Below are 65,000 nucleotides of genomic sequence, written 5' to 3'. Positions count from 1 at the left end.
ACTGGTTTATACTCTGACAGAAGACTCCAGACTTCTGGTTCAGACTTCTGAAGACTGGTTTATATTTCTGACAGAAGACTCCAGTTGCAGCAACCAGTAAAGCCAGTAACACCCATGATGACGATTACTTGCACTGTTGCTAGTCAGAAGAAGGACACGCTAGAGTTTACCTGGCCGATTTGTAGCTAGTAGGTGGGATATATATCGTGTCGGTCATTAAGAACAAAAATCGTTTCAAAATCACTGGCAAATTGCTGTGGTGTCAGAGGAGCAAAACAACTAGTCAAATGCCTCATTAGATGCTTTTTCAAACAAAACAAAATGCCTCATTAGATGGTTTTTCAAACAAAACAAAATGCCTCATTAGATGGTTTTTCTCTCACACAAAATCAACAATCCAACTTTTTTTTTTTCATCGCAGCTGTAAATATCCTATTCTACAAATCATAAATTCAGCTCGTACACTCACATTTTTGCTACAGTGAACATGGTGGTGGTGGTGGTGGGGGGGCATGATGGATTAGTGGTTAGCACGTTCGCCTCACACCTCCAGGGTTGGGGGTTCGATTCCCGCCTCCGCCTTGTGTGTGTGTAGTTTACATGTTCTCCCCGTGCCTCGGGGGTTTCCTCCGGGTACTCCGGTTTCCTCCCCCGGTCCAAAGACATGCATGGTAGGTTGATTGGCATCTCTGGAAAATTGTCCGTAGTGTGTGATTGTGTGAGTGAATGAGAGTGTGTGTGTGTGTGCCCTGCGATGGGTTGGCACTCCGTCCAGGGTGTATCCTGCCTTGATGCCCAATGACGCCTGAGATAGGCACAGGCTCCCCGTGACGGATAAGCGGTAGAAGATGAATGAATGAATGAATGAATGAACATGGTGGAGCTTATGTACTGTAGGCAAGCTAATGTCATGCTGTTAAGTTAGCATGCTGTGAAAAAGTGAAAAACCAGGAATAAGGCTGCATTTTAAAGGATTTTTATCATTTGACTGGCAAAAAGTTCTCAAATTGATCACTTTTTATGGTTCAAGTGAGAGCAAATGTGAAAAAAGAGTGTGTGTGTGTGTGTGTGTGTGTGTGTGTGTGTGTGTGTGTGTGTGTGTGTGTGTGTGTGTGTGTGCGCACAGGGGTGGGGTGGGAGGTTGCAGCAATCCTCCAATTATAACTTCATGAATGAAACATTACAGCATGTGCCATTACCTAAGAGAAGAAGAAAAAGAGGAAGAAGAAGAAAAAGAAAAAGAATAAGAATTTGAAAATAATTTGTTTAAAAAAAAAAAGTAAACCATTTCAACTGTAATTCCTGAAGTTTGGATTTTTTTTTTTCTAGTTTCTATGAAAAGGATTTATCTTTTGTTATTTCCTCTTTTTTTTGCACATCACCTCTTGTAATGGGGATGTGGTAGCTTAGTGGTTAAAGTGTTGGATTACAGATCAAAAGGTTGTGAGCTTAAACCACAGGTCCACCAAGCTGCCACTGCTGGGTCACTGAGCAAGGCCCTTAACCCTCAATAGCTTGTTTGTAAATGCTAAGCAATGTTGATTCAGCTTTTCTGCTCTGTATAAGAATATGAGGGTTTGGCCCTTAACCCTGAACAGCTCAGTTGTATAAAATGAGATAAAAATGTATGTCGTTCTGGATAAGGGCGTCTACCAAATGCTGTAAATGCAATAATACTCTGAAGTTTAATATGAAAGCGACCCTTACCTCTCTTTGTGTCTCTATCTAATCTCTGCCTTTTACCACAGTGGTGCTCTCAGCCCAGGGCCACTACGCCCAGAAGCTTCTGAACAGCCTGATGGAGAATTACTCGAAGGCTCTGAGGCCTGTGGAGGACACTGACAAGGCTCTCAATGTTACACTGCAGATTACACTCTCGCAGATCAAAGACATGGTGAGGTCCCTACACGTGTACACTCACATACACACATCACAAACAATACTTGGCCTGGTGAGACGATGAGAAATCTTCTAACCTCCAATCGTTTTCTTTGATATTGAGGTCAACACATGTGGTGAACACTGAAAACCACCACCTACGACCTCCTTCTGGTCTTCTTGTGGTTGATACTGTATACAGTGTTTGTGCCCTTCTGGCCTCAGTGATCAAACCACATACTGTAGATAGAAGCTTTACTTCACTGCTTAGGTTAGAGGTTCACTGACCTTCAATTATTTCACTTGTTCAGCAGCAGTGCAATGTATGTGGGATGTGGTAGCTCAGTGGTTAAGGTGTTGGACTACTGATTGGAAGGGCATGGGTTCGTACCCCAGGACCAAGCTACCACAGCTGGGCCCCCGAGCAAGGCCCTTAACCCTCAAGTGCTCAGTTGTAAGTCACTCTGGATAAGGGTGTCTGCTAAATGCCATAAATGTACGTATAGTAAATTAAGAGCATCAGTTAATATTCAGGGCGAACATGGGAAACAAGGAAAAATGTGCTGCTTCAATAAAACAGGTCTTGATGGAGTATTTTAAGACTTTTAGTCCATCATGTAACCTTTGTGCAGCGTTATTGTTGGGAATGTTTAGCATTATTTTGTTTGAATGCTCAGTTTGATGTGTTTTTCTTTGTGGTTAGGACGAAAGAAATCAGGTGCTGACAACATACCTGTGGGTGCGTCAGATCTGGCACGATGCGTACCTGCGTTGGGATAAAGACGTGTACGACGGACTGGAGGTGATCCGCATCCCTAGCGATCTGGTCTGGAGACCTGACATTGTCCTTTACAACAAGTAATACAACATATACTCAATACACAAGGAAGAAAATACACTCTAGCAAAGAAGCACACACTGTCTTGTAAGATGTTTTTAGTTGCAATAATTCCACGAATTTTGAATGAAACAATACAAATGTAAAGCAGTAGAGTAATAAAATTCAGTTCCATAGTTTGATCACCTACAGTATGCAAAATTTCATTAATATAGACAGTCGCTATTCTTCAGGATTCATGCCTCTAAAATATTTGAAAGATTTCATCTGAATATTCTACAAATCACAATTCAAAATTTTAAATTGTTTTGTTTAATTTCATTGATATTGTGATATTGACCGATGAGTTCACTTTAAAAATACAAATCCTTTAAATACACCATTAGAATGTTTAATATGTTTATCAATGTTTAATAAAAGTAACTCAACCCTACTTTTGCATTTAATAATCACTGGACCTTATTTAACAAGCTGGATACGGAAATATTTATTCCTAAAAAAAATTTATAAGCATTTACACAAAAAAATGTGGTATGTCTAGAAAAATTCCTGGAATTTTGGAAATAGGTTCATATCCTATATATACATATATATGCATTATGGATTATATTTTAAAGGTGGAACGCTTGTGTTTATTAATTTACAGTATTTAGCACACAGTGTTGACTTTGACTCCAGCTCTAGTTAATCTTTATCAAAAAAACATCCTTATGCTAGTTCTTTAGGTCAAGAAAACCAGTGAAAACCTTTTTATTTATTTTATTTTATTTATTTTTTTATTTTTTTATTTTTTATGAAATCCAGTTATATTATGTTGTATTACTGGCATCAATTAAAGAATTTCATTCATTCATTCATTCATTCATCTTCTACCACTTATCCGAACTACCTCGGGTCACGAGCTTGCCTACAGTACATAAGCTCCACCATGTTCATTCATTCATTCATTCATTCATTCATCTTCTACCGCTTATCCGTCACGGGGAACCTGTGCCTATCTCAGGCGTCATCGGGCATCAAGGCAGGATACACCCTGGACGGAGTGCCAACCCATCGCAGGGCACACACACACACTCATTCTCTCACGCAATCACACACTACGGACAATTTTCCAGAGATGCCAATCAACCTACCATACATGTCTTTGGACCGGGGGAGGAAACCGGAGTACCCGGAGGAAACCCCCGAGGCACGGGGAGAACATGCAAACTCCACACACACAAGGCAGAGGCGGGAATCGAACCCCCAACCCTGGAGGTGTGAGGTGAACGTGCTAACCACTAAGCCACCGTACCCCCATTAAAGAATTTAAAAACTAAAAAAAGCAAGCCATTGGTGTGTTTGTTCTCCCAATGCTAAAACCAGTGCTCTGGTGCTAAGCTTCAGAAAATGAATGGATGAATGAAAGCGAGCCAACACAAACCCAAAAATAGTGTTTAGAATAACTAAATGCATGTTTTCTTTTATTGGAAAGTTTTATTTTCATGAAACGAATCAGTAGCTAATTTTGATTGTGTGATTGTGTGAACCACCCATTCTAAACCATTAGATCAGCTTTACACGTTAGCATTATAATATCATAATGTGTACGCGTTACTGCATATATCATGCAAAATCTGTGCCTTGCTTGCTCTCTCTCTCTCTCTCTCTCTCTCTGTCTCTCTCTCTCTCGCTTTTAGTGCTAACGAAGAAGACTCATCTGGCCCTCCTGACACTAACGTAGTGTTACGGTACACGGGTGAGATCACATGGGATGCTCCTGCAATCACAAAGAGCACTTGTGTGGTGGATGTCTCCTACTTTCCCTTCGACAGCCAGCAGTGCAACCTTACTTTCGGCTCCTGGACCTACAACGGCAACCAGGTGATGTGTAAAAGATGGTATCAGATGGACAGAGTTTTGTGTGTGACCACAATCTGTGTATCTCATAATGCTTATATATTATTCTCCCGCCACAATCACTCTAGGTGGACATTAACATGGGTGGTTTGGAGAGCGGTGACCTCTCAGATTTTGTGGAGAATGTGGAATGGGAATGTCATGGCATGCCAGCTGTCAGGAACGTAATCATGTATGGCTGTTGCTCAGATCCATACCCAGACATCACCTACACGGTTCTGCTGAAACGCCGCTCCTCATTCTATATCTACAACCTTCTCCTCCCCTGCTTTCTAATCTCCTTCCTGGCTCCACTTGGCTTCTACCTTCCAGCTGACTCTGGAGAGAAGGTCTCACTTGGCGTCACAGTTCTTCTGGCCCTAACCGTCTTCCAGATGATGGTGGCTGAAAGCATGCCACCGTCCGAGAGCGTGCCGCTCATTGGTGAGTTGGGGTGGAGTTTTTATTTTTATTAAATACTTCCTTAGTAACACATTAGAAATTTTTGTATTAAATTTGGTCATCCTTTCTACACCAAGAGCAGGTCTAGTTATGCTCTATTGGACTTCCAGCCATGGATAATGGTGTAATGTCTTATAAAGCAAATATTTATTTATATCAATTGGGAACCCAAAGTTATCTTTATTATCAGTCTTGTTAACATGTTAAACATTTAATACTTTTGAGTTAGCATAATTGAGAACCATCCAGTGTCTGGGGCCGGGGTTTTGTAGGTAAAACCTCACTGTCAAGTTTATAACATAGCTTTCTTAAAAAATTATTGAAGTTAAAAAAAAAAAAAAAAAGCCTTTAGTCTGATATATGTTTGATATATGTCTGGTGTATGTTGATCGGGATCGGATTTGAAAAAAGTTAACATGATTTTTAAAATCACTCGTAATCATTAGGAGTCACAAGTCCTTGTTAATCAGAAGAACAAGTGAAAGACGAGAATGGCTTTCAGGTGTGAATGAGGGAAGAATAAATTGGAATAAAAGGAGGGATATATGAAAGTGAGGCCTTGTATAATGTTTCACGTGTTTTAGGATGGAGGATAGCAACAGAACCCCTGGCTGGGAGGTAACAACTAATAGGCATTAACATACAGATAGGTGACAAATTAAAGAAAAAAACAATACTGTACTGTACTATAATATACTACAAAACCTTTCGTGTTCATTGGAACAGATTCTGCAAGTCTCAAACTGTACTATTTGGTTCAATATCATTCTTTCCAAATATATATTCCCTAAATTGAGTATTGTTTTTGTGTGGATTTACATCATTATCAGAGACACCAGACCCATTCATTGTAGGAATTCATTGTTAACAACACTACAGAATCAATAATGCTATACAGTATAACAACAACAATTCAAATAACACAATGCTAGAACTAACTGAGTTAAGCAGATAGTACACGATCACGTACATGAAGAGATTAAGAACTTAAAGCACACTCCCTGCTTTCTTGTGTCTTTAACACTTCCACTTGGCTTCTAACTCGCACTGATTTGGGTTTGAGTGTTCATAGGTATTTTTACAAGAAGGATATTCGTGTCATATATCTGTTCTATACCTCCAGTACAGTAATATAACTAGTTACTGCTGTCACCTTTATGGCTTTATTGCTCGACTTGTCATCCATGTATTACGGTGGTCGAGAAGTGCAAAAGAATATAACAAATCCGAAAAAACACAAAGACAAATTCAAAAATGCAACGACGATTCAGGAAACAATATAATAAACTAGATAACGAAATAGAAAATGTGAAAACACAACAACAATACAGACAAACCGATAAAGGTTGGTATAGTTTGCGATAGGAATTCTTACTGCTGATTGGACGATACATCTGTCTGAAGTGCAAAACAAAATAACGAATGCGAAAACAAAATAACAAATCAGAAAACACAACGAAAAATTCGAAAACACAACAAATTTGAAAACGCAACAACAAATTCGAATACACAACGACAATTCAGAAAACAAAATAATAAACATGACAACACAACGAAAGTTCAAACAAACCGGCGAATGGACTAATCTTACTGCTGATTGGACAATACATCAGTCACTCAAGATATACGCATAGAAGGCTGTGGCAGTAGAAAGTCGATTCCTGTGTGTATGAATGTGTAAAAATGTAAAGGTTTTCGGATTTGTTATTTTGGTTTGCATTTCCTGGCCACCGTAATATATAGATGGAGCACGTGAAGTGGTTTTAAATATTTAGTAGTATACATATATAATTGGTTAAAACCAAAATTCTCTCTGGAGTCTGAATCATTTAAGGTGTTAAGGTGTGCATGCAATAGTTTGCTAATTTGCTGCATATTCTTATGTCACAGGTAAATACTACATAGCAACAATGACAATGATTACAGCCTCCACCTCACTGACTATCTTCATCATGAACATTCACTTTTGTGGTGCAGAAGCCAAACCGGTGCCCCACTGGGCCAAAGTCCTAATTATCGACTACATGGCGAAGATTTTCTTTGTGTATGAGGTAGGGGAGAACTGCACCAGTCCTCAAACTGAACAGGGCCCACCTTTAGTCGATGACCCTCTGGCAAGTCTGGAAAATTTCGACTATTTCTCCAGCAGTTTTTACAGCAATCATCTAAATGATGGGTATAACAGATATAATAACTGTGGCAGAGATGCCAGAAATCACCAGTCAAATGGCTACCATTTCAACGCCCTGAACGGGGCACATATTCCACCACAGTTCTCATCAAGACAGAAAGCACACCAGTCCAATTACATACACCATATTGGGCGAGATGGTAATGCAATTAACCTGAGAGAAGAAAAACTGAGGCAAAGCGATCTCTCTATTCCTGAAAAAATACACGGGTACACTTATGAACACAGCGCCAGCTATCAGCACAATAATGAGTGCACCAAACCGTACACAATGGAAGGGTACAGTAAAAATACCAACAAGGAGTGCACATGTGTGTGCGATCAGCATCAGAAAGTGGTGCAGAACATTGAATACATTGCCAACTGCTTTCGGGAGCAAAGGTCAAACCAGGCCAAAGGAGCAGAGTGGAAGAAGGTTGCCAAGGTAATGGACAGGTTTTTCATGTGGGTGTTTTTCATCATGGTCTTTCTCATGAGCATCCTCATCATGGCCAAAGCGTCATGAGATCGTTGGATATGAGTTGCGATATGACTTGATATGACTTGATATGACTTGTTAAATCACACTTAACTTTGTTAATGGAATAGAAACCTGTTTCCTGTAGAACTGGTGAGAAATAAGTGATGGATTATTTGTGTAAACTGAATCAAAATATGAAATATATGTCTCCGTCTGAAAGCTCCAGCTTCCCTGCTTCGATACTGAGCTTGAGTTAGTGTCTGTGTGGAGTTTCTGTGCAAGCTTTTCTTGTGTATATACAGTTTCCTCTGGTTTCCTCCCATGTCCGATTTGTCATGCTGGACATATATATAAAACATTTCCCATTCACACAGTCAAATCATGTTTCTATGTGTGTGTAAGGAGTAAGACAATCTGTTGGCACGTACACATCAATAATATATAATTAACCTCACAAGCACGCAATCATCAATAATTTCTAAACTAATTAACTGATTACATGTATATTTACAGAAGAAAAACACTTCACGAACACAGAAAGAATAAAATCTATAATACTAAGATTAAAATCTTTAGAGTTTCACTTCCTTTTTCAGAGAAACTTTAAATAGAAACGGCTGTTCTGCTTTCTAATACAGATCTGCTGACACTGAACACCTCCAACTCCGAGGGTATGTCTCCTGAGCACCTTACAACATATGCATCGTTGTAAGCTCAAAATATTTATGAACTTTTCAGAACAGTCTATCATACTAACGGTGAAATAAAAGTCCCGTTGGTCTACTGTACATTGCCATGCTCCGTTTAAAGAAGGGAGGATATAAAGCTTTATGGCTCTGTCAAATATAGGGTTTAGGGATAGAAGGAATTCCCATCGTACATGTCTTGTGTTACCTTATACTCATTCAATCAGGTTTCATGCATACACAGGGCAGGTAGAAGTGAAAGGACTATTGAAACATGAGTGTTTGAGAGCAGTGTGTAAATTCTGGTCTTAGAATATCACGTTACCAAACATTCAACTTGTTTTTCTGTCTCTTTTTCCAAGCCAGTGCTGTTGTGTGCTGGTCATGACAGGGTTTTTGATACAACAAAGATAGGTAGAAAAACACTAGGTAGGGCTTTAATTGCTCAAGTGGTTAAAGCTCTGGGTGGTGGATCAGGGTTCAAGCCCCAGTGCTGCCAAGCTGCCACTACTGGGCCCTTGAGTAAGGCCTTTAACTCTCATGGCTTCAGGGGTGCTGTATCATGGCTGACCCTGTGCTCTGACCTCAACCTTAAAGATTGGGGTGAATAAAGAATTTCACTGTGCTGTAATGTATATGTGACAAAATAAAGCAGTTACTTTAAGTCCAGCACATCATAGATGCTTGTTTAGTTGGCAGGTTGAGGTTCCCATTAGGGAATACCGTTGCCATGAAGGTGGTGTTTGGTCTGCAGGTGGTTTGTGTCGAAGTAACATCACGCAAAATATCAGAACCCAAGATTTCCAAGCAGAGCATCAAACTGCCTCTGCCAGTTTCCCATCTTCCTAAAGGACATCCTGGTGCCATGTCTTCCCAAGGTAAGAGACACACATGCACCTGTCCATGCACATGATATAAAAAAACAAACGTGGTTTTTCAGACCAGACCTCCTTTTCCATTGATCCATGGTCCAGTTCTGATCCCCATTATAGGTGCTTTTGGTGGTGAACAGGGATCATCATGAGTGATCCGGTCTGTGGCTATACTGCAGGGTATTGTTTGCACTGACACCTTTTTATCAGAGCTGGCATTAACTTTTTCAACAATTTGTGCTACAGTAGCTCTCACGTGGGATTTGACCAGACGGTATAACCTGCAAATCCCACATGAATCAATGAGACTTGGACACCCATGTTGCCGGTTCACTGTCTGTCTTTTTACTGAAATGAGATGATATATCAGAATTTGTGTGTGTGTGCCCTGCGATGGGTTGGCACTCCGTCCAGGGTGTATCCTGCCTTGATGCCCGATGACGCCTGAGATAGGCACAGGCTCCCCGTGACCCGAGGTAGTTCGGATAAGCGGTAGAAGATGAGTGAGTGAGAGAATGAGTGAGTATCAGAATTTTAAATTTCATCTCCAGGAATTATGTCAAGATTTTTCAAATGAGCATAAATATTGTAACGTGTGCCTGACAGGTCCAACTCAATTTTATTTGTATAGCTTTTAAACAATATACCTTATCACAAAGGAGCTTTACTTTATTTCAATTAAATTCTCTAAAGAGCAAAGAATAGATAAGAGTGGTAATGAAAAACTCCCTGAGGTGATCAGGAACTGAAAGGGGTGACTAATAGTGTGATTAAATGCAAGGTCTGTTAAAAAGCACCTGAATATGAGCCTCGTTGGGCTTTTAAATGTAAGTTCCTTGTGTCACGCTAAAGTTAGTACATAGTTCTAAGTAATTGCTAAAAAAGCAACCACAGCCATCTTAAGATGAGTTCCTGTATGATACCATGCACAGTAAACCCATGGTATCCATGCAGGTCCAATCATTACCGAGTGATTTTCATGTACTCATAGGCAGCAAGAAGAAGTGGGTCCAACTGGATGGATAAGAAGGAGTCAGGATTACTAACTCAGAAGTAACTTGTGTAGCTCGCCAGAAACAGGGAGACAGCGATGAACTCCAGCTATGACATCATTGGAATTCACCAAGAAATACTGCCATGCGCCACACATCTTCTGGAACCAAGATTCAACTTGAACAAAGTTATGGAAGTGTTAAAGTTCTGACCAAACTTTGTAGATAACTAAAGATCTCACTCTAAGGGACTCCAAGACATTTAGTGTAAAAATGGCCAAAAATTTGGAAGCACTGAACTTCAAATCTTGATCTTTGTTTCCCTTGATTCTTATTACGTTGTAGTCCCTTTGGGACCATTGGGGAGAAAAGTCATGTTGTTAAATCATGCAACAACAGCACAAACATGAAGCAATATAGCTGCTGAGGTGGTTGCTGTAGTAGCCAGGTCATAAAATGTTTAGAGACTGAAAAAAACAGGGATAAAATTAGGAAGTGCACTAGGTTTAATTTGCACCATCTACAGTCGGGCATAGGAAGTGCAGGTAGGTGCATTTAATTTAATTTATCTTAATTAAATCTCTCACTCACTCTCACTCATTTTCTCCCGCTTATCCGAACTACCTCGGGTCACGGGGAGCCTGTGCCTATCTCAGGCGTCATCGGGCGTCAAGGCAGGTTACACCCTGGACGGAGTGCCAATCCATCACAGGGCACACACACACACACACACACACACACACTCATTCACTCACACAATCACACACTACGGACAATTTTCCAGAGATGCCAATCAACCTACCATGCATGTCTTTGGAGCGGGGGAGGAAACCGGAGTACCCGGAGGAAACCCCCGAGGCACGGGGAGAACATGCAAACTCCACACACACAAGGCGGAGGCGGGAATCGAACCCCCAACCCTGGAGGTGTGAGGCAAACGTGCTAACCACTAAGCCACCGTGCCCCCCTTAATTAAATCTGATGAAGGAATATAAAAAGTAGTTTTATATGGATTTTAGTGCTCAGCATATGCTTCTCATATGGCATTGGTTTACATCAATAAACATACAGATTAGATAATATATATAAAACATGTACTACATACAAGCTGAGATACATATAAGCATAGAACTGTATGTGAGTTGATGTTGGTGTCATGGATATTAAACGTCATTAAGCTTGCCCCGGCAGTCGACAGTCCACCTCGCAGGACACCAGCTTCTGCTAGCAAACCTGCTGGAGAACCCAGATCTGAAGCGAGTCATTTTGCATTGGGTTCATTCCTAAATGGTTAACATGATCATTTTAAAACCCTTGAATTAAAGCTGAGTCTATTCTTTAGACACGTTCATTGTTTTACGTTAAATCCATTGTAGTGGGGTAGAAAGGCAAAATGACAAAACTGTCCAACTGGAACCAACTGTGTTTATTTTTAAGTTATAATGAACATCATTATTGCCTTATTGACACCATTATTGTTTTCATATAATACTTCAAACTATAATACTTTTCATGAAATTTGACAGAGTGATGGAGGACAGTCTCAGCCTCCATCACAGCAGTTCTTCTGTATGCCACTTAAGCATTCTAGCACCACCAACAGGACAAATTTCGACATACGTATGTTCACATTAATAACACTGAAATGTGGTTCCACTTTTTTCTCATTCTTCGATTCATGTCAGGTTCAGTGATGATCATTTTTACAATATTGGATTTTTTTTTACCACTTCTGTTGTCCTTAGCCAACCTGTTCAATGTCTGGTTGTTAGTACAACAGTGGCTTCTTTCTTTTTCATGACAAATTGTTGTATTGGCAGGGCTCAAGTTTTGAAGACAGGCAAAAAAAAAACAAAAAACTGGGGGTGTTGTGCTTGGTATAAGGATCACTGAGCACAATTTAACCAAATACAAAGTATTTATTCAATTTCCATTTATTAATTTGTGTGTGTGTGTTTGAGTGTGTGTGTGTGTGTGTGTGTGTGTGTGTGTGTGTGAGATAGAGAGAGAGAGAGAGAGAGAGAGAGAGAGAGAGAGAGAGAGCGATTATGACTGGTGTTTATTGTAAGTGTTTGTTGCCTTTTTGGACTCCTTTATCATTTGTAATGTTGCTCCCATTTAAAACAGTTCGGCTCAAGCCCAGTCATTTTTAGGGTCATGATTGAGGACAATGTCCCGTCCAGAGACAAGCTGTTTCGTGTTGAGGTTTTGTTCAAACCGACCATCGAAAATACCCTCTGGGCATCAGCATTAGAATGTGGAAGCACAAAAACCAAGTCTGCGATCGATCTTCGATAGCCTCCCAAATTGGTTCAATCCAGTCACCTTTGAAAAAAGGAACCAGGGGCCTCTATCACTCAGATGTTTTCCGGCACCATCTCAGGGCCCCCAGTTTGAGAACCACGGGCTCTAGAACCATCTGTTCTGAGCAGGTGTGGTCAGTGAACAGGCTGTAAAACTATTGGCTAAGTTACAGACATTCATGAAAACCTGATGCTGATTATCGGGGAAACATTCTCTAACAGCAGTAAAAATGTCATCGTTTGTGTCAAACAAGTTGTGAATTTGTTGTAACATTAAAACAGGAGATCATGACTTTACTCTGTGCTCAAAGTGATGCTCGCAGCTCCAGTGGTTTTCTCTGTGGGTGAATGAGGATGATGCTGAACAATTCCAGGATTTGCTTTTTTTCATTGGTTGTTGGATTAAATATTACCCAGATACAATAGTGCTATTTTCTGATTGGCTATTGTGTAGCCTCTTTTTTTGATTGGGTGATAAGTGTCAGGCTCGATTAAGAACTCCAGGGCAGACGCGCTTGATTCCTGCCCGGTTCCACAGAGACAGCGGTGCGGACAGATACATTTTGGGCGCTGCAGCATATTAAATATATGATAAATAGTCAAAAAGTTTTTCTGCGTGAGAAATACGATGTGTGGTGGGAGAGTGTGACAAAAGACCGAAATGAGTGACTGTCACTCTCAATGCGTGACACTTGACAGCCCTGTATTGGCTATACCCGGTGTTTGTGCAATGCCTCTGACTGCCTCTGTTTGCCTCGGATTGTCTATTTTCTCTGCTGCAGAATGGCTTGCTTGTCTCTAATTAACATGATGATAAAGATGAAATTTGGAAGATGGCATTGGGATACCATCTGAAATAAAAAAAAGCTGTTACTCATATTTTTGATGGCACTGAAGATGGCATTGGGATACCATCTGGAATAAAAAAAGCTGTTACTCATAAATTTGATATGATAAGCAGCATGTCACCTTCAACATTAATACTCCACCTGGGTAAAATGGATCTTCTATCTAGATTAGAGGTGGAGCCAGAAGGTGAAAAGTACTTAAACACCTGCACCTTCTTGACCTCAGCCCCCTGTAACCTCGCTGTTCTACTTCCCTTCCTCTTGTTCAAACACATGTATTAGGTTTTATTACAACTGACTTTCATTCCTCTTCTTTCCAAAGCAGACTTCCAACTTTCCAGATGTTTCTCCACCTGCTCCCTACTCTCACTACAAATCACAATGTCATCCGCAAACATCATTGTCCACGGAGATTCCTGTCTGACTTCATCAGTCATCCTGTCCACCACCAGAGCAAACAAGAAGGGACTCAAAGCCGATCCTTGATGTAGCCCCATCTTCACCTTGAACTCCTCTGTCTGACCTACAGCACATCAAACTGCTGTCACACTCCTCTCATACATATCCTGAATTACTCTGGTGTACTTCACTGCCACTCCTGTCATCCCCATACAGTACCATAGCTCCTCTCTCTCTATACACTTTCTATAAATCCACAAAGACTCAGTACAGCTCCTTCTGACCATCGCTGTACTTCTCCATTAACATTCTCAGAGCAGAAATTGCATCAGTGGTGCTCTTTCTGGGCATGAAGCCATACTGCTGCTCACAAATATCCACTTCCTTTCTTAGCCAAGCTTCTACTACTCTTTCCCATAGCTTCATTGTGTGGCTCATCAACTTTATACCTCTGTAGTTGCTACAACTCCCTTGTTATCGGCACTAGAACTTTTCTCCTCCATTCCTCAGGCATCTTCTCACTCTTAGATAGAAACTCCACTGCTGTCTCTCCTAGACACTTCCACACCTCCACAGGTATGTCCAACAGCCTTTCCATTCTTGATTCTCCTCAGAGCCTTCCTCACGTCATCCTTTGCTATTTCCTGCTCTACAATATTTACCACTTCCTCCTGTCTTTCCCTCTCATTTTAGCTCTTCCTCCTGTCTTTTCCTTTTATCAGCTCCTCAAAATATTCCTTTATATAATCTTCTCTGCACACTCTCCTCACCTGTTGGCACCTCTCCATCTCCATCTTTAATCACCCTTATCTATTGCACATCCTTCCCATCTCTATCTCTCTTTCTCGCTAACCGCTACCTCGAGCCTTGAAGGTGACCACTTCACCAAACGAATTTTAACACGTAAATATTGCCAACTTTTTTCCAAGGATGAACGATGACGTCACAACTCTTCAGCAGGGATGACACGTTCTAGTATGATGCATGTGCAGGTTTCTGCTTAATGCTTTACAGCCATGAATTATTAAAAGCGTCAACTATTTTCGCAACACCGGAAATGAGATAACGATTTCTACTACCAATAACAATATTCAGCCATAACCAAAGTGAATCTCGTGAGATCTCACTAGCTAAACCTCTACGAATGAAACGTAACGAAACGAATTGACTATATGTTAATAAATGCCTTGAGTGTAAGTATACGAAACTTAATTTAACATATAGTTTTAAAGAAAAAAGTAACAGTTATTTCCATACTAGCTAAAATCACACTATATATTTATTACAGTTATCAGAAAGTAAACAACACGAGTTATATCTCCGAACGACGTGATGGCTTAATTTAATTCAATTCAGTTTATTTGTATAGCACTTTTAATAGTTGACATTGTCTCAAAGCTGCTTTACACGATCATAGAAACAGAATAAAAATAGTTTAGCATAAAATTTAATTATTATACATCTCTTAACATTTATCCCTAACGAGCAAGCCAGAGGTGACGTTGGCAAGGAAAAACTCCCTGAGAAGTCATGAGGAAGAAACCTTGAGAGGATCCAGACTCAGAAAGGAACCTCATCCTTATTTTGGGTGATAATAGAAAGTAAATAATGTAAATGTAAATAATGTCCTTTATTTTTACAATGTGTAGTGGAGTGCAAGCAACCAAGAGCTCCTGAGGAACTAATAGTTCAGGGACATTTCTGAGTTTATTACAGACTTAACACAGCAATTCATTCCTGTCGAATTAAAATGAACTGAACGCCACGAAAATAAATTCATCAGTGCTTTCTGTTTTATCAGCAATCGTCCAGTGTCTTCAAACCGGAAACAGACGTGGCATATTAGGCTCCTTGTGTTTATAACTAAAGCTATTCAAATGTAGGAATCGACTCTGATTTTGAATCGAGTGGATCTCCACTAATTATTCAAGCTTAATTATCAAGATGTTATCCTAAAAAAAAAATACATTAGCAATTGGGGCGTTTCTGTTAAAGCTTTCTTTCTTTTATTTCTCCACGTTAAAATACAGCGAGGGAGGTAATTAAAGTGACACCCGTTCTGTAGCTCATTCGGTTTTCCTTGTGAATCGATTCCTTACTCTTTGGTGTCGACTCTTGATTCGCATTGACTGGAATCGGAGAGTCGACTCTGTTCGCGATCGACTCTTTGCCCTAGCTTAAGTTAGCCAGCTAGATAAATGGCGAGTGCTGCGAGTTGATGGGTCAGATCTCGCTGTCGCAATTAAAATCTTCTCGAATTTTCTTTGTGTTCTGTCTCGTTAACTGTCCCATGTCGCTATAGCAACCCGGATAAAGTGGCTAATCGGAGCTATGCCAAGATTCCGCTTGAGTTTGGTGTGTTTCGGTTCACTGCTGTTATTTATCGGTGCTTCTACACATCGTGGATCCTCGCATTTAATCACAGATGAGATTCCCTTTAAAATCAACTGGCCTGGGGAACATTTCAGCTTGGTAAACCGATTCCCACAAACTAGCAATTATGCTAAAGCAGCTAAACGTTTTGCATTTAAGTAGCTAACACTGATGACGTATCGGTTCCTTTACGATGTTTCGTATTTTTATATATTTATTTATTATATCACTGAAACTCATTTACAAATAACGTTATATTGCAGTCGGTTTAAATGTCATATTTATTGTTTTTATTATCTAGCTAGTTCTCCCCTTGTTCCGTGTTTGACGTCATTGATTCTTTATTTATTTTTTTTTTTTGTATGTGTCATCCAAAGCCCGACTCCGGAGCCCTTTATGAAGAAGATGACTTTCTTATAATGACAACGACAGAAAAGGAGAAATACAAGTGCTTATTGCCTTCTCTGTCTAAGGGAGATGAGGTAAAGATGTTCACTTGGTTTAATCTCCATACACTAGGACCATGATAAGATTTGTTTTTGTGTATTTGAACATTTGACTCCTTACAGTCTTTCATTTAACACATGTTTTAGACCGTAAATGATTCATGAGTCATGAGTCATATTCTCACCATTCTCAAAATAAATAAGATGGAGAAAATATTTTTCTTTTCTTCTATATAATAATTTCTATATATGAATATCTCTCTCTCTCTCGTATATATATATATATATATATATATATATATATATATATATATATATATATATATATATTCTATAATACACACACTCACATTTCTTTTTTTATTTAACCCCTTTTTCACTTAATGTTGGTTGGTCTAATGTTGTCAGGATGAAGAGAAGGAGTATAAGGGTCCCGTTCCAGCTGTTCTTCTCGCACCGTTATTCAAACAGAGCAGCTGCTCATACAGGGCAAGTTTCACATCTCAGTTTTCTTTCTTGTTTATTTTTTTTTTTATTTTTCGATTTTCACAAATTGAGGGCTGTGTGCTGTATTTTATACAAAATCTTCTGCTTTATAACCTGTTCATTTTGGATGCTCGGGCTAGTGATATGTTCACTCTTCTTAGCTCTTATTAAAATTTATTTTTCATTTAAATATTGCCAGCTTCTAGTTATTGAACCGTAAATGATCTGCTATGTATATAAAGTTAAAATTATTTTCGTCTTGTTCAGATGAGAGCTCAGCCACGTTATTTGAATATTTTGGTCTATTGTTGAGCCATAAAAACATATTAATGGCACTTTAATTTGTGACAGTCATAATATACTTCCCTTTCAGTCTTTATAATAAAACCTCTGTTATGTTTCAGATTGAGTCTTACTGGTCCTATGAGGTGTGCCATGGTAAACACGTGAGGCAGTATCACGAGGAAAAAGAGACTAGTCAGGTCTGTTAAACGGTTCCAATTTCCAATACTGTTTTTAGATGCCAAGCACACTCAGTAATAGTGTTTAACCAGTTTGGAAAAATGTACCCAGTATACAAATTTGCATTAATAGAATTTAGCAGCTGCAGTGCTAATTTGTCTGTTTTGGTCTGCAGAAAGTGAACGTTCAGGAGTATTTCCTGGGAACCATGACCAACAAACACACTGATTCTTCAGAAGGTTCAGGATTTCAACTATATTGAATGTAATGATTTATTTTAGTTTTTCCAGTATATGTAATCTTCAGCTGCTTTATCTGCTGCTCAGAATCAGAAGCTAGCAAAGCTGAGGATGCTGCCAATGAAAGACTGGACCTCAGCATGGAGGTATGTGATTATTTTCCAACCAGTTACATCTGTGTAACACGTAGTAGTAGTGAAATCAATTGGTGCTTTGTGTTTATTTCTGAATAAATATATAAATTGTTACAGGTGCCCACTAAGAATATAGAAGGCCAGCTTACCCCTTATTTCCGGGTGGAGATGGGGAATGGGACCCCATGTGTGTTGAAACAGGATAAACCTCGTTCTACGTCTGTGCTGTACGTGTGTCATCCGGAGGCTAAACATGAGATCCTTTCCATTGCCGAGGTGACAACCTGCGAGTATGAGGTGGTCGTGCTCACACCACTGCTCTGTGCTCATCCTAAATGTAGGTGGGTAAGAATAGGGAGTAAGCCTGAAATGTGTGTTTATTATCCGAGTGTGTGTGTGTGTATCATTATGTCAATACCTGATCGGATTGAATTTAAAGGCAATGTCAACAACCTGAACTCTTTTATCATTTTTCTTAGACCATTCCTGAGCATTTTGTAGTATAGCAAGGAGAATGTTCTTGGTGAAAGCGACCACTGCCATTAGGATATACCCTTACTATAACGGCTTGCACTTGTTCCGCAAAAAATGTTTAGGTAGGTGGATGCCAAGTTCCCAAGGTTTCCACAACTAAACCTCTGACACCTTTCCATATTGCATCCTGGTGCCATCTCTTTCCCAGGTAAGAGATGTGCCCAGCCATTGATGCCGTTCTGGTGCTCATGTGCCCATTGTAGGCACTCTTGGCAGTGGTCGGGAGTCCGCATGAGAACTCTGACAGGTCTGCAGCTACACAGCTGCTTATGTAGCAAGCTGCAAATCTTTTCAGCAATTTGTGAATACAGTAGCTCTTGTAAAACAACACCGACAGCCTTCTAGCTTTGGCGACAATGACCCTGCCATCAGTTCACCAGCTGTTATTCCTTGTACCGCTTTTATTAGATCAGAACCATTGCATCCCAGGAACATTTCAAGAAACCTTCCAGTTTGGATATGCTTTTGTCCCAGTTATCTAGCCATCACAATCTGACGCTTGTAAAATTCGTTCAGATTCTTACACTTTCCCGTTCTTCCCCGTTTTCAATTTGGAGAACTGACTATTCACTCGCTGCCTAATGTATCCCACCCCTTGACAGTTACCATTTTAACAAGATGATCAATGTTGTTTACTAAAATCATCAGTGGTTTTACTGTTAGGGCTGTTTGTTGTGTTCGTATATAGAGCTTTACTTTCTACAGTAAAGATGGAGCTTCTAAAAGCTTCTTGTTTATAGGCAGAAAGACCAATAAACAAGCAGCTACTGATGGCTGCTGAATTAAAGGCCTGGCAAGCATCTCAAGGGAGACTGAGGATTTCTTGATACTGTGAAATCGTTTTGTAGTTGTAAGTTCTGAGAGCTGCTTCAGTTATTTATTTATATATATATATACGGTATATTTTTTTTCTCTAGGTTTATATGTGGGTCACAAGGTCTCCTTGACTTTAACACCTCATTTGTAATCTGTAATTTGTACACTGTCTGTAGATTGAGTCAGTAATAGGTTTACTGTTTGCATAAACTATAGTGTTATCTGGTGTTTGCTGTTTACTGATTAGTGTTTTAAGCTTTTTTTTTTTTTAAGAATTATACTTAAGCATTTCAAGCATTATACCTTTCTTCCGTCCTTTTCACAAAATATTTAGGTTTAAGTCTTCGCCAGTGAATGCCATATTTTGCCAGGCGCTGGCAGGCTCTCCGCTCCGACCCAACAGCCTCTCTCAACTGGGCAAGCAGCAGGAAGAGCTACTTGGGCCACATTTCAGCCCTCCCACTGAGCGAGAAGTGAGCGTAACACACACACAACATCCACTACAGGGTGATTAAATTGAGACTTCCCAGTTTTGTCCTTCATATTCCCATCATTAAGGTTTATTGTATTTTCGGTGTATTGAATTGTATCATTAGCGAAGTTTAGATTTTATTTTTTTTTTTATGTTTACGGTTTAAATACCGCTTCACTTGCGCCCCGGTTTGATAAGAAGACCGGCGTTTTAGACAGCTGGGCTTTTTCTCTTTTTAGGAGGACACATCGCCTGTGCGTGAGGAAGCTTTTAGCTCTACCCACAAACCCATGGCAGCAGGTGGACACAACCAGGTGACGGTGGGAACCACCCACATATCTCGACTGACCGACGAGCAGCTCATAAAGGAATTTCTGAGCGGCTCATATTGCCTACATGGGGTGAGGTCTTTTAAGAAAGTTCATAGGGAAAGGAATTAAATTATTAACACGAGCGGATTATGTCTTCATAGTAACCACTACCAGTGTAACCACTACCATTACTGCTGTAACAGAGAAATTTCCCCATTGTGGGACGATTAAAGGAATATCTTATCTTATCTTATCTTATCTTATCTTATCTTATTTTCCATCTTTTCTGCCTTCGTTCGTGACCCTGTACCCTTCTGCTCAGGGTGTGGGATGGTGGAAATATGAATTCTGCTACGGAAAACATGTGCATCAGTATCATGAGGTGAGAGGAAAGAGAATGTTTTTCGTAAATGAAATAAACCTTCGTTACATACTGGTTATCCTACAGTTGTGTGGCTCTACACTTTGGGTTCTGAGTTTGAGCAAACTGCTAACTAATACTGCAGTGAATATATTAGTTCACTCTTTTAAAGAGATCATATCAAATGTGCATTACAGCCGCATGCTCCGCTATTACTACAAATCCCAGAATGCCTTGCCACTGTATTGACACGTAGTCACGAACAGCGAGCGCCCATCATTCTCTGTTGACAGTCGTTAACAACCATGTTACAATCACATCGGGCAAGTTAACTCCACAATGATGGACAATAAGAGCTTTCAAGACAGGTGGGAGGCAGATTATCTGTTCACGAATATAAAGAACAGACCTGTTTGTCTTGTGTGCTAACGGAGCTAACGTGTCTGTAACCAAAGAATAGAACATAAGAAGACACTAGTCGAAAAGTTGGATTTTCATTGAATGAAATGATTATTTTTGGTTGTTTTGTTGTTGGGTTTGAAAAAGATCCACTTCAAAAAGGAACTTAAAATGATCCAGTGAGAGGAATCATTTATTTTATTTATTTAAATAAGAAACGAACACCACTGATGTGTCTTATTTTGAAATTTCATTTCTTATGTGTTTGTAATATCAAGCTCTGGTTGCTCCAAATCCTGTGTTCAAGCAAAACTAAAGTTTGTTTCCATATGAAAAAGGTTGAACATTACGTATCAGTTGCAGTTCATTTATCAATAAATATTCAGTTTGGCGCGTGACTTTATCTCAGTTTTATATTTTGGCCCACTGTGATTGAGTTTGACTCCCCTGGGTTACAGGATTGATTGATTTTATTATTTCATCCCAAAAGGTCCCTGAAATAAAGAGGACTACATTTCAAGCCTGGCAGAACTGTACATACTATAAATACATCACTTTCTATTCATTGGTTATGGTGACATTATGGTGTGTATATATATATATATATATATATATAAAAAAAAAAAAGATTTTATAGTTTCTATATGGATTCCATATGGTTCAGTATCCGTTATTTTGCCTCCGAAATCAGCAGTTTGCTCAAGCTAAGAAAAGATGTATAAAATATTCATTTGCATCCTCAGATATATGACAAGTCACTTGGTTTTTCATGTTGTTTCAGGACAAAGAACAAGGGAAGAGTATTGTAGTGGTGGGAAGTTGGAATCATGCTGAGCATTTAGAGTGGTCTAAGAAGAACGTGGCACGCGCCTACCAGCTTAAAGACGAGGGAACCCAGAAAGTGAAGTACGACGTTTATACGTTGCTTTCTCATGTGTAAATATGGCAGGTTAATGTGTTACTGTACGTAAGCAGCTTGAGGAGGTGCAGTTATGGGAGAACGATCGATGAGAAACGTTTCTTTACTCTTTACATGTCGTGTTGTATACAACGGTTCTAAGTGGCTGTATAAAGAAAAACAGAAATATGTGTTTAGGTAAATATGTGTTTAAGTTTTTAGTGCAATTTTGCCCTATTACAATGTTTCCTTGGCTTTTTTTTTTCCTTTCAGGGTGGTATCTCACTTCTACGGCCATGGAGATGTGTGTGACCTCACCGGGAAGCCAAGACAAGTCACTGTAAAGCTCAAGTGAGTCATTTCCGAAATTAGTTCAAATATGTGTGAGCCAATGAGAATTGGTACAGTATAAATGCGGTTCTGTTCTTTTTTTTTTTTTTTTTCTTTAGGTGTAAAGAATCCGAATCTCCTCACGCTGTTGTTGTGTATCTCTTGGAACCCCAGACCTGCCAGTATATTCTTGGTGTAAGAAGCTCACATTTTGAAATGAAGACTAATACTGGAATAGATTTTCTCAGCTAAACAGAAAAAGAGGAATTAAACGTTGCTTTTGTTCGTTTCTTATTTTTTCTCCTCAGGTTGAGTCGCCAGTGATCTGTAAAGTCTTGGACACAGCCGATGAGAACGGCCTTCTATCCCTCCCCGGATAGAAATAAGACGTACTTACGTAGCGAAGAAGATAAATATAATATTTGGCGTGAAATGTACATTTCTGAAGGAAAGCAGTGTGCCTGGACCCAGGAAGTGCTCAGTATCCCTTTAAGAACATTGAGTATTTGCTCTAGACTGAGCTAGACTGGGTGATGTTTGTCTTTTCTTGCAGCAGGTTTGTTGTTAAAATTGTGAAAATTCTGGTATTGGTAATTGTGGAGTTAATTAATTTTCTGAACTGCTGGTGAGCATCTTTCTTTTTGGCACACTTTAATGCAATAATTTTTGCCTGGGTTGTTTTTAACTGTTTATTTATTTCTGTTACTGCCGCGAGCATTTTAAGTAAAGCAAGGGTGCAAGAATTGAAACTTTCCGTGCACTGAATAGTACGAGATCTAAAATGCCAAGTTGAGGTTGAACAGTTACGTAATTCAAGCCATTGAAAGCATAAAGAGGACGAGGCACAGACGCAACAAGGTTACAGAACCGTCAGCTTTTATTTTGGACAACATCTGAACACATACAATGTTTCATGTCGAAGCTAAATATAATTTTATGGCAGTTTCATTACTACATTTAAGTGGACGCTTCTAGGTGCTTCCAGTCATACATTTGTCTTTAGGGTGTGAATTGTGTATCTACAGTACACACCAAAACGAATGCAGTCCGTAAGCTTTAAATGCTTTAATTCAGGGATTTGTGGATGGGTTTAAAATTTGAAGTAAGTAAGTAATTAATTAAGACATGCTCACTCAACATATAGTTTCATGTGAGGAACAAAATTATTTCTACTGTTTTTCTACTGGAAAAAAAAAAAAAAACCAAACACCTTTTAATAAAGGTGAATCAATGTTGACCATCGTTATGATGTAGTCTTTGTTACTGCAGGAGCCTTATTGCAGTCTTTAATTCCAACAGGTCTTCCAGCTGATAAAGGCTGTAATAAAATGTTGAAGGGCAGTAGATTATCTGTCGTATTATGTATAAGCTCATAAATACAAAAGAGGTTTTTTTTAGATCAGGTGCAGACAAATTAAATGGAAAACTAGAGGCATTTTGCCGGCATGGTTTGGGTACACCGGCCATCTTAAAGGGATTCAATGCAAAGTTCTTCTCGTTACTTTTTATCCTATGACCCCAGACACCTATGCGAGTGTTTGTATGCGACCTGTTAGCACTATTCACAAGCATTATTAATACAAGTTAGTATTAAATACCAACTGAAACTAAAAATGGCCCTTTGTTAACTTGTAGGATTTAGGCATCGAAGCTGTTCTGGTGACTTGTAGAATCATTGCGCCTTAACTAGACTTTTCCATTAATTTGTCACCCATCTGAACGTCACATAAAATGGCCAGCACATCATACTATAAAAGAAAGTAATATACATCACACTATAAAAGAAAACAGCTGATTAAAACAAGCATTCGTTTATAACAAACACGATCATGTTTTGACTGTTGTGTCGTATTTTCGTCTCTGAACGTTTTGGCTGGAAATAAACACTCTAGATCTCCAGACTAGCTCTCAGTTTAATTGTAAATCTGACAGAAAAATATGAAATATTCTAACTTTCTTAAATATGCTGCTAAATGTTTCATTGTATTATTCATGTTTATTTTATTTTCTGGGTGCAACAAATCTACAGCACTGACGAAGATCGAGCATTTTCATGATTTCACCTTATCGTGATGGACTCCACACAATGAAACTAGCGTGTGTCCATATTGCCCGTGCTTGGAAAATGTTTATTTCTTCAAAATATACACTTGCAAATAATTTAATACGACATTTAAATGTATAGCTTGACAAATACTTTATCTTAATCAAAAGACACTTTCACCTCCTTATCAAAAACTGCATGCCAGTGTAAAAATAGAATATCCTTAAGTCAAAGAACATCATTAACACTTTGTGGATAGTCTGAATGAATGCAGAAACGCTCATCAAATGTGCACCGCATCTCAAAGTCCAGCACTGAGCATTGTACATTCTCTTATATATCATGTAAGCAAATGCTGCCATTCTGTTGCTCCCAACATGCTTAGTAGTAGTAAAGCATTCATACTGAGGGTGTGGGGATCTGCTGAGCTGAGGTACTGTCAAAGTCCTGCAGTGCCTCCTGGTGGATGTGATAATGCATTGCCACGAAGCTCTTAGCAAATCCTGCAGTCTGAGAATTTACTGGATTCAGGCTGTTGGGAGAACTGGGTCCAGCTAAGGGACTGCTATTGTAGATGCTGTAGTAGGGCTCTATTCGGGTGTTGATGGGCGTGGAGGTGCTCGGAGGATGTGATTTGCATTCTGTTGTGGCACGAGCACTGGGCATGCTGTCCCGTGAGTGGCTAGGCCCGCATGCCTGGTCCACCAGCCTCCTCTGTGGCTTTGGTGAGAGCATGTAGGCTGAATTGGTTTCGTGGTGTGAAGACTTATTGCGGTTTATCTCCAGGTTTCCCTTGCCCATAGCATGCAAACGGGTCTTGTGCTTACAACAGAAGGCACTAAATGCCAGCCACTGGAGGAAGCAGAGCACACGGCGTCGCAAGCCAGCACTGTTCCTGGAGTAAACAAACGGATTTATACCTGACTTGAGAAAGATCAGGGCAAATCCACAGAGCTCAAACTGGTAGTGAACAAAGCTGTTCTCTGGAGACAAAACATCCTGTGTCAAAGCCACACCCATGGGAAGGCAGCACAGAAGCACAGATATAACTATGACCACACATGTCACTACAGCCTTGGAATCCTTGGCTGTGGACAGGTTTGAAACAAACTGACAGCATGTAGCATGTGTGGCAGTCCTGTGCACCAGGGCCTGACTGCTACCTTTTGTAAACGGGTGTGTCTGAACATGCTGAAGCTTGTTGTAGGTCTGATTACGATATAGTGAGGGCACCTGGACAGCACACTGTATGCCCTCAAATCCAGCAGCTATGAAGGCTGGTGGAGCAGCTGGGGGACGTGCAGCACCCACCATGATAACAGAACACTTCCGCACCAGGGCGTTCTTTCGCAATGCGTTTGCAATCATAAGGTAGGACATGGACACTACACCCACACAAAAAGCAAAATCTGCAAGATACACATACAACACCACTTTTGCTTGATTCCCTGCGAGACCGAAGTGAGGCAGGCATGGACCCGCACCCCTGGGATAGGCTCTTAAGGTGACAAAAGCTGCCAGGGTGAAGCTAGAAGTCCACAGTAGGGCAGTAAGAGACAACGTGCACGGGAAGGATGCAGCATGGTTTGGGTGCTGGCCCAGTACCATGCGCAAGCGATGCAGGGCAATGACTGCCACCGTTTCCAAAGACATGATGATGAATCCCGAGCTAGTGAGATGAAAAGCAAAGCAGAAGCCCTTTGATACACCACCTCCACTGTCCCCGACATCCAGGAAAAGTATGAGCGCAAACATGGGTGCGGTAACACAGCAGATGAACAGGTCACAGAAAGACAGGTTCAGGATCATAAAGTCAAAGTTGGTACGGAACTTGCGGAATGCTGGGTCAAAGAAGGACAGAAACACCACCAAGTTGCCATACGAACCCAGGCAGAATATAACGATTAGGAGAAGAGAGCAGGAGGCCAGAGTGGCTGTGTGGATCAAGGCCCAGCCGCTGACAGGAGTCTGTCCGAGGGTGCCGTTGAACACTCGGCTCCTAGCAAAATCTGCCAGGTCTAAAGGCCACACAGTGCTGTTCATGGTACTTATGGAGTTGGTCGGTATCACAACCTCAGACTACTCTGGTCATTGAGCAGCGTATTTTTCTCCTGGAGTACTGATAAAACACAGAAAGAAAACCATGAAACATCTTCCTCATTAGGACCTCTGTGAGATTAATATGAGCAACAATGCTTTCCATGAGCGATCTAACAGACATTTTATTCCCTTTATGAATAAAGATTAGAGCTACACATGATCCTAAATGTCTTGCATGTTTAAGAAGCCAGATGTTCGCTTTAGCTGCATCACATCTGGCTTTCTCATAGCTGTTTGTTTCCAAAACGGGGTCTAAATGAAGAAATACATCTGTTCACTGCTTTTAAAACGGTATATCGATTATTTTTTTTTACTGCTGTTCATGCAAACAAACCGTTTCATATCGACATTCACCGCCCTTTTATATATAAATATAATATATGCTGGACAATACACACACATATATATATTATATATATATATATATATATATACATAACGCCATATTTATATGAATTTTCTTCATTCCCGATAGAAAGAAATGACCTTACCGCATGTCCCTGTAATCTCCCGTTATTTTTATTATTATTTTTTTTATATATATAATACGAATGTGTATCTTGTAGCGAGAACAGAAATCGTCTATAGAAATACAAGCGATGTAAGAATAAAAAGACTGAATATAGCTCTTGTGCGCGCTCCCGCGGTAGCTGCGGCTCTCACCGATTGGACCAAACCTACAAGAGAAGAGACGGCATGCGCGTGCCCGTGAATAACCTGAAAAACCAGGCACATAGAATGATCCTTTATAACTTTATAATGAACACGCGTTCACCACGCGTGTATATGACTCCATGGTGCCACCATCACACACACACTGATCAGATATAACCATAAAATCACATTGGGTTTAGTGTGTAGATCTCCTTACCCTTCTGCATGGACTCCAAAAGGCACCAGAAGGTGTGGGATTGTGACTGTTTTACCTGCCACAGACATTACAAGCAAATGTACTGTAAGTTGTTTGTCGGAAGCCGAATCGACACCTTGAACACTTTGTCACGTTCCTCAGATCATTGCTGAATAAAGGTTTGCAGTATGGCACTCCACATCGCATTGTTCTCTGCCATTACGGGATACCTTGAAGATGCCATGAAGAAGTATACTTGGTCTATATCATTGTTTGGGCAGATGTTACATTTTACTTTGACACCTATCACCTACCTAAACTTTGTTGCACCAGAACATTGCCCAGAGCATCACACTGCAGCTGGAATTGCATTCGTCTCGCCCTCTCGATGGTGAGATCTGAGAACTTATTGTTCACTTTCTGCCTAATATATTCCACCTATTATTGGGTGTCACTGTGACGAGATAATTAACATTATCCTATCACCTGTGAGTGGCTGTGTGTGTGCTGGGTCAAGCAAATTTTTAATGCATTCATTGTCCTAGAATGCTGTTTATTAGAGGAAAAAAAAATAAAGTCATTTCAAGCACATTTGTTTCTGTTTCTGTTTCAAATTGAATGTAAAAAAAAGAGGGGGACATCGGGAAAAAATTAATTCATTCATCTTCTACCGCTTATCCGAACTATCTCGGGTCACGGGGAGCCTGTGCCTATCTCAGGCATCATCGGGCATCAAGGCAGGATACACCCTGGACGGAGTGCCAACCCATCGCAGGGTACACACACACTCTCATTCACTCACGCAATCACACACTACGGACAATTTTCCAGAGATGCCAATCAACCTACCATGCATGTCTTTGGACCGGGGGAGGAAACCGGAGTACCCGGAGGAAACCCCCGAGGCACGGGGAGAACATGCAAACTCCACACACACAAGGCGGAGGCGGGAATCGAACCCTGACCCTTTTGGTCATTTTTTGTGTTTTTTTTTGCTATGGATCGAAATATAGTTTAACCAGAGGTCAATTTTTAATATATACCAGAAGACATGTTTCTTACTTTTTTGTTTTATTTGTCTCAAATGTTTCTGCTTAAATAACTTAGACAATTAGAAAAAAGAAGACATGAAGTATTTCTGAGATTAAAGAATTCCGAATTAGTCTCAAAAACAAACGAAGTTCTGTTTCCGTATTCTCACTCACTCACTTTCTACCGCTTATCCGAACTACCTCGGGTCACGGGGAGCCTGTGCCTATCTCAGGCGTCATCGGGCATCAAGGCTGTTTCCATATTTTTATATGCAAATATTTTACAATGTAAATTAAAGCTCTTTCGATTGTATTGCAAACAAAAAAAATCTATTTTTTCGAAATCTTTCCTAAACCCGAATAAATCTGTCGATCATGTTCAGTCGTAATGTTTATGACGAGGTGTGAGGCGAACGTGCTAACCACTAAGCCACTGTGCCCCGCCAAATAAAGATACAGCACTTAAATAAAGAATTATACACTTCCCTTCTCGGACAAAATATATCTGTTTCTTTCTAAATGCATCGTGCTAAATCTTTCCGTAGCTGAGTCATTTATCTACCCTATGAGCGGACTAGCCCTCTTATACAGCGACATACTTTATTATTGCACTAAATGCCATATTTGTCTTAAATATTTACCTTAATTTAGTATTTCTCATTTGTTATATTACCCTCATTCATTGCATTAATATAAAACAACTGAAAGTGAAATAAGTAAGCTATTTATACGTGACGGTTGTCGTTTGTTTTCGGCGACGTTTGTCAACCGAGTACACGCTTCAACAGAATTGATTAGGTATGACGAAAATCTGATCCATTGTACAAAGCAATTACGGTCAATATCACAAATTTGCTTACATTCGAATAGACGTTTGTACCTCATTAGAGGTGCGCATTCAGATGCTAAAGAGGATTAGCGAGAATAAGAACAGTGTAGAGTTAAAAACACACAACTCTGGGAGCATCACTCCTTTCCGCTTCACGTCTAACAGTTTTGCTGTCCTCAGTGAAGCACCTGCTGAGTAACCTGAAAGAACTTTGGTTATTGGAGACTCTGTATTAAGTCATGTGAAATTAGCTAGGCCTTTAGCTAGCTAAAACAGCACTGGTTAGGAAAATACCTGGACCCAGGGTGCTGGACATAGCAGGTAAGATCTTAGGGTCTTGAAGCGGTAGTTTTCCATGAAGGAGCTAATGATATATGCCTTCATCCATCATCAGAGGTTTCTAAAAGTATCATTGTATAGGTACATTAGCAAAAGAATATGATCTATCCCTAAGAGAGAGAGAGAGAGAGAGAGAGAGAAACCTGGAGACTATAAAATTTCTTTAATGCTTGTGCTGTGCTTAAAATGTAGGTCTAGTTTAGACTAAAAAAAATAACTTGGCTTAAAGGACTATAGTCGTTGCATTTCACCTCAAAGTGAACTCCAGTTTTTTCCTGTATCTTCATTTTTTCCTCATAGCTTCAAGTTACTGCACAGGAAAGAAAGCCTGAATTATGAGCTTTAACAGTATAAACTTTTAGAGATGTTCTGTAACAGAAAACCTTTCTCGGACGTCAGTAGATTTTGCAGTCGGTGACGAAGCTGAGGATGTTTTTCCTGACAGTGTGAGCGGTTAATCAGATTACTTGTCTCTAGAGATGACTAGATCCAGATGTTGCATTCCTTTAAAAGGATGTTTTGTTCTGAAATGCCTTCCCCGACTTCAAAGTACAGGTTGTAACATTATGGTTCTGCGTCTTCTGAGGAGATGTTCTCTTCTGAAATTCCTGTCGAGATCATAAGAATACAGGCTGCCGCGTTATGACCTTTAAAAGAAGGGTTTCATCTGAAATCAGAATCAGATCTTCAGACCAAAATCGCACCTTTCTGTATATTCTGGAATGCTCTGTTCATCTAAATAAGCTAAACTTGCACACACAAACCAGACTGTGACTTCTATGAAGATCTATCTGAAAGACAAGGACGTATAATGTTCTAAAAGCCATGTTCCAAACAATAATAATAGTTAAAAGTCTTGGTTCATCTAGATAGTCATCAAGTTGGCCCATTTAGCTTGCTTTCAGTACTTGTTCACCATATACATGGTTCAGTGAATGTACATAATCAACCGGGATATGATGGTGGTCCCATGAATGCTCATTTCCTTCGCATCTGCTCCTTAGATTTTTATCACTTTTCAAGTTTTTTTTGTTGTTTTCTTGCTTGCTTTATGCTTTTCCATAAAGACTCTGCTTCTTGTTCGTTTTTTGTCTTATTGTTGGCTTCACTTTTCTCGCTTGTGTATTTTATTCTTGCTTGTATAAACCACTGAAAGAACTTTTTTTTCTATGAATCATATACCATAGGAATAACACTCATGAAATATGTCAGTCAGGTGTTAGATCTCATCACAAGAGGGCCATGTGTTTTGTGTTTTCAAGCATGTTTTCCAGTGTTATTTTGTGTGTTTGAGAGTTTTCCTGGCTTCCCTGTTTACGATTTCCATAATAAAGTGTTTGTCAGTTTTAAGACTGTAATTGGGTCTGGACTTTGTTCTGTGGGTGTGTGAGCTCTCCTGCAAGAGCCCTGGGTTTGGGCCCCGCTTTGGGAAGCGTCACATTTTTATTTCCTAAAAAGACTGAGCCACTGCAGAACGAAAAGGATTAAGTCCAAGCTAGTCCAAACTAGCCCTGGGACCTGTTCCAGACTAGCGATTGGACATTTTGTCACCTGTTCATGCAAATACCTGAGGACATCCTCATGACCATCAGATAACAAATAAATTGGTTAATGAACCCACTCAAAAACACTCATAACCCAATTTTTTGGCTACCTGGGTACCTTACATTTATGGGGATGTGGTAGCTCAGTGCTTGAGCTGTTGGACTTCTGATCAGAAGCTCATGAGTTTTATTCCCAGGTCCACCAAGCTGCCACTGCTGGGCTCCTGAGCAAGGCCCTTAACCCTCAATTGCTCAGTTGTATAAATTGTAACAAAGTGACTTACATTTTCTCTCATTTCTCATTTAAGACCTTGCTTAATGGCCCAACAGTGGCTGATTGATGGTCCTGGGATTCCAATTCTCAACCTGTTATCCTGCTCAGTAGTCCAACGCCTTAACGTCCTTCTCTCACACAAAACCATGTGAACCAGTCTCTCTTTTCAGGGTGACACGAGTGACAGCATCAGTTGGATAAGAGACATTGTGCATCGACTACCAACGGGAGTGAAGACGTTAGAGTGCACACTTTATTCGTGTATACAGGGGTAGATTTTATATACAAATGCTCTCTCACCAGAAAGTTTAATTTTAGCTGCAAGAAATCTGATTTGTTGCCAAAACAAATCAAATGCTAGGCTCACACTGATTTACAGTGTTTCTATGGCAACCAGTAGTATTTTCATAGTACTGGTACTATACCATAGTTCTGCAACTGATTACTTGTGAAGTTATCTTGGCTTTGTTTGCGTAAACATTAGCCTTTCGATGGCCAAATTGAGTAAGAGCATGGTCTTATACTGTACCACTGAAGGTTCATGATGATATCTCAATATTCATTCATTCATTCATCTTCTACCGCTTATCCGAACTACCTCGGGTCACGGGGAGCCTGTGCCTATCTCAGGCGTCATCGGTCATCAAGGCAGGATACACCCTGGACGGAGTGCCAACCCATCGCAGGGCACACACACACACTCTCATTCACTCACACAATCACACACTACAGACAATTTTCCAGAGATGCCAATCAACCTACCATGCATGTCTTTGGACCGGGGGAGGAAACCGGAGTACCCGGAGGAAACCCCCGAGGCACGGGGAGAACATGTAAACTCCACACACACAAGGCGGAGGCGGGAATCAAACCCCCAACCCTGGAGGTGTGAGGCGAACGTGCTAACTACTAAGCCACCGTGCCCCCTATATCTCAATATTAAATCTGCCAAATTCCTGCTTAACCCGATTGGCTGATGCCAAACTTGTTTTTAATTAATTGGGGTCCCAATTACAGATGATCACATATATGCAGCATACCAACCTTTAGCTTGACTGGACTTATCTCGGCATAGCTCTGTCCTTCGTAAGACCTCATCCAAAACTTGATCACTTCAAAATCTTTTCCTTTATAAGCTGTTCATGGTTAACTCAAATCCATTCGATAGATCAGTTGTTTTAATACATTAATCTTAATAATAATAATGTTTCAGTAGAATTGATTGACATAAATTAAATTGATTCAGATAATTATTGAAGCTCATTCTCAGACATTTAGAAGACAGACCAAAAATCCTAGGACTAGATTGCAAAAAGTAGGTTTTCCATATTTATGGAAATTATGACAAATTAGAGTGGATTTAGCTGAATGACTTTTTGTTATCACATTTTACAGATAATGTAATATACTTTGGAACATGAGTCCTTCCTTTCCTTTACAATATTCTTCTGATCCAAATAATTTTAGTACAAATGAATTTTAGTGTTATTTGTCTAAAGAATCTGAGTTTTCTTGACTATGATAGAACTTGTAAATGCGTTTCTCTCATTTTCTCAAGGAAAGAATTCTGTTTTCATCAACTTCAGATGTCTTCTTTTGGTGTTGCTGAGATTGCCAATGCATTTCTTCTTTATAAGAGTGTACTAAATTGTTGACGGAATACAGTAGTAGCCTTTGTTTTGTCACATAGACATTACAGCACAGTGAAATTATTTCTTCACATATCCCAACTTTGGAGGTTACAATCAGATTGCAGGGTCAGCTACGATACAGCGCTCCTGGAGCAGAGAGTTTTAAGGGCCTCGATCAAGGGCCCAACAGTGGCAGCTTGGCAGTGCTGGTGCTTGAACCCTGATCAACTCAAAGCTTTAAACAATTGAGCCACCAATGACCCAAAGTTGTTTATTTGGCACATCTTAAAGTAAAAAGAGCATAGAGAACAGAAAAACACAGTGAGGACACCTAGTGGACAAACCAGAGAATAACAAGAACAGATCCTGACAGATTGATAGCTTCACCTTAAATTTAATGAACCAGCCTGTTACACAGCTACAAAGAAAACTGACACTTGTTTCTACAAGATCACAATGTAACCCCTTGTTACGAAGGTGTTTTTTTTAATTATTTTTTTTTGTTTTTAGGTGGACCAGGCCTCCTACTGATTGTGGCCGATGCTAAGAATTTGACATTTGTAAAATGCGAAGTTGGTCATTTTGAAATTTAATAAATAAATATATTATTATAAATATTATATTTATATATATTATATAAAAATAAATTAACCTCTTTCTGCAATTAAATACTCTTAAGAACCTACCTGACTTTGTATTTAAGACATTTCCTCTGGAGCTTTTTTTGTGTGCATGTCCTGCTTACAAACTTCAAACATTTGTGTTAATGATTGTAGTAAAATTATACTAAAAAACATACCGTTTAATAGAAAAATATGACGGGCAATGTTAGACATTGTAAGACCTTCTTATTTCATGCATATACATAAACATCAAACTGTGGTAGATGGAAGGGAGGTGGTGGTGGTGGAACTTATCATACTTAGTAGGATGATGTGTTTCAGCAAGAATGGCATTCATTATGTAAGGTCAGTACAACTTCTTTTGCTGGAAAGATAAAGAATATTCCATGTTGCTTGTTCGAACCAGATTTTGATTTCTTCTGTGTTTAGAAAAACCTCACTGTAACTAATCTTGTGATAGTAACCTTAACATTAGGATGTGTCGGATGTGTTCTGTGGCTGTGTTAGAGAACAGCTATTAAACAAAGAATGGCTGAGACAGAGAGAGAGAGTGAGAGAGAGATTTTTATGCAGCATTGCAGCCCCTTCTGAGCCCAGGGACCCAAGTCCAAAGCTCCACCTCTAAAGCACTTTCTCTTCCTTACACTCTCTGTCTTTCTGTCTCTCTTACAAACACAAAAAGTAAAGAATTCATTCTCATGCCAATCTGCTCATAAAGCATGCATATACTAGTATTTTCCATAATCCTTTTGCATGAAGGAACTTTTTTGACACTTATATAAACTTGACATACTTAAACTCCTAATCATCTCTAGAGAAATTCTGTTTTGAGCACTAGTTTTATTAGCTCTCCGTGAATTGCCTTTCATAGTTTATAATAAAATACTTAATACAAAGCCAGTACAAGATAATAATATGATGAGTGATGTAAATCAAATCACTTGTGATATTTACTTATGATATGATATAACGTTAATGCATGCGATTTAGCTGCATTGTTGTGGTTGCGGATTTCAGCTGTCGTCAGAATGACTCAGCAATCTCAGGTAGCAGCTGTATGTGTTACAGTTGTACCCTGAGCACCCAACACAGGCCAGGGAACTGACAACAACCCACCAACAACCTCCCAACTCCCCCACACATGCTACCAATAACCAAAAAAAAAACAACACAGCACCCGATCTGGCCAATCTGTGCCTAAATTACTGGGTGGGAATGTTGGGGAAGAAACCACCAGTTTTTGGCTATGCTTGTGTCATTTATAGGCAATCAGGAGAGGCACCATAAGACACTATACTAGACCAGACCCTTCCCCATCTTTATTTAGGCTTCAGGGATTGTAATGCTGCCAAAATTATGCAATTCCTGATGAGTACCCTGTTAAGTATTACTGAATACTTGGTATGAATGATCCAGCTTAGGTGAGCACCATTGGACCAGCGAAGAGTCAAGACTACCTGCCTACCATCTGCAGCCACTCTGCAGCCACTGGAAATGTCCTGGGTCTCTGTAGCCCCAAGAGACCTGTCAAAGCCCTGCTCCAGCTCAAGGTCTGTCTGGGCAACACTTTGGATATGGGCCAAGTTCCTGAGTCTGCTTCTTTTAAAAAAGACAGCCTCTGAGTCTGGCTGGTGGTGCTGGACCCACTCCGACATTCATGCCGGCAGCTGGGAAATGAATTGTTCTAGTGCCATGCGCTTGATTACTTTCAATGGATGTGCAGGATACAGCTGTAGCCAGTGCTTGCAGAAGTCATGGGTCACCATGTATATGTGAAGAACTGATTTCTTCCTCTAACTGCAGGGATCTGAACCGCCAGTGATGTTCCTCTGTCAGGCCCAAGTTTTTAAAAGGGCTGTTACTAAACTATTACAAAACAAAGAAGTCATTTGAGAAAGTTTTTTTTTCTTATTGTTTCAGGAAAATTGTGTGTTTAATAATACAGGTGACAGTTATTTTTCATGTGGGAGCATGCTTGGTTTGATTAGCATGTTAGGCAGGGTTGGTTTCCAACCTCTGCATGGAGTTTGCATGTTCTACTCAAGTTTCTGTGTAAGATAAGCAGTACAGAAATGTTGGATGGTTCGTTGATGGATGGTTTGCAATAAGTACACATGCTATTTCAGGCTATACTGCCTCTGTGAAACAATGGTTCAAATTTCATCAGGTTGCTTTGAGTGCTTCGAATCCTAAATACCTATCGACATGCAGATAAATAATGTAATTATAAAATAAATAAAATGTAAACATATATTAATAATTAAATGAAAACCACAAAATACCTGCTTAAAGCTCTACCTGTGTGGTTGCTCAACATAAGTTATCAACTATTTTATTCCCTTAAAAATAATATTGGAATATTTCTTGCCTTCTGAGTTACAGAGGCTATAAAGACAACGTTTATCAAGGTTATTGGTCATTAATACTAAAGTTATACATTCACCTATATGTAGGTTTCTTTACCAATCTCCAGAACACCCACCTTCCAACAGTCTAATAATTTGTTTTGAGGTTCTTTACCTGTCCGTATTTAATTTTAAGTAGAGACTGGACACCAATTTGCAAAAATCTCGGTGATTTTCTAAACCTTGTAATTAATTATTGAACCTCACTCAGGACAGCATATTAATGTTTATTCATTCATTCATCTTCTACCGCTTATCCGAACTACCTCGGGTCACGGGGAGCCTGTGCCTATCTCAGGCGTCAAGACAGGAAACACCCTGGACGGAGTGCCAACCCATCGCAGGGCACACACACACACACTCATTCACTCACGCAATCACACACTAGGGACAATTTTTCCAGAGATGCCAATCAACCTACCATGCTTGTCTTTGGACCGGGGGAGGAAACCGGAGTACCCGGAGGAAACCCCCGAGGCACGGGGAGAACATGCAAACTCCACACACACAAGGCGGAGGCGGGAGTCGAACCCCGACCCTGGAGGTGTGCCTCCTATTAATGTTTATATGTATTATTATTATATACATTATGTATTATAAATAATGTATATTTTATACACACACACCACACACACATATATATGTGTGTGTGTGTGTGTGTGTGTGTGTGTGTGTGTGTGTGTATATATATATATACACACACACATATATACATATATATACGTATATATACACACACACACATACATACACACACACACATATATATATATATATGTGTGTGTATGTATGTGTGTGTATATATATACGTATATATATTTCTTTTCTAAACCTAGTAATTAATTATTGAACCTCATTCAGGACAGCATCTTAATATTTACCTATATATATTATCATTATATACATTACATATTATACATAATGTATATTCTATACACACACACACCCACACACACACACACACACACACACGCACACAAACACAAACACACATATATATATATAATTTATTTTTTTCATATTTTAGGCATAAGCTATGGTGACATCTGAATGGGATGTAGCCAGATTGTTCTTTTCCTTTTATGCTCCTCCTTCAATACGATTTCACACAGATATATAAGTAGGATTGAGCCAAATCGTTGTGTTCAACGGGTTCATTACAATATCGGAATTAAAGCTCTACAATAGACGCACATACCGTTTAGATACAAGTGACGTCATTCGAATTAAACATAAAACGGCGTCGATATCGCTGATTTCCTGCAGATTTGCGCTTATGTGGATTTAGACTTTCTGGGACTTTGCGTCTGTGAATCATCGGGATTTTTATATTAACCCTTGGCCTGTTTTTGTTTTTTTCTGTATAACTTTTTCGCTGTATGATTTAGTTTATAACTCTTTTCTCTCCGCATCTGTATTAATTTTGCTCTAAATTATTATTATTTTTGGCAAAATATATGCGTTTTTTTTTTTTCTTTTTTTCCCCCAGAGGATAGTTTGCCTTTTTAGGATTTAGGTCATTTTACAGGTATGTGGATTTTTTTTATTTTTATTTTTATTTTTTTTATTATTTTTTATTATTATTTTTTATTATTATTATTTTTTAGACTTGTACATGAATTTTTTTTTCTTGATATATTTCTTGCGTCATTGATGTTATTCACTGTTGCATGTATTATTTTCTTACTGTGGTGCTTTGGACGCATCTTAAAATAAAAGATTAAACTAAACTCAGAATCCTGAACTTTTGATTCATCCTAATTAGATTAAAAATCTGTTCGTTTAAGGAGTTATGATACTCAGGACAATTCATATCTTCATATCGGTGCTGTTACTGCGTACTACAGCAATACAACAAGGTAAAAACAACTATTTTGGTTGACGTAATCTTCATATGGTTATTATCTATGTACCTTTAGGATTTTTTTAGACCATGTATAAATGTATGATAGTACTGTTGAGTTAATATCTCAAAGCATTTGCTGCACTATATCTTAATAACTTAATAGCATTTGCTTTAATTTAATGCTTTAATTTAATGCTACAAATAAATGGTAAGAGGTCTGAATTACATTACTCCCAAGGTGGCCAAGTGGACGATGAATCCAGTTTTAACTTGTTTGAGAACAGCAACATCACCAGAAAGACGATTGGTGCTAAAGTCTTCAAGAGCCATGACTGGGATTCTCCAGCATACCGCTTCATACGTTTTGACCACATTCCTCCAGTCAGTTCCCCAGTCCTTCAGCAGCTACTAAGACAGATCCAAAACAATAACGGCTTTGTGTTTGTGGCTTCCGTACGTCAGGATCGGTCTTCTCGTGGTACCCTTGTGGGCTTAGAAGGGTCTGATGGCCATCGACAGTTCGAGATCATCTCTAATGGACGTGCCAACAGTCTGGATCTAGTATACTGGAAGGAGGGCTCTCAGAATGTAATATCCTTTGAGGATGTGGATATATCAGACTCACAGTGGAAGAATATCACATTGCATGTGCATGGAGAGAATGCCAACCTCTATGTGGACTGCAGCCTCATTGATAGCATCACCCTGGATGAGTCTTTTTATCACCACTTGGAAGCCAAGGGCAGTCGCATGTATGTGGCCAAGGGATCTAACAGGGAGAGCCACTTCAGGGTAAGAGCATTTTTCCCATTCTCAGATCGTGTTTTCCTCCAACACTTTTTTGTGTGTCTAATGATGTCTAATGATGACCCTTTGTCATTGGTGTGTTATTTTTTGGTTGTCTACCTTGTTCATTCATTCACTCATTCTCAATCTTTCATAGTCGCATTAAAAAGCTTTAAGCACACTTTATTGTGTTAGAGAGTTTATTTAATTGTTTAACTCACTATTTGACCTTCTCACAATTAGTAAAAAAAGTAATAATAACAAAACCAAAAAAAAAAAATCCAAGTTTATGTCTGTATGCAAAAAAAAAGAAGAAATATCTCTTTTATATAAGTATTCAGGTTCTTGCGTGTACGTTGTAGAAGCACCTCTTACAGCAACATTTGCAGCTTTGAGTCTTCTTTAGTAAGTCGGTACCAGCTTTGTACATTTGAATTTGGGTAATTTCTCCCATTATTCCTGGCAGATCCACTTAAGCATAATCTGAATGGATGTAGAGCCATCTTCAGATCTCTCCACAGATGTCCTATGTGGCCAATAAAAGTCTATCAATGACTTGTCCCAAATCCACTGCATTGTTTCCTTGACTGTATACTTTATGTCTGAAGCCTGAAGTCTTGTTCACACTGGAACAGGTTTTCTTTAAGAACCTCCATGTATTTGACTCCATTCATCATACATTTATCAGATGTAGCTCTTGAAGGTCAGCTAAAATAAAAGATTGACTCAGACTATACAATTTTTCCCTCATTGGCTCAGAGTTCTTTTGGTGTCCATCTAGGCACTCCACCATAATGACATGAATGATGAGATGGATGTTCTAGCAAGTTCTATTGTTTCTGTGACTTCTAAAGCTCTGTCGGAGCGGCAATCACGATCTTGGTCTTCTCTTTAACTATTGTTGTCTGGTTACTCAGTTTGGCCAGAACTATTCACAATGATGGAGCCTATTGTGTTCCTGTGAAGTCCCTTGTATGCACCTTATACACACAGGGTGACAGATTGACTGCATTGATGTACAAAGCGCATGAGAATGAACATAAGCTTAATTTGAAATGCTATAATCGAGAATCTGAATACTTAGTTAAAAAAGATATTTCAGATTCTGATTATTAATAGAGTCGCAAGAATTTCTAACAATGTATATTTGTGTATACATATTCAATTATCAATTAATTGCTGCTAAGTTGCTTTTATCATTACATCATTATCTTTCAATTGCTTGCGGTATGTGCCCCATTCATTCTAATCTGTTTCATGCAGTTCTGTTATAGTATGTACTTCGAACTTTCTGCCTTTGTAGAAAATGTGATCATCTGTATTTAAAAATTGACTAATAATAATTTAGCAGAAAATAATGGAGAATATTGTGTAATAGGTTACACCAGTACTAACACTTGTGACATCTTGCAGGGTTTGTTGCAGAACATTTATTTCATCTTTAACACACCTGTCGAAGATATTCTGCGAAAAAAGGGCTGTGAGATTTCCAAGCCTGGTAAGATTGGGGTAATAATGGCTAAAAGATGAAAAAGAGAGACTAACCGTAAGGAAATGTTTATCAGGATAAACAAATTTAAATGAAAGAAATGATCAATTGCTTCAGAATTCCTTTTCTATAATCATGCAGTTCCCTTTGGTTGTTTTCTGATTTTACAGCTCCTTAGACATTAATGATGTTTGCTTTAGGTGAGATGTTTGTTGGTGGACGATTTCTATTCTAAATCTTGGGCATTTCTAAAAGTTCTAAAAATCCTGTGGTTAAACCTGTGTTATGTCAAGTTTATTGGAATTGTCTGTGGCTGTGAACTACACTGAGTTCAACCAGGGTGCAGTGTTGTATAAAGTACTCGAAAGCAATACTTGAGTAAAAGTACAAGTATCGTACTAGAAAAAGACTTTGGTAGATGTGAAAGTTACCTTTTAGAATATTACTCAAGTAAAAGTCTTAAAGTATCTGATATTTACTGTACTTAAGTATCAAAAGTCATTTTCTGATATTTAATGTACTTAAGTATTTGAAGTAAAAGTAAAAAGTAAAATTTCAGTGATTTTCCGTAGGCATAAGAGCAGGGGCGGTTCTAGGGTCTCATCTTTAGGGGGTTTTAGTCCTCAGTGAGAATTTAAAACAAGAAGAGTTTTATATTATATATTATATGACTACATAGTAAGCCAAAAGTTATGGTATTATTTAAAATGGCAAAAGTGGACACCAAAATTTTATGCATGATGTAATGATGCCGGTCTTGAATCAGATCAGTTAATGTATGTGTGCATTCTCTACAAACAGTGTGTCCAGTGAATGCAGTCATTAATAATAAAAATATTCACAAGACAAAGACCAAATCAATAAATATTATTTTTATTTAGTATTGAATGGATTGTTTGCATTAATATTTTGTTTGTGCTACAACTCTGGTAATAAGAATAGTGACATTTCACTGCTTTTGGTTGCCGTCTTTGCGGCATTCAGTCCATTAACGTTATAGATAAACGCCTCCAGCTCTGACTGCGCGTCCCTGTGCTTCTCCGTAGAGCGTGTGGAGCATAATGCAATCTAGGAGCAGTGATTCGCCAAACCTCCCTTATTGCAGTCGCACACATTTCTTCTGATTTTATTTTGTAGTAACGAATAACGAAGACGCTTAGTGGAAATATAACGGAGTAAAAGTAATACATTTTATCTAGGAAATGTAGTGGAGTAAAAGTGAAAGTTGACATAAATTTAAATAGCGAAGTAAAGTACAGATACGTGACATTTCTACTTAAGTACAGTAACGAAGTATTTGTACTCCGTTACATTACAACACTCTGCCAGGGTGCATATACTATAAAGAGTTTTATTGCAAAGATTTATATTACAACTATACTGTGGATTTTTGGAAAAATCCACAGAATAATGGAGAGTTCGGATTTCTTTTACCCTTTATACGTCCATACAGATACACACACATGCAGTGAGATCATGAATTGGCAGAGTCCACGCTAAGACTTTACACTGGGCATTATGCCTTTTCATCCTTTGCTCACACTTGGAGCAGGCCAGGAAAGTCCATACACCCAGCTAAATCAATACCATTTGAACTGGCCTTGCCTTTTGTCCATAAACCAAGCATCATCTGACATGGATTTAATTACATTTGAAAGAAATTTAGAAGGTCTTACCATGACTACAGGAGGAACTTTTACTTAAGGAGTTTATGTCTATAGTATAGTTACAGCAGGTAGTATTGAACATGTCACCATTTTTCTCAGTAAATATATTTTTATTTTAAAGGTGCAGTTGACATGAAATTTTCACCAGATGTTGGTAACAACCCAACTAATCAGTACATACAAAACAAATAGGTTTATAAATTAAGTTATGTGTAATACAATGGAATGACACAGAGGAAAAGTATTGAACATGCTTACTGAAATTTATTTAATACTTTGTACAAAAGCCTTTGTTGGTTTCAAGAAAACTCCTGAATGGAGAAACATTTAGTCACATGTATTGCTCAGGTGAGATTTTGGCCCATTCTTCCACACAAACATTCTTCACAGAAGACCTACAAGGTTTGAACTCTGATCTTTAGTTCTTTCCATAGATTTTCTATTGGATACAAGTCAGGTGATTGGCTGCACCCTTCTAGCAGCTTTATTTTCTTTCTCTGAAAACAATGAAGACTTTCCTTGGTTGTGTGTTTGGGATCTTGCTGAAATGTTCCCCTTGTTTCATTTTTTCATTCATCCTTCCTTCAGTTATATGAAGTTATCCAGTGTCGTATGCTGAAAAACAGCCCCACACCATGATGTTCCCACCTCCAAACTTCACTGTTGCTGTGGTGTATTTGGGGTGATGTGCAGTGCCATTTAACCTTGAAACATGCTGTGTATTAATTATGGCATCGAAAGGGCTCAATTTTCGTCTCATCTGACCTCATCTGTCAAGTTGTTGTGTGGCAAACTTTAAATGACCCCCAACATGCTTTTTCTTCAGCAATGGAGTCTTCCGTGGTCTTTGTGAAGCTTTCACAAAGTGGTCCTTGGCTCTAAGACAACTTTTCTGATAATTCTTTTTACTCCTCTGTCAGAAATCTTGTGAGCCAGGTTATGGTGAAATGATGTTCTTTCCACTTCTGGATTATGGCCCCAACAGTGCTCACTGGAACATTCTCTCACTCTCACTCATTTTCTACCGCTTACCCTAACTACCTCGGGTCACGGGGAGCCTGTGCCTATCTCAGGCGTCATCGGGCATCAAGGCAGGATACACCCTGGACGGAGTGCCAACCCATTGCAGGGCACACACACACACTCTCATTCACTCACACACTCACACACTACGGACAATTTTCCAGAGATGCCAATCAACCTACCATGCATATCTTTGGACCGGGGGAGGAAACCGGAGTACCCGGAGGAAACCCCCGAGGCATGGGGAGAACATGCAAACTCCACACACACAATGCGGAGGCGGGATTCGAACCCCCAACCCTGGAGGTGTGAGGCGAACGTGCTAACCACTAAGCCACCGTGCCCCCCCGGAACATTCAGAAGTTTAGAAATCCTTCTGTAACCAATGTTATCAAGCAAAAGAAAGGCTGTGAAGGTTTTTTACCCATCATGAGATGTTCCTTGTGTGACACCTTGGTAGTGAGACACATTTTATAGGCAATCAGTTGGGATCAAACTAGCTGATATTAATTTCCTATGACCAGGGGCAGGATTGCTTTCTAATTATGTCGCTTTGTAGAAGCCAACATTCTGTTTTACTATTTCAGCTTAGACAAAAATTTATAAATAGTAACTCCTCCTAGGGCTTTCGAGCCACATGCACCAAATTCGGATATGTTGTAGACCCTGATCTGAAGTTTGTTGCTCTTACTTTTCTAAGCGATCCGAGTACCGGTACTTCCGGTACCGGGTCTAAAATTGGCCTCTTTTCCCATAGACTCCCATTATAAACTTTGGAGGTTTATAACTCGGCAAGCTTTCGAACTATCTACACCAAACTTGGCCAGCTCCTTTAGGGTGATACTCTGAACAAACTTTTAAATTGGTGTACCGACTGGCCTTTTGGTTGTTCCACAGCCCCGCCCACAAAATATGCAAAATCAAAAAACTTTTTACAACATGGACATGTGACATATCAAAACACTCAGAACTATGAGGGGAACTTCCTCATGTGTATTCTGATCACGTCACGTGACGTCACATGAAAACAAACATTTTTGCACAACATGGGCATGTGATATATCAAAACACTCAGCCCAATGAGGGGAACTTCCTCAGGAGTATTTGGATGACGTCACATGCTCGTCTCCACTTGCCTCCAAATGTTTTGTCGCCCTATCTTTCTGTCCACTTGCCTCCAAAAGTAACACTGACCCTTATGTTCAATCGCCTCCAAAAAGCACCGGCCTTTGCGAATACTTGCCTCGTCAAAGCCAACATCAAAGTTTGTCGCGACGAACTTTACAAATCTAGTTTGTTTTGCTTTCTTTGTATGTCTGGGTTACTTGGGTTGTTTCTGATTTCTGGTGAAAATTTCATGTCAACAGCACCTAGAAATATATTTACTGAGAAAAATGGTGACGCGCTCACCACCTTTGTTCAAGTACCTTGCAATGGTTCCGTCTAGCAGTGCCACATCAGACTGAGGGCTGAACGGACCGACAAAACCATATGTCAGTGTTTTCTAAATACTAATCTGCAGTACATTTGCGTTTTTTTGTTCTTTAATTGTCTTTATTTTAGTATTTTAGCAGCCTGTTTACACACCATAATAACAAGTCTTGTGTTCAAATATATATTTAGAGGTGCCTTCTTCATATAAACATGACTCTGAGTACCATTAACAAAAAACATAGCTGTGCTACACAAGGGCACATATTGGTGTGTACTGTATGTGTTGCACATATAATATATGTAAATACTGTATATGCACCCTCACACATTATTTAATCATTTAAATGTCCAAAGTGTAGGAAAAAAACATTGTTTTCAGTTTCCTGAGCTGTATATATGTATATATATATATATATATATATATATATATATATATATGTATATATATATATATATATAAAATTGTATATATTTGTGTGTCTTTTGGAAATCTCTCAGTTGACGAGTACATGGTAAGTGAAGGAGAAGACATCATGGAAGTCAGTCAAGCCATCTCCACTAACTTTATCAGGCAAAATATGGAGAACTTGGACATTTGTGAACACTCCTGCGAGCAGCTCAGCTCCATGTTTCAGGAGCTCAAAGGACTCCGCAGAGTGGTCGGAAACCTAATGGATGGCCTACAGAAAGTGGTAAGCTGTTCTTAACTTATTGTAAATTATCTTCTTTTAACAGTCAGCAGAAATGTCCTGTGTAAATGATTAGTTTCTTCAGACGTTACACAATGAAATAGATAGAAAAAACAAATAGCACTTGGACCTGGTGCTTACCCAGAAAAGACTGTTTTTATTCCGAGTTTTCGCTGAACAGATGAGATTGAATATTAGGAAGTAAGCAGCAGTTGTCTTTTTTTGATTAATTTCGTCAGGACAGAGTAAGTGTTCTCCTGTTTGTGAGTGGGAGCTGAGACATGTCTGGCTGTGTTTAAACATCACTCTCTTTTTTCCTTTGGGAGCATCCCAGCAGTGAAAGAGTTTTGGCACGATCTCTGGGAAATTCAGCTGCTGCTGAACATGCTCGGTCCCTAAGGCTCTTGCAGACCAAGTGGTGTGCCACTTTGTGGATTCACACCACTCTTCGTCTTTCTCTCTTTCTTTCATTCTTTTTCTAACACATACACTCACTCAAAACACATGCTGTTCATTTTTCCACACATTTCCACACACATGCATCTTTTGCCATATAGTTGCTAAACCCGTGTCTGTCACTGAGTACACAGTATGGCAGATTATGAATGCCTGTTACAAAAGTATCTATCTGATTTCTTATCTTTCTCAGCCTTTTGTTCCGCTGTTAATCAGAAATATTTTTTTATTTTTCTTTATTCATCTCTGGAGGGAAATTGGGTTTGTTACAGCAGATCCAAGTCACCAAAATAAGAATACAAAAAAGAAAGAAGAATAAGACTTATATACACTACAATAAGTACAAAACTGGAAGGAAGGATTTCCTGTGTTGCACTGTGGAACACCTTGGTTGAATGAGTCTGCGACTGAACATCCTGTACCAATACAGGACATCACGGAGCAGGTGGAATATGTTGTCTGAGATGGCCAGTAGCTTAGACAAGTTCCTTCTTTCTGACACTACAGTCAGGGAGACCAGCTCCACCCCTACAACATCACCAGCCTTACAGATGAGTTTGTTCAGTCTGTTGGCATCAGCTACCTTCAGTCCGCTGCCCCAGCATGCAACAGCACTGGCTACCACAGGCTTGTAGAACATCTTCAGCATCGTCCTGCAGATTGTTGAAGGACATCAGCCTCCTCAGAAAGTTGAGGCGGCTCTGGCCCTTCTTGTAGACGGCTTCAGAGCTCTTAGTTCAGTTCGGTTTATTATTTATATAATACTCCACCATGTCCACAGAGACCCCATATATACTCGAACATGTCCCAGATTTAGATTTCTTCATTCCTCCAATGTTCCTGACTGTGCGCTTATTAGCTGTACATCCGGGTCACATATCCAACATGCTTGTCTGTCTCTCAGGGTGAGGAAAACACAGTCATGAAGAAAGCACTGGGCAACATTAAGAATACCAAACACAACCGAATGTGCTTGCAAGATGGTCGCATGTTTGAGGATAAAGAAGACTGGGTGGTGGATAGCTGCACCAAATGCACTTGTCAGGTACAAGATATAAGTAAAGGAGATTTGGTTTCTATTGACTTTAAATGCCATTTCTCCCATTTGTGAGCCCTTCTTTTTGTTGGTACTGTAGGAATCAAAGGTTGTGTGCCACCAGATTACTTGTCCTCCTGTGGCCTGTGCCACTCCAGTTTTCCTGGAAGAAGAGTGTTGTCCAATGTGTCTGCGTGAGTATTATTATACATGATATTCATGATTTACGATAAGACAGACATAGAACACAACACAGATTTGAATCTTTCCCCTTTCACACTATTATTTAGGCCTTTTGTTAAATTAAAGAGATTAAATTTGCTGTAACGGAACAATGGGTCACTGGTTTTCTCCCAGTCCGAAACTTATACGCGGACGGATTTCCTTACATGTCCCTAGGTTTGAATGAGTGTGTGAATGGTATCATGTAATGAAATGGTTTCCCATTCCATGTGAACTTTTTTGTCTTGCACTCGATGTTTAAAGCATAGGCTTTGGATACATCGTAAACCTGACCAGGATGTAATGACTACTGAATATGAATAAATGAAGGACGTTCACTGCCATACAAGTTGAGATGCTCTCCAGAGCATATCTGAGCCCACAGTGTGTGTAGATCAGTCATATAACTGAGGTTTTTGTCCTGTGCTAATCTGTTTGGATTATTTTTCAAAATATTTCCTCATAGTATGTTTAAGGTGTGGTGTGGTGAGCATTATCTATGTTTGGCTGCACTAATAGTTATATTGTAAGCAAAAGCTGAAAAATCTGGTATGGATGTGTATTGTTTCTTGTATGTGACTGATTCAGCTAAGGACAGCGAGGATGGTTGGTCACCCTGGTCTGAGTGGACAGAATGCACAGTCACATGTGGGACAGGCACCCAGCAGAGAGGCAGGTCATGTGATGTAACCAGCAACCCCTGTAGTGGTCCTTCTATCCAGACGCGCACATGCAACTTGGCTAAATGTGACAGCAGAGGTGAGAAAGTACCACTACTTCTTATGGCTTAGAAGTAAAACATGGTCAAAAATGCCAGGTACAAATTCAAAAGTCAAAATAATCTAACAACATACACAGAGAGAGCACAAAATGTTTTACACCAAAAAAATGAACTGCCTTGTTTCTGTTAATATGCAAAAATAAGTGTGTACTGCATTGTCTTATTGAAAATAATAAATGATGGTGTGGTTTTTTAGTTCGTCAGGATGGAGGATGGAGCCTGTGGTCTCCTTGGTCATCCTGTTCAGTAACATGTGGTGAAGGCCACGTTACCAGAATCCGCCACTGCAACTCACCAGTGCCCCAGCTAGGGGGAAACGAATGTGAAGGAAGTGGCAGAGAGACACAACGCTGTGATACTAAGCCCTGCCCTAGTGAGTGACAGCATTCATATGTCTCATGTTTTATATCAGGGGTGTCAAACTCATAATCACAGTGGGCTAAAATATAAAACTGAGATAAAGTCACGGGCCAAACTGAATATTTATTGATAAATGAACTGCAACCGATATGTAATGTTCAACCTTTTTCATATGGAAACAAACTTTAGTTTTGCTTGAACACAGGATTCGAAACAACCAGAGCTTGATATTACAAACACATAAGAAATGAAATTTGAAATAAAAAGACACATCAGTGGTGTTCGTTTCTTATTTAAATAAATAAAATAAATGATTCCTCTCACTGGATCATTTTAAGTTCCTTTTTGAAGTGGATCTTTTTCAAAACCAACAACAAAACAACCAAAAATAATCATTTCATTCAATGAAAATCCAAATTTATGTAATATTCTTTGGTTACAGACACGTTAGCTCCGTTAGCACACAAGACAAACAGGTCTGTCCTTTATATTCGTGAACAGATAATCTGCCTCCCACCTGTCTTGAAAGCTCCTATTGTCCATCATTGTGGAGTTAACTTGCCCGATGTGACTGTAACATGGTTGTTAACGACTGTCAACAGAGAATGTGGGGCGCTCGCTGTACGTGACTACGTGTCAATACAGTGGCAAGGCATTCTGGGATTTGTAGTATTAGCGGAGCATGCGGCTAGCCAGCTGTAATGCACATTTGATATGATCTCGCGGGCCAAATATAATTACACCGCCTGAGTTTGACACCCCTGTTTTATATGATCTGGCATTAGAAAGTCCATGATCACAATGATCTGTCTGATGAGAACATCATGAAATGTAGCTCTTATTCATTTTTGGTGAGCTCTTCCTTTTGACATCCAAAATACAGTCAATATGTATTACACTACATTATTAAAGAAGAAAGTTTTCATCTCACATGATTGCAGTTGATGGAAAATGGGGCCCATGGTCTCCGTGGGCGATATGCTCGGTGACATGTGGTGGAGGAGTGCAGAGTCGAAGCCGTGTGTGTAATAGCCCCCAGCCACGCTATGGAGGAAAATTGTGTTCAGGAGAAGCTGAACACACAGGGATATGCAACAAGCAGGATTGCCCAGTCGGTATGTTAATGTTGGTTTCTTGTGTTTGCTATCTAATGTGTCCTTACACTGCTGTTGTTGTTCTTTGTAGCCATTTTGTACAATCCAATTACCTGCACTGTGCTACGCATTTATTGTATGTTTCACGTGTTCCTGCCAGACATTTTCCACACTATTTACACATTATGTAGTAATCTAAAAATAGGTTTATGTTAAATCATATTCCTGGAACCACAGAGTTATGATTTCATATTACTTTAGAAATATAAATTGATATTTGACAATAAAATTGATTTGTTTTAATGCCTTATCTTCTACTGCACTTAACTAAAGTTAACTAAAGGTTTTAAGTCATTTTTATTTCTTATTAATGGTGCTTGCAAAGCCACATTATTACTATTGTGCCGGACAAAACTTTGGCGTGTAACTTGTCCAGCTTTTGTCCTAGACCCATGATTGAGGAGAGGTGTGCTATGACGTTTATAAGCGATCCGAGTACCGGTACTTCCGGTACCGGCTCTCAAAGTGGCCTTTTTTTCCCATAGACTCCCATTATAAACTTTGGAGGTTTATCTACACCAAACTCGGCCAGCTCCTTTAGGGTGATACTCTGAACAAAGGTTTAAATTGGTGTACCGACTGGCCTTGTGCCGCAGCCCCGCCCCCAATATATGCAAAATCAAAAAACTTTTTACAACATAGTGTAACATTTAACATATCAAAACACTCAGCACAATGAGGAAAACCTCCTCAAGAGTATTCAGATGACGTCACATGCTCGTCTCGACTAGCCTCCGGGATTTGCCACGTGCAAGCACCATTCACATTTTCTTCAGGAAATGTACGCTCTAGTTGTTTCTGTCATTATCAGATGGCTGTCTATCTAATCCCTGCTTTGGAGGGGTAGAATGTACCAGCGCCCCTGATGGCTCATGGGAATGTGGCTCTTGCCCCAGTGGTTTCCAAGGCAACGGAATACTTTGTGAGGATGTCAATGAGGTAAGGTGGAATTTAAAAAAAAAAATAGAAAAGAAAAGTGTGTAATCCTCACGGTGTAAAAAGCCCAGCAAAAGCCCATAATGCTCAAATTAGTACACTTTCATAAATAGTCTTTTCGGTATTTTAAGGAATTGATGAGTTCAACAAAATGCATAAGAATAATTTCACAATGTTATTTTATTTTGTCCAAAACATTCCTGACTCCGTTGCCATGTGTATTTGTGTGGGTGTGTGTTTCATCAATAGTGTGATCTGATGCCTGATGTATGCTTTAAAGTCAGTGGGAAACAGCGCTGTGTGAACACTGACCCAGGATTCCATTGCCTTCCTTGTCCTCCCCGTTACAAAGGCAACCAGCCCTTTGGCATGGGAACGGAAGAATCCAGAAACAATAAGCAGGTTAGGAAAGCCTACGCACCGTTGTATAGTGGTAGTAACTATACATATATTTATAATGTTTTTAAATAAATATTTTTTTTAATCTAAATTACCTTTCCTCACAAATAAATAAGTAAACAGATTAATAAGATGGCACAAATTATGATCTGGCATTATCTACACATTTCAGATTTTTGCTTGGTTGAGTAAACACGTGTCAATGCATCAGCCTTGTGGTTTTTGTATCATGGTTGGTAGGAGAGGGTGAAATTGTACCTGGTGAAAACAGTAATTAGAAGGGTCCAGAAGCTTGGCAGCTGATGCTGTAGGAGCCTCTGAAGGAGGAACTCATATGTGGGATAATATACCAATATATCATTGATGCCTGCCACCACAATCCTTCCCAGCATTTTCCTCAGCAAATTATTGATGAGACACCTTAACAGTGAAGGGACACTATTGAGCGTGTATTTCATGACACAGTACCCAGAGTCGTTTGTAACAGTGCTAAATGGAATATTCCACTCCTTTCCCTTGTGGAATCTCATCAGGTTCTAGGCACTACAAGGTTGTTCACTGACCTCAGTTGCTTAACGGCCAAGGGAAATACACACACACACACACACACATTTTCTACCGCTTATCCGAACTACCTCGGGTCACGGGGAGCCTGTGCCTATCTCAGGCGTCATCGGGCATCAAGGTAGGATACACCCTGGACGGAGTGCCAACCCATCGCAGGGCACACACACACTCTCATTCACTCACGCAATCACACACTAGGGACAATTTTCCAGAGATGCCAATCAACCTACCATGCATGTCTTTGGACCGGGGGAGGAAACCGGAGTACCCGGAGGAAACCCCCGAGGCACGGGGAGAACATGCAAACTCCACACACACAAGGTGGAGGGGGGAATCGAACCCCCAACCCTGGAGGTGTGAGGCGAATGTGCTAACCACTAAGCCACCGTGTCCCCAAGGGAAATAGTGATAGAAAATATGGTTACTTAATGGTGGACAGGTTGAGGCCTCAGTAATCAACATGTGGTCTGAGTTCTGCCACAAAGAAGAAGCCTGGTGAGTTAGGTAACATGAAATGCCAGACTAAGTGACTCGTGGACTCGTAGTGACTTCTTCATTGCCCTTTGTTGTAAGGTCGATGTTGGGGAAGCCCACTTGCCTTTGCTTTGGTCAAAACATCTTAGTGGTCCTGGTACTCAGGAGTCAGATAGAAAGAGGGCTGGGTCTCTGAGTTTTCAGTGGAGGTGGAGGCGTACTTGACTGGAGGCAAAACATGAGTAACAAGAAACTGGGGTGGACTGACTGTTTGCTGTGCTGGTCTGGACGCATAGGGAACACTTGTCCAATGCGGTGGTTGACCAGGCAACAGTGGAAGCAGCAGTGCTTCATCCAACACCCTTCTCTCTCTCTCTTTCACTCACTCTTTCTCCTGGTCACCATGTTGACCATTCAAATGCCGAGGTCAGTGAGTGAATCCAGGGTGAGCGGTTCATTGCAGCATTCAAGATTGGTGAGCACCTCAGGACATAAGTGCTGCCCCGGTTTGACCTGACAATTGTTTACAGACTTTTTACAATTTGTACATTTTTGGATACTTGTCACTTATGAGCTAAGCTACTAACAAGCAGTGTAATATAATAAAGAACCTCAACAGTGAACAGCTTGATATCTTTTTAATTCCACAGATTTGCGAACCTGAGAACCCTTGCAAGGACAAGACCCATAGTTGTCATAGGTTTGCCGAATGCATCTACCTTAGCCACTTCAGTGACCCTATGTATAAATGTCAGTGTAAGATTGGCTATGCTGGAGATGGCTTTATCTGTGGAGAAGATTCTGATCTGGATGGTTGGCCCAACCAGAACTTGGTGTGTAGAGCTAATGCCACATACCACTGCAAGAAGGTAAGCAGAAATAATATATGACTTTATAATGACTATTATAATGACTTTATAAGCTATGATTTCTTGATGGTTTTGATAATTATTTCTTTATATTCTCTAGGATAATTGTCCGAGCCTTCCTAATTCCGGCCAGGAGGACTTTGACAAGGATGGCCAAGGAGATGCATGTGACAAGGACGATGACAACGATGGAATCATGGATGAAAGAGTGAGACATCTTGTCAATTATTCATTCATTCATTCATCTTCTACCGCTTATCCGAACTACCTCGGGTCACGGGGAGCCTGTGCCTATCTCAGGCGTCATCGGGCATCAAGGCAGGATACACCCTGGACGGAGTGCCAACCCATCGCAGGGCTCTTGTCAATTATTCTTTTAAAAATACAAACATGTGTTAATTCAATTTATTTAATTAATGTGTTTTTACTGCATTGTCATAATATTATTACATAATATCAAGATACATTACATGCTTGGAATGGGAATTTATTCTGTTTTAACTTTCTGTACTGTTTGCAATTTACATTACATTCCCAATTACTTACCTACATCAAGTATTGCTGATTGTCAGCATGACACCTAGTTTCCGGTAATGATTCTTTAATATGATCCTTCCTTCTGTTTAGTAAATCTAAGTAAATCCGTCTTTCCTTTTTAGTCCTGAATTGAAATTTCTTGTTCTCTGCAGGACAACTGCCCACTGCTGTTCAATCCCAGGCAGTTTGATTATGATAAAGACGATGTGGGTGATCGGTGTGATAACTGCCCATATGACCACAATCCAGCTCAAATAGATACTGATCACAATGGGGAAGGAGATGCCTGTGCTGTGGACATTGATGGGGATGGTATGGCCTGACCCTATTACAATAAATTCCTGTAAAATTAGGAAACTAATATTTGTACCTTTTTTCCATTATAAATTTAAATTTTACAGTACTTGGCCTTTATTTCTATGACACGCCTCATATACCTTGCTTATTGCTTGTACTTCATCTATGACTACAGACGGCAATGTAAATCTTTATTCCATCCAGACTCTTACTGTTTCTGTTCCAGGCATCCTTAATGATAAGGACAACTGCCCATATGCATACAACAGTGATCAGAAGGACACTGACGCAGATGGAGTGGGAGACCAGTGTGACAATTGTCTTCTGCTTCATAACCCTGATCAGGTACTAGTAGTACATATACGGCGTTTAGCAGACTCCACACCCTTATACAGAGTAACGTAGATAAGTGCATTTCATTAGGTGTACTAGTTGACGTCCAAATACTAGTCCAAATAAAAGCGAGAGTGAATCAAGCCTGAGACCCTGGCCTTGAATAATTATTGGGGTCATACACAAAGTCCATTCAGTGAATCTACTGCTACAACCAGAAAAAAACAAGGTGGCTATAACACAAAACAGTAGCTAGTAGAAACCAAACATTCATTCATTCATTCATTCATTCATTCATTTTCTACCGCTTATCTGAACTACCTCGGGTCACGGGGAGCCTGTGCCTATCTCAGGCGTCATCGGGCATCAAGGCAGGATACACCCTGGACGGAGTGCCAACCCATCGCAGGGCACACACACACTCTCATTCACTCACACACTCACACACTACGGACAATTTTCCAGAGATGCCAATCAACCTACCATGCGTGACCCGAGGTAGTTCGGATAAGCGATAGAGTATGAGTGAGTGAGAGAGAGCCTTTGGCACCCATGACCCTGGTTCATTGGTTCATCAGTTGACATACACAGAGACCCTTTGTTGGGTCACTTTTAATAGGTACTAACCACTGCACCCCACAAGATCTGACATTTTTAAGACGCACTGACCCATAAATTGAGTTATCACCATATCGCAGGTAACCATGGTTAACAGATGAAGAACAATGATTTCAAGCACCAGCCTCCTTTTAAAGCTTCCAGTATGTGATTCTAACTTAATCAGCATGACAGATTAAGCGAATCAGCGAAGAGGGACTTTGCAATTAATTGCAATTCATCTGATCACTTTTCATTACATTCGGGCGTATATGCGAATTGCCATCAAAAAAAAAATAGCAGCAGACTTTGTGAAAATTAATATTTGTGTCATTCTCAAAACATTTGGCCATGGATATGATAACATTCAAGGTATTCATAGTACATAGAAAAGCATTGTCTGCACACGTCTGAACTGAAATATGACTTATATATGAATATATATGATTTCTATTTCTAATACCCATTAGGTTGATACAGATAATGACCTTGTAGGAGATCAGTGTGACAACGGCCAGGATATTGATGAGGATGGCCTTCAGAACAACCTGGACAATTGCCCTTATGTTCCTAATGCCAACCAAGTAGATCATGACAAGGATGGAAAAGGAGATGCTTGTGACTTTGATGATGATAATGATGGAATTCCTGATGACAAAGACAACTGCAGACTGGTAGCCAACAAAGATCAGATGGACTCAGACGGTGGGTGAGAGTGTCATAGAGGCTTTATGCATTTTATTATTATTCCTTCAGCAATCATCAAATTGATTAATATGCAGTTACTTGAATAATACTCGCTTTCTGAGTTTGATTGTTACCTTTTAATAGACTGTATGTTAATGGAAGCTGTCACAGCTACAAAAGGTTCAGGTTTTATTGTTAAGTGGAATTTGTTTCCTAGGTATTTTATCATTTATATTTAAAAAAAAAATTACTCTGGATTAATTGGCTCTGGATTGACATTGATAACCTAGGCCTGTTCTAAGAGTATGTGTTATGTTGCCAGAAATTAGAGTAGCACCTTCTTGAGTGAGATGAACAGGCCAGCCTTGCCCTCAAAACTGCCTCAGGTTTCTATGTAACCCACATTGTTTTCAGAGCACCACCTGGACATCCAATATTTCAGAGACCATAACCTGCAGTAAGCTGCATTGGCACACCACATCGGGATGAATCCAGAGTATATTATAGCATCTGACATCACCTTTTCTAAATTACAGACCTCTACAATTTTACTCTTGTTCAGACTGACAAAGGTGTATATCATTAGCGCCTACATGGAAAACTGATGTTGAGAACATGTTCTTGCCTAAGATCCTAAGGTTACCTGCCTAGTGTCTTGGCTCTATACCTAACAAGTGCTGCTGTACTACACAGTTATCACTCTTACTACCATTCTGTAACATGTGATTGTACACTACTAATGCTATAAGTTTCTGCATCAGAGAGCTTACAAATTCTTATACTTAACTAACACTTAGCACGGGTAAAACGTACTAATGTCAGAGTAAGAATGACAACATAAACATCCTGCAAGTAACACAATGGACAAGTTGAATGTTTGTCATTATGAGTGTTTATAACGTAGCTTAGCTCCAACAGGAATCTAAAAAGCATTCTTCAAAACTGTTACAGGAAAGTGAAACCTACCATCCCTGTGCACACACCTCCCCTTAACCAATCATGAATTTTTCCTGCAGCTGATTTCAGCCCTGGAAAGGTAATCCTCCAACACTATCTGTGTTCCCAGCACGTGGACCATCTTGAATTTGTTCCAGTGAGAATGAAAGAATAAGCAAGAAAGAGAGAGAGACATCAATTACCTGGACTACCAATTGCCACTATGTGATCTTTTGCCAGCTAAGCATCTTCATCCAGGGATGAAGATGCTTATGAACCCAATCCACTGTACCTGACAAGAGTTGAGTGGTGATTTGCTCTTCTGTGTTCGGTTCTTCTGCAGCTAAGCTCAGGGGAGCTGCAGAATCTGGAAACATTTACATTTACGGCATTTAGCAGACACCTTTATCCAGAGTGACTTACAGCTGAGCAACTAAGGGCCTTGCTCAGGGGCCCAGCAGTGGCAGCTTGGTGGACCTGGGTTTCAAACCCATTACCTTCCGATCAGTAGCCCAACACCTTAACCACTGAGCTACCACATCCCATACATAGATGGCGCTCTGCAGGTGTCTGTCTGACACACACTACGGGGCTGCCATCTTGATGCTTAAATACTCCACTGAGTTTTATAGCAGATACCAAAGGAAAGGTTTCCTTTGGTATCTGCTATCTTGCTACCATTTCCACTCAGCTCCAAAGGCTTCAAAATGGCATCCTGATCATCCATTAGCATCAGATGTTGTACAGTTCCAGGGGACACAACTGGAGATGTGGTGGGCTGCAGCAGCTTCTGCTGTGCCCACCAGCTCTTATCTTACTCCTGCATGAGGTCACTGAAGCCCGGATGCTGCTCATGGGTCAGGTCAAGGAGCATTTGGTGTTGTTTTTGGTGGAGTCTGGCAAGGGATATGCCAATCTAACCAAGTGGGGAAGCTTCCATGGTAGAGTCTGAGTCTTCCTAGGTCTTGGGATTGATACTACTGTAGAACCCTAATGTGCATGCGTGAAGACTTAAGCAGAGCTCAGAGCTCAAGTTTAATGTCTCTGCACAATTCAGCAGAATTTCCAAAACTAACCAAAAAGGGACAAACCAACAGAAAAGGCGCTGAGAATCTCAAACTGCCTCCTCTCCATCTGCAGCCGATGTTCAACCATACCACCATTACCACAAAAAGTCTGAAGAGCTGAATATGTATTTATAGACTCCTTTAATTTGATTGGATTCCTTTAATTTAACTTTTAATACCCAGCATTTCTTGATGCCATGTGTTTTTGTTAGTGTAGATGATCAAGGAATTTCATTGTAGTGTGTTACAATTTTTGCTTTCATCTTTAAGGTTTTTACAGGGAATGACAATACATTTTGACAAATTTGTCATTTTTTTATAGGTGACGGTCGAGGTGATGATTGCCAGGACGATTTTGATAACGACAGCATCCCTGACATTTTGGACACTTGCCCAGAGAACAATGCTATAAGTATAACTGACTTCAGAAAGTTCCAGATGGTGCATTTGGATCCCAAAGGGACCACTCAAATCGATCCCAACTGGGTAGTCAGGCATCAGGGCAAGGAACTGGTCCAAACTGCCAATTCTGACCCTGGAATTGCAGTAGGTAAGTTCAAAAGTCCTAAAATTGTACTGTATAGACTCAACTCAATCTTAAAATGGTGGTATTTCTTTTCTAGGCTATGATGAGTTCAGTGATGTGGACTTCAGCGGCACCTTCTACGTGAACACAGATAGAGATGATGACTATGCTGGCTTTGTGTTTGGTTATCAGTCAAGTGGACGTTTCTATGTGGTTATGTGGAAGCAGATCACCCAAACGTACTGGGAAGATAAGCCATCAAAGGCCTTTGGAATCTCAGGTGTCTCCCTCAAAGTGGTTAACTCTACCACAGGAACTGGGGAAAACTTACGCAATGCCCTTTGGCACACTGGTGACACCCCTGGCCAGGTGAGTCAAATGTAGTACTTTTCTTAAAACAGAAACTACACTGAAATACAAATTCTCTTATATCTTAGCAGATACAGATAAGTTGTTTTTCCTTTGCCTGCTTCCAGTAGGGGTTGTCATGGTATTGACCAAGGCAGAATTTGAGTTTAACAATCCTGTCATATGCTATAGCTGAACACAGATACACAGGAGGCAGGGGTAGTGGAGAACATATGCTCTTTTATTTACATTTTTGGCAGAATGGAGATGAGAGTTGAAGAGTGCTGGGTCAGTTGTGTGGTATTGCTGTAGGTACAGCAAGTGTGGGTACAGATGAGGCTTCTGGTCTTTGTCACTCTCTGTGGTGTGTGTGAGAGGAAAAGAAAGGGATCAGCGTTCTTATTTAGACCAAACTGGCTCACTGTACTGTTCCCACTGCTGCACCCTTTTCTTTCTCTCCAAATGACTCCAGGATGGTGGGGAGCAACACTAATTTGAGTTCAGCTGTGTGTAGTTGTACTGCACGCCTTGCAGCCATGTGCTCCAGTGCAATGTATAACACCGGGGCCACTGTAGTGCCACTGTGCTTTCAGCATCCAGGTGATTGTAAGATCATTACATAGTGGACATCACAATTTCCCGCACCCCCAATGTACAACTCCTTCCCATGTACTTCCATGATGCCAGAGAGGAATTTGTCCCTCTGCGGCTCGCCAGCTTTGCAGGGAATTTATCACACCACAACCTGCTGGCTTTGTGGAGGACATCTTTACTCCACCACCACCAACTTTATGGATAATGCTGTTGGATGTTGCCATTGTCCTGCCTCCTGCCAGTGTAGACCAGCCATTGTGGTTAATTTGTACTTACAACAGTAGAATCCTACCCAAAAATATTAAGTGTTGGACAACAAGCAAAATCTGCTTGTATATATGTATATCATCAAATCATTAGAACTTAAATGCTGTTTAATAAATGATGAGCACATTCTTCCAGGTTCACACATTGTGGCATGACCCAAAGAACATAGGCTGGAAGGACTATACTGCATATAGGTGGCATCTCATTCATAGACCTAAGACTGGATTCATCAGGTGAGAAACACAACACCAAATAATAGATATAAAAATATAGATGTGTGTGTCTACATTTTGTTAGACAAACATAACATACGCCTTTTTTCAGAGTGGTAGTATATGAAGGAAAACAGATCATGGCAGACTCAGGTCCAGTCTATGACAAGACCTTTGCAGGAGGAAGACTGGGATTGTTTGTCTTCTCGCAGGAACTGGTGTTCTTTTCTGATCTTAAATATGAATGTCAAGGTAAGTAATTTACAACCGGACAAATAACACCCAAGCAATATAATGCAATTTAAAGATAGAGCTTTTTTTTTCTCCCTAGATAACTGAAGACAAGTCATGGTTACTAAGGATTACTTTCAGCTACATGGAATGAAAATTCACGCAAGACATGGGAAATTACACCACTTCTACATCACTTTTATAATCTAAACACCACTCTGATGCATTTTCAAGAAGCATTTGTTATTTTTCAGATCTATTTGTCTGAACCATATGGATTTTTCACCTATTTGCCACTGAAAGTATAAGCATATAAATGTTTTCATGTTGTATTCACTTGTTGTATTGTTAAATTATTCATGAACTCGTTATCTAATAAACACCTGAATAATAATTACAATGTGTTTTTTTTTTTGTTTGTTGTTTTTTGAAGGTGTGTTTTAGTCAGTAATAGATTTACACATCCATTTTTCCAACAAGACAACTGCTTTATAAGATTTTATAATCTCAAAAGCAAATATTCTGTAGATTATCCTTTTGAGTTTTTTATTGTCATGGAAATGTCAGGTTTTTCTTTCTGCTTGGGCAGAATGAAGCAAATCATTTATAAAAACAGCAAATCAGTTTTCATTCTGTTTAATCTCCCAAACTCCCAATGTTTTTTTTTTTTTTTTTTAGTTTTTTAGTTTGTAGTTTACATTCTTTATTCTTAATTTTGGGAGCGTATACAATTTAGTATGGAATAGTGTATTTTGCACTGGAGATGTTAATATTAAGATTTATTTTATTTTGTGAATCATTATGTGGTGACTTCATATGTCTACATGTTGCTTTCTGCACAAGCGGGTTGTCTATTATTTTCTTTATTGCATGTCCACCACAGTGTGAGATTAAAGGCACATCATCTGTCATTTGTTGTTATGTGTTATTATTTGAAAAAAAAAAAAAATATATATATATATATATATATATATATATATATATATATATATATATATATATATATATATATATATATATATATATATATAATCTTTGGTTCATTACTTAATAGATTCCAGTAAAACACTGGATGAGAGGTTTCTATTAAGTAATGAACCAAAGATTGTAATTATTTTAAGCCATCAGTCATCAGCCATCCTTTTACCAGTGTTCTTCCTTTATAGATTAGTAATATATCAGATTTGCAGATGTCTTTTGCGTTTAGTTTCCACGCCACCTGTTTACACGTGTTAAATGTTGTCATTTTAATACCTCACTATTTATTTTTATTATTTTGTTCTTCGAATAAAGACTGATTTTAGACTAATTAATACACAATCTGAGTGTATGCATTTAATGCTATATCACTTTGGTAAGATCTATAAATATAAATAACTGATTAAATCTAATAAACTCATTAAAGACAGATGTCAATAAAAGCTGACTTAGAGGTCCAGCAATACAGGTGAAATGTATATGTAATAAGGCTTTTCAGGTTACACAGAAACTTCACATGCATTGAATTTGTAAACATATAACACAAGGAGCATTACAGATTACATATAAATGTACAAAAACAGGGTAAGGAAATAAAATACATCCTGTTGCACTGATTGAAAAAAAAAGGAATAAATGAAATAAAAAGTATTGGAACAGCATGGCTAATTCTTATCTTTTGCAACAAAGCAACTGCACATAAGGAAAGACTCGCTATCTAAAAATGATTCAGAACCGAATTATACATGAATCAACCACTAACCCTAATCCTTATTTGTTTAATGGATCGTCCTGATTGTTTAGACCTATTTCTCATAACAGAGAATTGTTTTTCAAAAAAGTGTTAAAACAAAGCAGTGGATTCAATAAAAGGATCAATGTAGTACATTTGCACTTTAATATTTAAAAGTAAAAAACTAAAATTAAAAATATATACTTATAGTCTCACGAAACTGCTGATTGGGTGTCCAAAGGCACTTCACCGCACCCTTTTGTCTTCCTCGACCAATCAGAAGTCAGTATGTCTTTAACTTTATATCAGTGTAAAACATTTGCACTTTAATATTTAAAAGTAAAAAACTAAAATTAAAAATATATACTTATAGTCTAACGAAACTGTTGATTGGGTGTCCAAAGGCACTTCACCGCACCCTTTTGTCTTCCTCGACCAATCAGAAGTCAGTATGTCTTTAACTTTATATCAGTGTAAAACATTTGCACTTTAATATTTAAAAGTAAAAAACTAAAATTAAAAATATATACTTATAGTCTAACGAAACTGTTGATTGGGTGTCCAAAGGCACTTCACCGCACCCTTTTGTCTTTCTCAACCAATCAGAAGTCAGTACTGTATGTCTTTAACTTTATATCAGTGTAAAACATTTGCACTTTAATATTTAAAATAAATAAATAAATAAAATTAAAAATATATACTTATAGTCTCACGAAACTGCTGATTGGGTGTCCAAAGGCACTTCACTGCACCCTTTTGTCTTCCTCGACCAATCAGAAGTCATTATGTCTTTCACTTTATATCAGTGTAAAACATTTGCACTTTAAAGGTGGGGTCTCCGATTTTTGAGAAACGCTTCAGAAAACTGAGTCGGGCCGAATAATAAAAAAATCCAAAACAAAAATCAAAACAAACGTGTAGCCAATTAGCAGAAAGGGGCGGGGCTTGTCAATATGTGCGGAGAGAGTGTTCAGTGCGCATGTGTGACATTAGCAGAAAGCGGTTTTAACATTGACATGGAGGATAAAAACAAAGAAAGAAAGCGAAGAAAGTCTTACGATAAGGCAAGAAGTAGGACGTGTTAATATAGGATCAGCTTTCCAGCGCTGGAGAGAACTGAAGGAGCAGGAAGTTGGTCACATATTCACAGATTAGAGTTTCCTGAGTCAATAACTCCTGAGCTAAACGCTGTTACTACACAAATAACACCTCTTTTCTATCGTAGTAATGTAGAGACGCAGCTACAACCGTGTTTTGTGTAGTAACAGCGTTTAGCTCAGGAGTTATTGACTCGGGAAACTCTAATCTGTGAATATGTGACCAACTTTACTTAAGACACCGAGTCGCTTTTTTCCTTCTCGATAGGTGAGTAACGTTGGTTTTGCTTTGTTACACAGAACTAATATATGTCGTCCTTTGCATGATTATGCTTGTTTGTTTATTTGTAATACTATTGTTCTTCCCTTCAGCTATAATAAACACATTTCTTTCCATTAGTTGCCTGGGTTACGTATGTATGTGTGGGCGGAGCTATCAATACAGGGGTGGGACCCATTTGGGTTAGGGGCGTGTTTGTTTTGGTGATTTTATATGTCAACATTGGCTTTCAAAAATCGGAGACCCCACCTTTAATATTTAAAAGTAAAAAAACAAAAATGAAGAATATATACTTAGAGTCTCACGAAACTGCTGAATTGATTGGGCGTTCAAAGAGACTTCACCACACCCGTTTGTCTTCCTCGACCAATCAGAAGTCAGTATGTCTTTAACTTTATCGACCAATCAGATTCGCAGTCTTCCTGACAGAACCTCAGTAGTGTGTTGGCTAACCAATCTAGCCGGATACCGCTTACTTAGTTACTTACTTACTTGTGGGTGAACTATTCTGTGCTTTGTACTACAAAGCCGTCAGTTCTAACAAGTTACCCCTTTTATATCAACGTCGATTTTTATTTTTCCACTCATAATTTAAAAGTATTTGTTATATTTTAATGACATACTCGGCGCTTGTGCGCGGCCAGAACTACTTTGTTGCTAGCTAGCTAGCCGTTTGGCTAAGTGTAAGAGTTTGTTTCCTAGCGACCAGTCAGACTTATTTTTTATTTTTATTTTTTATCTGACCAAGATAGGAGGCTCGGGTTCCAAGATGTCGAACCGAATGGTGTGCAGAGAAGCGAGCCACGCCGGCAGCTGGTACACCGCCTCAGGTAGAGCCGAAGGAAAAGGGGGCCTGATGTCCTGCTAGCTAGCTAACATTAGCATCTGTAACCAGCTGTGAATGTTTAAACACCTCGGTCTACATACTGTAATAATAAGGCCTCGTCTTTGTTATTGCTCGGATCACAAGCACTTTTAACACCAAACGCTTAACCGTAAGGGTCTGGTGCGAGCTGATCGGGTCAGATGGAAGTCATTTTGTAGAACAAATCCTCAGCTCGGTTAGTAGTTACAGCTTTGTGTTGTTTGCTGTGTGAGTTTTAGACACAAAGGCGCTGGCTGAGGGAGCTACCAGCGAGCTACAAAATGTGTCGACTCGAATGTGGATGTAGTTCGTGTTGTAAATCAGTATCGGATTAAAAAAAAAAACAACGTTTTTATTTGGGAGTTTTTTTTTTCTAAATGCTTTTTTCCCGTGTTGCTAGCAAAACGTAGCATGTTGCTAGCTGTTTGTTCAAGCGAACTAGCTTTGTTTATAGAAAAGAGAACATTCCGGATTCTCTTTGTTAGCTGCTATTATTCGCTGATATTAACTACTGTTCGTATCGAGAACGGTAAGATAATGTAATTGGCTGGATTATATAGGTTTACGTGTTGTATAGTAAAAAATTAAAAAAAAGCTTTTTTTCTTTTTTGTTGCCTTGGTGTGTGAACACTGGTAGGATATTTTATGTCTGTATCTAATCTGATTTTGGGCTCTTGGGTTGATGTCTCCAGATTGGCACGTTTTATTAGTCAGCAAATTATGAATCTGGTTTAAAGTGTCAGCTTGCTGGCTTTGACAAATCAGATGTGATCTTACTGGCCTTCTTTTGTCTGCATGCTCCTAGCAAGCCAAAGCCTGGGCTCGTCTGACGTCACCGTGCCTGGTCTTTTTCAGTGCTGTCATCTATTAAGACACTTAAAAACATCCCCCTTCTCCTTTTTAAGCGTGAGGTTTGTGCAATGGGATCGTTTAATCCTCATCGTCAACGTTCAGAGTGCAGGGTTTGAGACGACGTGAGCGACGGCATTTTTAAAAGTTCTAAAAATCCATAATCGTGATGTTTTAAAATCGACTTAATCTCTCTGTAGTCGAAATCAGACGTACGCTACGTTACTGACGAGCAAGAACACACCGGTGAGCCTCCAAAAAATAGAATATTACACCAGCATGTCATTTAAGAGTTAAGAACACAAACACCAGGTTGCAATCTGCTTTAAAAAAAAAAAAAAAAAAAGTATATAATACCCTGTAGAATTCTCGGACAACCTGAACCCGTTGACCGTACGTTTGACTTTATGAAGACGAAATGAGTAAAAAGATCTATTCACTATAGAGAAATATATGAACCCCAACTGATGTACATGTTGCATTTAAACAAACCAGTAGGGAACACGGTTGCTACACTCACAAAATGCTTTATTTCCAACACAGTCATCTTGTAATAAGGTACATGTGAGTATCTCCAAGATTGCTTACGAAATTTGACAAACGTCACTGCAGCGGAAAGGGGTTAAATAAGTTACAGCTAAACAGGCAGAGCAGAGCAGGCATCATAACAGGATCCTTTCTCTGATTACTGTCTTGAAGCCAAGTAGCCCAAGATAACTTTCACACAGCCCTCAAGACAGTTTTGAAGATTCACTCCACAATCCTGCACAGTATTCACTAGTTCAGTGGAATTAGCTAGCTGGATTTGTTATTTGTTTCTGATCTTTATGCTCAGTGACATTCAAATTGATGTGCACTTTACAGTGGTAGAGGGCTAGTTAACAGCACTCCTAAGTACTGAGGCGCTGTACGTTATGCTCCACTGTTTGCTTCATGACATTGTGTTTCCATTGATTTCTAATCATTTGTTTGTGGGAATGTGAGAAACAGGTCCAAGACAAAAGTAATTCTATTTAAAAAATTGTATAATAGAAAATTTGCTAAATTAGTGATTTTTTTATTTTTTTTGGGGGGGGTGGGGATCTGTGTAACACAGTGGCTTATAAATGCTGTATGAATGTTTTAAGAGGTCTCCAGTTGTTCACAGAGCAAGGTGAGTAATCAGGAACATGAGGTTATTTAATTTTATGCGATTAAAGAAAGAATAACAAAAACAAAAAAATTCTCACGAATCTGTTTATGTAATGCAACTTTTTTGAACCTATATATTTTTTTTTTTATTAGAAATTCTCAGGTGGTTTTCACACTATAAGGCATAATTATAATTAGACGCCTCACCTCCGTTTCCCACAACCTTTCCCTTACGTCATAGTACACGTGTGTTTAAACTAATGCCGTCAAAATCGGCTAAAACACACGCAATTTATTTCCCTAAAATAGTAAGGACCTGAGTACCAGCTGTGTTCACATCCACACTGCGCCCAGGTCTCAGCTCACCACCTCCATGTGGTGTCAGATTCAGCCTCTGGTTGCACTTCCTTGTCCATATGACAGCTTTCACATTAGCAATTTTTAATGCAAACCGTGTTCTTTTGTACTAAACCGCCAGTGTGAAAGCCTCCTTAAAAAAAATTCATTTT

The 65,000-nt window shown here is 39.4% G+C and overlaps 5 protein-coding genes across 8 annotated transcripts in view; 4 read left to right on the top strand and 1 right to left on the bottom strand.

The window, feature by feature from the left end:
* The window catches only part of chrna9a (cholinergic receptor, nicotinic, alpha 9a), an 8,266-nt gene extending 514 nt beyond the window's left edge, over positions 1-7,752 (top strand). The window contains exons 2-6 of the mRNA XM_060888570.1: positions 1,749-1,894; positions 2,582-2,736; positions 4,396-4,579; positions 4,684-5,038; positions 6,947-7,752. Of these exons, the coding sequence (XP_060744553.1) occupies positions 1,749-1,894; positions 2,582-2,736; positions 4,396-4,579; positions 4,684-5,038; positions 6,947-7,752 (1,646 nt within the window). The remainder of the gene's footprint in view (positions 1-1,748; positions 1,895-2,581; positions 2,737-4,395; positions 4,580-4,683; positions 5,039-6,946) is intronic.
* Positions 7,753-15,945: 8,193 nt separating this feature from the next.
* On the top strand, positions 15,946-23,969 carry erlec1 (endoplasmic reticulum lectin 1). The gene is made up of 14 exons (XM_060864463.1): positions 15,946-16,279; positions 16,558-16,662; positions 17,035-17,115; positions 17,517-17,594; positions 17,750-17,813; positions 17,901-17,959; positions 18,065-18,288; positions 19,632-19,770; positions 20,009-20,170; positions 20,403-20,462; positions 21,622-21,746; positions 22,012-22,089; positions 22,188-22,263; positions 22,377-23,969. The coding sequence occupies exons 1-14, from the start codon at positions 16,139-16,141 to the stop codon at positions 22,446-22,448; spliced, it is 1,464 nt and encodes a 487-aa protein (XP_060720446.1). The 5' UTR covers positions 15,946-16,138; the 3' UTR covers positions 22,449-23,969.
* A 328-nt stretch (positions 23,970-24,297) lies between these two features.
* On the bottom strand, positions 24,298-26,174 carry gpr75 (G protein-coupled receptor 75). Its single transcript, XM_060864461.1, has one exon. It carries the CDS (start codon positions 26,153-26,155, stop codon positions 24,512-24,514), a length of 1,644 nt encoding a protein of 547 aa, XP_060720444.1. The 5' UTR covers positions 26,156-26,174; the 3' UTR covers positions 24,298-24,511.
* A 10,693-nt stretch (positions 26,175-36,867) lies between these two features.
* On the top strand, positions 36,868-59,469 carry thbs2a (thrombospondin 2a). Of its 2 annotated transcripts, none has more exons than XM_060864459.1 (22): positions 36,868-37,266; positions 37,526-37,597; positions 37,823-38,376; positions 39,784-39,868; positions 44,482-44,675; positions 46,033-46,173; positions 46,265-46,358; positions 46,975-47,145; positions 47,364-47,540; positions 48,469-48,642; positions 49,493-49,620; positions 49,867-50,019; positions 51,708-51,926; positions 52,027-52,134; positions 52,616-52,775; positions 52,987-53,105; positions 54,161-54,395; positions 56,703-56,930; positions 57,004-57,275; positions 58,251-58,348; positions 58,440-58,579; positions 58,659-59,469. In XM_060864459.1, the coding sequence occupies exons 2-22, from the start codon at positions 37,531-37,533 to the stop codon at positions 58,664-58,666; spliced, it is 3,525 nt and encodes a 1,174-aa protein (XP_060720442.1). In that variant the 5' UTR covers positions 36,868-37,266; positions 37,526-37,530; the 3' UTR covers positions 58,667-59,469. The 2 variants fall into 2 exon arrangements, with proteins under 2 accessions (XP_060720442.1, XP_060720443.1); XM_060864460.1 differs by having other exon boundaries at positions 37,504-37,597.
* A 2,608-nt stretch (positions 59,470-62,077) lies between these two features.
* The window catches only part of memo1 (mediator of cell motility 1), a 12,020-nt gene continuing 9,097 nt past the window's right edge, over positions 62,078-65,000 (top strand). The window contains exon 1 of one of the 3 annotated variants that reach the window (XM_060864457.1): positions 62,078-62,476. In XM_060864457.1, the coding sequence (XP_060720440.1) occupies positions 62,416-62,476 (61 nt within the window). In that variant the 5' untranslated portion in view covers positions 62,078-62,415. Of the gene's footprint in view, positions 62,477-62,907; positions 63,041-63,651; positions 64,514-65,000 lie in introns of those variants that run through there. The other 2 variants (XM_060864456.1, XM_060864458.1) reach the window with 2 other exon arrangements.

This window comes from Tachysurus vachellii, chromosome 2, assembly GCF_030014155.1.
Source record: "Tachysurus vachellii isolate PV-2020 chromosome 2, HZAU_Pvac_v1, whole genome shotgun sequence".
NCBI lineage: Eukaryota > Metazoa > Chordata > Actinopteri > Siluriformes > Bagridae > Tachysurus > Tachysurus vachellii.
The sequence above is the reverse complement of the archived record's forward strand: the minus strand, read 5'-3'. Positions and strand labels throughout refer to the sequence as shown.

Excerpts from the sequence above, each read along its gene's own strand:
- gpr75 (XM_060864461.1), bottom strand. The coding sequence starts at position 26,155 with ATGAACAGCACTGTGTGGCCTTTAGACCTGGCAGATTTTGCTAGGAGC.
- erlec1 (XM_060864463.1), top strand. The coding sequence starts at position 16,139 with ATGCCAAGATTCCGCTTGAGTTTGGTGTGTTTCGGTTCACTGCTGTTA. Across the intron at positions 16,663-17,034 it reads CTCTGTCTAAGGGAGATGAG|GATGAAGAGAAGGAGTATAA; the intron begins GTAAAGATGTTC and ends TAATGTTGTCAG. Across the intron at positions 17,960-18,064 it reads GACTGGACCTCAGCATGGAG|GTGCCCACTAAGAATATAGA; the intron begins GTATGTGATTAT and ends AAATTGTTACAG.
- thbs2a (XM_060864459.1), top strand. The coding sequence starts at position 37,531 with ATGATACTCAGGACAATTCATATCTTCATATCGGTGCTGTTACTGCGT. Across the intron at positions 46,174-46,264 it reads GCACCAAATGCACTTGTCAG|GAATCAAAGGTTGTGTGCCA; the intron begins GTACAAGATATA and ends TTGGTACTGTAG. Across the intron at positions 47,541-48,468 it reads TGATACTAAGCCCTGCCCTA|TTGATGGAAAATGGGGCCCA; the intron begins GTGAGTGACAGC and ends ACATGATTGCAG.